Source organism: Staurois parvus, unplaced genomic scaffold (genome assembly GCF_062004578.1).
Source record: "Staurois parvus isolate SC_StPar_1 unplaced genomic scaffold, SC_StPar_1.0 ptg001812l, whole genome shotgun sequence".
In the NCBI taxonomy this organism is placed as follows: Eukaryota; Metazoa; Chordata; class Amphibia; order Anura; family Ranidae; genus Staurois; species Staurois parvus.
Window position 1 is genome coordinate 548890 of NW_028319608.1, and position 72089 is coordinate 620978.

Here is a 72089-nt window from a genome sequence, read left to right on the forward strand (position 1 = left end):
GCCAAAATGTCTGAACAAACGCTCAAAAACGCGGTGCTCAGGTGTGAACGCAATGTTGCAGTCTGTACTAAAACTTCCTCCAGAGCCTGAAACATGAGACTGTCAGAAGTGCTATATGCAAATCAGAGCGGCTGCAGTTTGCCCCTCCCCCACGCTATCCTCCCTCTTCTTTTTGGCTTGTATGCAGAGAATGGTGGTAAATGTTAGAAATAAGCCGGCCATAGACGGGCCGAACATCGGCTGATTTAAAAAAAAGAAAAAGAAAAATCTGTTGTTCGATTGGCCGACGTACCACCAACGGTAAAAAAATCAGGTGATTTTCGACCAATCTATGGCCGGCATTGGACAGACGGGGGCACACCATACAATGTGACAGCAATACAGTACTTTATTCGGATACAATGTTTTATTCGGATACAATGTTTTTATTTGGATACAATGTTTTATTCGGATACAATGTTTTATTCGGATACAATGTTTTTATTCAGATACAATGTTTTATTCGGATACAATGTTTTATTCGGATACAATGTTTTATTCGGATACAATGTTTTTATTCGGATACAATGTTTTATTCGGATACAATGTTTTATTCGCATACAATGTTTTATTCGGATACAATGTTTTATTTGGATACAATGTTTTATTCGGATACAATGTTTTTATTCGGATACAATGTTTTATTCGGATACAATGTTTTATTCGGATACAATGTTTTTTTTGGATACAATGTTTTATTCGGATACAATGTTTTTATTTGGATACAATGTTTTATTCGGATACAATGTTTTATTCGGATACAATGTTTTATTCGGATACAATGTTTTATTCGCATACAATGTTTTATTTGGATACAATGTTTTATTTGGATACAATGTTTTATTCGCATACAATGTTTTATTCGCATACAATGTTTTTATTCGGATACAATGTTTTTATTCGGATACAATGTTTTATTTGGATACAATGTTTTATTCGGATACAATGTTTTATTCGGATACAATGTTTTATTCGGATACAATGTTTTATTTGGATACAATGTTTTATTCGGATACAATGTTTTTATTTGGATACAATGTTTTTATTTGGATACAATGTTTTATTCGGATACAATGTTTTATTCGGATACAATGTTTTATTCGCATACAATGTTTTTATTCGGATACAATGTTTTATTCGGATACAATGTTTTATTCGGATACAATGTTTTATTCGCATACAATGTTTTATTCGGATACAATGTTTTATTCGGATACAATGTTTTTATTTGGATACAATGTTTTTATTTGGATACAATGTTTTATTCGGATACAATGTTTTTATTTGGATACAATGTTTTATTCGGATACAATGTTTTATTTGGATACAATGTTTTATTCGGATACAATGTTTTATTCGGATACAATGTTTTTATTTGGATACAATGTTTTATTCGGATACAATGTTTTATTCGGATACAATGTTTTATTCGGATACAATGTTTTATTTGGATACAATGTTTTTTTCGGATACAATGTTTTATTTGGATACAATGTTTTATTCGGATACAATGTTTTTATTCGGATACAATGTTTTATTTGGATACAATGTTTTATTCGGATACAATGTTTTTATTTGGATACAATGTTTTATTCGGATACAATGTTTTATTCGGATACAATGTTTTTATTTGGATACAATGTTTTATTCGGATACAATGTTTTATTCGGATACAATGTTTTATTCGGATACAATGTTTTTATTTGGATACAATGTTTTTATTCGGATACAATGTTTTATTCGGATACAATGTTTTATTCGGATACAATGTTTTATTCGGATACAATGTTTTATTCAGATACAATGTTTTATTCGCATACAATGTTTTTATTCGCATACAATGTTTTATTTGGATACAATGTTTTATTCGGATACAATGTTTTTATTCGGATACAATGTTTTATTTGGATACAATGTTTTATTCGGATACAATGTTTTATTCGCATACAATGTTTTTATTTGGATACAATGTTTTATTCGGATACAATGTTTTATTCGGATACAATGTTTTTATTCGGATACAATGTTTTTATTTGGATACAATGTTTTATTCGGATACAATGTTTTATTCGGATACAATGTTTTTATTTGGATACAATGTTTTATTCGGATACAATGTTTTTATTCGGATACAATGTTGTTATTCGGATACAATGTTGTTATTAGGATACAATGTTTTTATTTGGATACAATGTTTTATTCGGATACAATGTTTTTATTCGGATACAATGTTTTTATTTGGATACAATGTTTTATTCGGATACAATGTTTTATTCGGATACAATGTTTTATTCGGATACAATGTTTTTATTTGGATACAATGTTTTTATTTGGATACAATGTTTTATTCGGATACAATGTTTTATTCGGATACAATGTTTTATTCGGATACAATGTTTTATTCGGATACAATGTTTTATTCGGATACAATGTTTTATTCGGATACAATGTTTTATTCGCATACAATGTTTTATTTGGATACAATGTTTTATTCGGATACAATGTTTTTATTCGGATACAATGTTTTATTCGGATACAATGTTTTATTTGGATACAATGTTTTATTTGGATACAATGTTTTATTCGGATACAATGTTTTATTCGGATACAATGTTTTATTCGCATACAATGTTTTATTTGGATACAATGTTTTATTCGGATACAATGTTTTTATTCGGATACAATGTTTTATTCGGATACAATGTTTTATTCGGATACAATGTTTTTATTTGGATACAATGTTTTATTCGGATACAATGTTTTTATTCGGATACAATGTTTTTATTTGGATACAATGTTTTATTCGGATACAATGTTTTTATTTGGATACAATGTTTTATTCGGATACAATGTTTTATTCGGATACAATGTTTTATTTGGATACAATGTTTTATTCGGATACAATGTTTTATTCGGATACAATGTTTTTATTTGGATACAATGTTTTATTCGGATACAATGTTTTATTCGGATACAATGTTTTATTCGGATACAATGTTTTATTCGCATACAATGTTTTATTTGGATACAATGTTTTATTTGGATACAATGTTTTATTCGGATACAATGTTTTATTCGGATACAATGTTTTATTCGGATACAATGTTTTTATTCGGATACAATGTTTTATTTGGATACAATGTTTTTATTTGGATACAATGTTTTATTCGGATACAATGTTTTTATTTGGATACAATGTTTTATTCGGATACAATGTTTTATTCGGATACAATGTTTTATTCGGATACAATGTTTTATTCGGATACAATGTTTTTATTTGGATACAATGTTTTTATTCGGATACAATGTTTTATTCGGATACAATGTTTTATTCGGATACAATGTTTTATTCGGATACAATGTTTTATTCAGATACAATGTTTTATTCGCATACAATGTTTTTATTTGGATACAATGTTTTATTCGGATACAATGTTTTATTCGGATACAATGTTTTTATTCGGATACAATGTTTTTATTTGGATACAATGTTTTTATTTGGATACAATGTTTTATTCGGATACAATGTTTTTATTTGGATACAATGTTTTATTCGGATACAATGTTTTTATTCGGATACAATGTTGTTATTCGGATACAATGTTGTTATTCGGATACAATGTTTTTATTTGGATACAATGTTTTTATTTGGATACAATGTTTTATTCGGATACAATGTTTTATTCGGATACAATGTTTTATTCGGATACAATGTTTTTATTCGGATACAATGTTTTATTCGGATACAATGTTTTATTCGGATACAATGTTTTATTCGGATACAATGTTTTATTCGCATACAATGTTTTATTTGGATACAATGTTTTATTCGGATACAATGTTTTTATTCGGATACAATGTTTTATTCGGATACAATGTTTTATTTGGATACAATGTTTTATTCGGATAAAATGTTTTATTCGGATACAATGTTTTATTCGCATACAATGTTTTATTTGGATACAATGTTTTATTCGGATACAATGTTTTATTCGGATACAATGTTTTTATTTGGATACAATGTTTTATTCGGATACAATGTTTTTATTTGGATACAATGTTTTTATTTGGATACAATGTTTTATTCGGATACAATGTTTTATTCGGATACCATGTTTTATTTGGATACAATGTTTTATTCGGATACAATGTTTTATTTGGATACAATGTTTTTATTTGGATACAATGTTTTATTCGGATACAATGTTTTATTCGGATACAATGTTTTATTCGGATACAATGTTTTATTCGCATACAATGTTTTATTTGGATACAATGTTTTATTTGGATACAATGTTTTATTCGGATACAATGTTTTATTTGGATACAATGTTTTATTCGGATACAATGTTTTTATTCGGATACAATGTTTTATTTGGATACAATGTTTTTATTTGGATACAATGTTTTATTCGGATACAATGTTTTTATTTGGATACAATGTTTTTATTTGGATACAATGTTTTATTCGGATACAATGTTTTATTCGGATACAATGTTTTTATTCGGATACAATGTTTTATTCGGATACAATGTTTTTATTTGGATACAATGTTTTTATTCGGATACAATGTTTTATTCGGATACAATGTTTTATTCGGATACAATGTTTTATTCAGATACAATGTTTTATTCGCATACAATGTTTTTATTTGGATACAATGTTTTATTCGGATACAATGTTTTTATTCGGATACAATGTTTTTATTTGGATACAATGTTTTATTCGGATACAATGTTTTATTCGGATACAATGTTTTATTTGGATACAATGTTTTATTCGGATACAATGTTTTATTCGGATACAATGTTTTTATTTGGATACAATATTTTATTCGGATACAATGTTTTATTCGGATACAATGTTTTATTCGGATACAATGTTTTATTCGCATACAATGTTTTATTTGGATACAATGTTTTATTTGGATACAATGTTTTATTCGGATACAATGTTTTATTCGGATACAATGTTTTATTCGGATACAATGTTTTTATTCGGATACAATGTTTTATTTGGATACAATGTTTTTATTTGGATACAATGTTTTATTCGGATACAATGTTTTTATTTGGATACAATGTTTTATTCGGATACAATGTTTTATTCGGATACAATGTTTTATTCGGATACAATGTTTTATTCGGATACAATGTTTTTATTTGGATACAATGTTTTTATTCGGATACAATGTTTTATTCGGATACAATGTTTTATTCGGATACAATGTTTTATTCGGATACAATGTTTTATTCGGATACAATGTTTTATTCGCATACAATGTTTTTATTTGGATACAATGTTTTATTCGGATACAATGTTTTATTCGGATACAATGTTTTTATTCGGATACAATGTTTTTATTTGGATACAATGTTTTTATTTGGATACAATGTTTTATTCGGATACAATGTTTTATTCGGATACAATGTTTTTATTCGGATACAATGTTTTATTCGGATACAATGTTTTTATTCGGATACAATGTTGTTATTCGGATACAATGTTGTTATTCGGATACAATGTTTTTATTTGGATACAATGTTTTTATTTGGATACAATGTTTTATTCGGATACAATGTTTTATTCGGATACAATGTTTTTATTCGGATACAATGTTTTATTCGGATACAATGTTTTATTCGGATACAATGTTTTATTCGCATACAATGTTTTATTTGGATACAATGTTTTATTCGGATACAATGTTTTTATTCGGATACAATGTTTTATTCGGATACAATGTTTTATTTGGATACAATGTTTTATTTGGATACAATGTTTTATTCGGATAAAATGTTTTATTCGGATACAATGTTTTATTCGCATACAATGTTTTATTTGGATACAATGTTTTATTCGGATACAAAGTTTTATTCGGATACAATGTTTTTATTTGGATACAATGTTTTATTCGGATACAATGTTTTTATTTGGATACAATGTTTTTATTTGGATACAATGTTTTATTCGGATACAATGTTTTATTCGGATACAATGTTTTATTCGGATACAATGTTTTTATTTGGATACAATGTTTTTATTTGGATACAATGTTTTATTCGGATACAATGTTTTATTCGCATACAATGTTTTATTTGGATACAATGTTTTATTTGGATACAATGTTTTATTCGGATACAATGTTTTATTTGGATACAATGTTTTATTCGGATACAATGTTTTTATTTGGATACAATGTTTTATTCGGATACAATGTTTTTATTTGGATACAATGTTTTTATTTGGATACAATGTTTTATTCGGATACAATGTTTTATTCGGATACAATGTTTTTATTCGGATACAATGTTTTATTCGGATACAATGTTTTTATTTGGATACAATGTTTTTATTTGGATACAATGTTTTATTCGGATACAATGTTTTATTCGGATACAATGTTTTTATTCGGATACAATGTTTTATTCGGATACAATGTTTTTATTTGGATACAATGTTTTTATTCGGATACAATGTTTTATTCGGATACAATGTTTTATTCGGATACAATGTTTTATTCAGATACAATGTTTTATTCGCATACAATGTTTTTATTTGGATACAATGTTTTATTCGGATACAATGTTTTATTCGGATACAATGTTTTTATTCGGATACAATGTTTTTATTTGGATACAATGTTTTATTCGGATACAATGTTTTATTCGGATACAATGTTTTATTTGGATACAATGTTTTATTCGGATACAATGTTTTATTCGGATACAATGTTTTTATTTGGATACAATGTTTTATTCGGATACAATGTTTTATTCGGATACAATGTTTTATTCGGATACAATGTTTTATTCGCATACAATGTTTTATTTGGATACAATGTTTTATTTGGATACAATGTTTTATTCGGATACAATGTTTTATTCGGATACAATGTTTTATTTGGATACAATGTTTTATTCGGATACAATGTTTTATTCGGATACAATGTTTTTATTTGGATACAATGTTTTATTCGGATACAATGTTTTATTCGGATACAATGTTTTATTCGGATACAATGTTTTATTCGCATACAATGTTTTATTTGGATACAATGTTTTATTTGGATACAATGTTTTATTCGGATACAATGTTTTATTCGGATACAATGTTTTATTCGGATACAATGTTTTTATTCGGATACAATGTTTTATTTGGATACAATGTTTTTATTTGGATACAATGTTTTATTCGGATACAATGTTTTTATTTGGATACAATGTTTTATTCGGATACAATGTTTTATTCGGATACAATGTTTTATTCGGATACAATGTTTTATTCGGATACAATGTTTTTATTTGGATACAATGTTTTTATTCGGATACAATGTTTTATTCGGATACAATGTTTTATTCGGATACAATGTTTTATTCGGATACAATGTTTTATTCGGATACAATGTTTTATTCAGATACAATGTTTTATTCGCATACAATGTTTTTATTTGGATACAATGTTTTATTCGGATACAATGTTTTATTCGGATACAATGTTTTTATTCGGATACAATGTTTTTATTTGGATACAATGTTTTTATTTGGATACAATGTTTTATTCGGATACAATGTTTTATTCGGATACAATGTTTTTATTTGGATACAATGTTTTATTCGGATACAATGTTTTTATTCGGATACAATGTTGTTATTCGGATACAATGTTGTTATTCGGATACAATGTTTTTATTTGGATACAATGTTTTTATTTGGATACAATGTTTTATTCGGATACAATGTTTTATTCGGATACAATGTTTTATTCGGATACAATGTTTTTATTCGGATACAATGTTTTATTCGGATACAATGTTTTATTCGGATACAATGTTTTATTCGCATACAATGTTTTATTTGGATACAATGTTTTATTCGGATACAATGTTTTTATTCGGATACAATGTTTTATTCGGATACAATGTTTTATTCGGATACAATGTTTTTATTTGGATACAATGTTTTATTCGGATAAAATGTTTTATTCGGATACAATGTTTTTATTCGGATACAATGTTTTATTCGGATACAATGTTTTTATTTGGATACAATGTTTTTATTCGGATACAATGTTTTATTCGGATACAATGTTTTATTCGGATACAATGTTTTATTCAGATACAATGTTTTATTCGCATACAATGTTTTTATTTGGATACAATGTTTTATTCGGATACAATGTTTTATTCGGATACAATGTTTTATTCGGATACAATGTTTTTATTCGGATACAATGTTTTTATTTGGATACAATGTTTTATTCGGATACAATGTTTTATTCGGATACAATGTTTTTATTTGGATACAATGTTTTATTCGGATACAATGTTTTTATTCGGATACAATGTTGTTATTCGGATACAATGTTGTTATTCGGATACAATGTTTTTATTTGGATACAATGTTTTATTCGGATACAATGTTTTTATTCGGATACAATGTTTTTATTTGGATACAATGTTTTATTCGGATACAATGTTTTTATTCGGATACAATGTTTTATTCGGATACAATGTTTTATTCGGATACAATGTTTTTATTTGGATATGTTTTTTATATACAATGTTTTTATTCGGATACAATGTTTTATTTGGATACAATGTTTTATTCGGATACAATGTTTTTATTTGGATACAATGTTTTATTCGGATACAATGTTTTATTCGGATACAATGTTTTTATTTGGATATGTTTTTTATATACAATGTTTTTATTCGGATACAATGTTTTATTTGGATACAATGTTTTATTCGGATACAATGTTTTTATTTGGATACAATGTTTTTATTTGGATACAATGTTTTATTCGGATACAATGTTTTATTCGGATACAATGTTTTATTCGGATACAATGTTTTTATTTGGATACAATGTTTTTATTTGGATACAATGTTTTTATTTGGATATGTTTTTTATATGCAATGTTTTTATTCGGATACAATGTTTTATTCGGATACAATGTTTTATTCGGATACAATGTTTTTATTTGGATACAATGTTTTATTCGGATACAATGTTTTTATTTGGATACAATGTTTTATTTGGATACAATGTTTTATTCGGATACAATGTTTTATTCGGATACAATGTTTTATTCGGATACAATGTTTTTATTCGGATACATTTGTTGCAACCACAAGACTTCTTCACATAAAATATAATAGCAGACTGGACTTCCAGTTCTCCAATCACATCAGAGCATTTTCGCGTGACGTCTTTTCGGTGCCGTTCATTGTCAATGACCCCCCCAAACACGGCGGGCAGACGCCCCCTTTTTCCACGCAGAAAAATAAAAAGCGCAACATACATGGCAGATCCAAACGCAATGAACGCCTGCCCTACACAAACAATTGCGCATTTACGAGGCGCTAGGTGTGAATGAGACCTAATGAGGATTATTTCCCACAACACACAGTACAGTGGGGGGGAGGGGCCAGTGTTGGGTGGAGCTGCATGGTGTGTAATGGCTGGGATGCAGTCACAGAGAGGCTTCCCTGTCTGCATGGAAGTGAATGTTTGATTTCCACATTGTAACCATCTCATTCCTATTTTTAGATCTTCAATGGCGCCTTTGTCTGTGTGTCTGGAGCCTGGCGGGGATTTGGGGAGTCCCGTGAAGCCCCCTAATATCTGGGCCGGGAGGATGAGGGTGAGTCACTGTCTGCCTATGTGGAGCAATGCTGACATTTTTCGGGCTCGTTACGTAAGTCCTCGGCATTCGGCCGGCGTGTTCTGACATGAATAGTAATTAAGTATCTCCAGGACCGGAATCAGACAATTAATGGCGGGGAGCTGGCAGAGATGGCAGAGATGGGGGAGGGAGCGAGCGCTGACACCACCCCCAAATAGAACGGCGAGCTCCGGGGCGAACAACCCAACCGAATTTTACCCAAGATGGCGTTGGTTCATGCGCTATGGATTTCTTGTCATCCCTCTGGGGTCGCTGGTGAGGGTTGGTGCTTGTAGTCCTGCATCTGGGAACACCTCAGCTAGTCCACTCTGGTGTGCCGAGATTTGGGAACCCCTCCGGCCAGTCCACTGGGGTCACCGCTAAGTAGTTTTACTCTTTTACTTGATAATCCCTCGGGGGGCTTGTGGTGGTGTCACCACTCAGTGGTTGTCCTCCTGTACTTGGGAACCTCTCAGGGCAGAGCAGTGGTGTCACCGCTCAGTGATTGTCCTCCTATACTTGGGAACCTCTCACGGCAGTGCGGTGGTGTCACCGCTCAGTGGTTGTCCTCCTGTACTTGGGAACCTCTCAGGGCAGTGTTCTGGTGTCACCCTACAGTGGTTGTCCTCCTGTACTTGGGAACCTCTCAGGGCAATGAGGTGGTGTCACCGCTCAGTGGTTGTCCTCCTGTACTTGGGAACCTCTCAGGGCATTGTGGTGGTGTCACCGCTCAGTGGTTGTCCTCCTGTACTTGGGAACCTCTCAGGGCAATGAGGTGGTGTCACCGCTCAGTGGTTGTCCTCCTGTACTTGGGAACCTCTCAGGGCAGAGCAGTGGTGTCACCGCTCAGTAATTGTCCTCCTGTACTTGGGAACCTCTCAGGGCATTGTGGTGGTGTCACTGCTCAATGGTTGTCCTCCTGTACTTGGGAACCTCTCAGGGCAGTGAGGTGGTGTCACCACTCAGTGGTTGTCCTCCTGCACTTGGGAACCTCTTAGGGCAGAGCAGTGGTGTCACCTCTCAGTGGTTGTCCTCCTGTACTTGGGAACCTCTCAGGGCATTGTGGTGGTGTCACCGCTCAGTGATTGTCCTCCTGTACTTGGGAACCTCTCAGGGCAGTGCGGTGGTGTCACCACTCAGTGGTTGTCCTCCTGCACTTGGGAACCTCTTAGGGCAGAGCAGTGGTGTCACCTCTCAGTGGTTGTCCTCCTGTACTTGGGAACCTCTCAGGGCATTGTGGTGGTGTCACCGCTCAGTGATTGTCCTCCTGTACTTGGGAACCTCTCAGGGCAGTGCGGTGGTGTCACCACTCAGTGATTGTGCTTCTGTACTTGGGAACCTCACAGGGCATTGTGGTGGTGTCACCACTCAGTGGTTGTCCTCCTGTACTTGGGAACCTCTTGGGGCAATGAGGTGGTGTCACGTTTCAGTGGTTGTCCTCCTGTACTTGGGAACCTCTCAGGGCATTGTGGTGGTGTCACTGCTCAGTGGTTGTCCTCCTGTATCTTGCAATTCCCCTCTTCTTCTGAAACATACTCCTTGTGGGGGTAGCCTCATTTTATTCATTCCTTTTAGCATTTTTTTTTTTTTCGCTTTGGTATGTATAGTAATGGGGTGCCACAGGGGCCAGTTTTTGTCTCAGGATCAGGTCCAGGATGGCTTAAAGGAGCTTTGGTAACACTTAGGAGCTATTTAAAGCCCATTACACATTAGAGCCTTCAGGGCCAGGTGCAAGAAACCATGAAGGGCACCCCTGACCCCCGGCCAGGGCCCTTCCTCTTGAGCCCAGGGCCCTTCCCTCCAAGCCCAGTGGCAGAACACCAGGGCCCAGAGGCGACCCTTGCAACCCTGGTAGTTCCTCCACCAGTGTCAGCAGTTTTTTATTTTAATTCTTTATTATTTTTTTTACCATTTTATCTCATTTATGTATTTATTTATTTTTACAATATTATTTGTTTCCAATTGTTTTAAGAGTCCTCTTTGGGGGATTTGGTGAGATATCAGGGGTCTAAACAGACCAATGATGTTCCACCTTTGAAACAGAGAAAGGAGATTGAGGACACAGCCCGAGCTGCACAGAATGATTGGACAGGAATAGCTCTGTACACAGCTTCCCGTTCTTTTACAAACTGAAGCATAGCAACACAGTTTACTATGCTTCATTTGTGAATGGACAGAGTTGGTGATTGATACTGATCACTCACTCTGTCCATTCAGACTAGGAAGGGACCAGTAAATTACATGTTTTCTGATCCCTTCCTTGCTTTCCTTCCTGACAGCATTCCCTGCAGTAGCCAGAGGAAGAGGGGAGGAGGAAACCTAGCAGAGCTGGGGGGCAAGGAGGGCCAGGAGAGAGCACATGGGCAGCAGAAAGAAGCTGAATAGAAGGGGAGGTGGGGTGGCATATAGAGGAACTGATCCCTCCATGTCTACGGGAAGGAGAGGAGGAGAAGTGGGTATTCAGCAGCCGCAGGAGGAACATGGAGGGGATCTGTTTCCTGCCACCCCTCCTATCCAGGTATACAGGGAAGCAGCATGGGCTCCATAAAGGATGGGTCCGGGTCACAATTTCAACCCCTGTGACCCCTGTACGTACACTCCTATTTCAGATCCAGTGTCTTCACTGGGTCTCTGTGCTTCTTTATCCAATGTAGGCAGATCATGGCTGGTGGGAGGGGCTTGCAGGTTGTTGTACATAGCTTTCTAAAAACATAACAGCACCCTGCCTCAGTCCTCCTCTCAAGAGCCTTCAGTCCTGATGCAAGCAGTGGGCTGGCTCTTGGGATGAGATATGCTGTGATGGGTGGGTGTCAATTTAGAGGAGTAAGTGTTCCTAGGCAGGCTGTAATTACATGAAGACCCCCCCCCCCAGGTAACACTCACATGTGATACTGAGCCTCCATGATTGAACTGAAATCCAATGAATGAATGGATGGACTAGATATTGCCAGGCTGATTAGGAAAGAGCTAAATGACGCTGGACGTCCTCCAGCCTGGAAATGAGGCGGAGCTCTGTCTGACTGGCTGCAGCTTCTAATGCACATTGTGAGAAGCCCACAGTGTGCAGTGAAATCAGAGGAAACCATTCAGTCCAGGAGAGGAGCTGATACAACCATGCAAGACTGAAGGGGAGGAGCCGGTACACCTGCGCAAGACTGAAGGGGAGGAGCCGGTACACCTGTGCAAGACTTAAGGGGAGGAGCCGGTACACCTGCGCAAGACTGAAGGGGAGGAGCCGGTACACCTGCGCAAGACTGAAGGGGAGAAGCCGGTACACCTGCGCAAGACTGAAGGGGAGGAGCCGGTACACCTGTGCAAGACTGAAGGGGAGGAGCCGGTACACCTGCGCAAGACTGAAGGGGAGGAGCCGGTACAGCTGCGCAAGACTGAAGGGGAGGAGCCGGTACACCTGCGCAAGACTGAAGGGGAGGAGCCGGTACACCTGCGCAAGACTGAAGGGGAGGAGCCGGTACAACTGCGCAAGACTGAAGGGGAGGAGTCGGTACACCTATGCAAGACTGAAGGGGAGGAGCTGATACACCTGTGCAAGACTGAAGGGGAGGAGCCAGTACACCCAGGGCCGGACTGACCATTCAAGCACTGCCCGAGGGCCCAGGGTCAGTAGGGGGCCCCATGAAATGCTTCTGGTACCTTTTTATAGGCTTTTTTGGGTGTGCTTTGAGTTTGGGCAAGGACACAGGGGCCCCATGATCCCCTATTGTCCGGGGGCCCCATGAGTTGTCAGTCCGCCCCTGGGTACTCCTATGCAAGACTGAAGGGGAAGCTGCAGGGAGGATCTGAGCATTGTAGAGGGAAGGATTCTCCTAGGATTGATAGTCAGCTCTTTGGTCAAGTAGGGTCTGGGTGTTCCTGGAGGAAAGCACAAAAACCTATGAAATGAATTTAAATGACTCCACTGATGCTTTTACAGCCCCTGTCCAGCAGGTGTCACCATCCCTTCATCCAATGTTACAATGTTTCCCATAAGCAGGAGAATGATGAACTTTGTATCCATTCTATTCTGTCTGTGAAATCGCAGAAACTGCAGAAAAAGAAACGCAGGAACAAATCTGAAGTTGCGCCGCAGTAACCGCACATATTATCACGCTCACATTCAGATTCATTAGATGCGATATCAGCTGAGGTTCCAATTCACAAATCGCACCGGCATGACCGGGAACTTAACATTTGCGATTTGCTGCGGCGCGATTTCTAAAGTTTCTTACATTCCTTTTTTTCTGCGGTTTTGTTGCGATTTCACATACATGGAATGGAAATCACACTGAAAATTGCAAGAAATCGTTGAATATCTTCTCAAGGAGCACTAAAGTCTTCTGAAATGGAACACAAATCGCTTGATTTTGAATCGCAGAGCTGTGACCGGTGACTTAGGCTAGGTTCTGCTGCGAATCCACGCAAAAATCTGTGCAGCCGCCCCACCCACACAGAGGAATGCGGACCCGAGGGCGGGTGACATTAATTCTAACGGCACGTCGCCCGCACTGGAAATCGCAACCGTACTGGGAACCTCGGCTGCGTTTTCAGAAAAAGTGCCGGGACTTCTTCCCTGCGTGTCCCGGGGCACCGGAGTCCGTTCACATGAGTGGGCTCTCGTGCCCACGCAAAACGCGGATATGTGAACCAGGGGTTAAGCTACTCAAGGCTCCAGTCTGGCCTCCAGTGCCTGAAACATGTTAGACCGACAGCACTGTACAATCCAAGAGGTTCTGATCCAAGAGGCTCCCAGGCACCCCCCAACAATCTGAATAAAGGTCTCCTGGCTGTTCAAGGCATCCAGGACACGGGAAACAGATATTACATTCCTGATCTGGTCGCACGCTGACAGCGGACATGAACAGAGTGCTCATTGTTGGTTCTCAGAAAACATATCTGTTTATTGGCCAGCTCCACCTAAAATGCAGCCTCTGCTAGGTAGAATCTCCAGTCGGGTTCTCAGGTCTCCAAGGAGTGGTTAGGGTTCCTCCAATTATCTGGGTATGGCATGTTGACAAAGGGAGAGATCGCATGCTTTGATTGGCTGATGTTACTTGGAGGCGGAGGATGTGGCAGTCGCTGGGCGTACTGACCATTCGAGCACTTGGGCACCACCCTGGTACCTTTTTTATAGGCTTTTTTGAGTGTGGGCAAGGACACAGGGGCCCCATGATCCCCTATTGCCCGGGGGCCCCATGAGTTGTCAGTCCACCCCTGGGCGGTCGCATTAAAGGAGTGCTGATTATTGCATTCCCTGATTCCTCCTTACCCCCTCATCAACCTTTCTTTAAGGAGTGGTTAGGGTTCCCCTTTAGATTTGGGCATGGCACACTGACAGAGGGAGTGAGCGCACACTTCGACTGCATGACGTTACCTGGAGGCAAGGGGCGTGGAGGTCGCATTAAGAGCAGGGGTGGACTGACTGTTCGGGTGCTTGGGCACTGCCCGAGGGCCCGGGGTCAGTAGGGAGCCCCATGAGATGCCCCATATTTTGGGTGTGGTTTGAGTGTAGGCGAGGACACAGGGGCCCCATGAATCCCCCATTGCTCGGGGGGCCCCTTGAGTTGTCAGTCTGCCCCTGATTAAGAGGTGTGCCAAATAATGCCTGCCCTGCTTCCTCCTTAGCTCCCCCCCCCGCTTTATTTTACACCCAGTGACCTCATCACTGGGTCTGTGTGCTTCTCTATGCAATGCAGGCAGATCATGGCTGGTGGGAGGGGCTGTACATAGCTTCCTGAATACATCACAGCGCCCTGCCTCAGTACTCAAGAAACCTCAGCTCTGATGCAAGCAGTGGGCTGGCTCTTGGGAGGTGCTATGTAAATATCAAAATGCCCTGATGGGTGGGTGTCAGTCTGGAGCAGGGGTGGACTGACCATTCGAGCACTCAGGCACTGCCCGAGGGCCCGGGGTCAGTAGGGGGTCCCATGAGATGCCCCTGGTACCTTTTCATTGGCTTTTTCATAGGCTTTTTTGAGTGTGGGCGAGGACACAGGGGCCCCATGATCCCTCTTTGCCCGGGGCCCCATGAGTTGTCAGTCCGCCCCTGGTCTGGAGGAGTGGCCGTTCCTAGGCAGGCTGTCCTAGGTAACGCCCACATATGATGCTGAACCAGGGGCGGACTGACCATTCGAGCACTCGGGCACCGCCGTCAGTAGGGGGCCCCATGAGATCCCCCTGGCACCTTTCATTGGCTTTTTCATAGGCTTTTTTGGGTGTGGGCGAGGACACAGGGGCCCCATGATCCCCTTCTGCCCGGGGGCCCCATGAGTTGTCAGTCCGCCCCTATGCTGAACCCCCATGACTGAAAGAAGTGAAATCCAATGACTGAAGGGGGGCGGGTCAGGGACAGTCAGAGCTAGATGACGCTGGACGTCCTCCAGCCAGGAAATGAGGCGGGGCTCTATCTGACTGTCTGCAGCTTCTAATGCACATTGTGAGGAGCTCACAGTGTGCGGTGACATCACAGGAAGCCGTTTCAGTGCAGGAGCCGGTACACTGTGCAAGACTGAAGGGAAGGCCAGAGTTCCCCTTTAACCCCGTGTACATTGGCGGGAGGAATGTGGGCACCTGGCCGGTGTGTGTGATGATCAGGCAGTCGGTAGCTGGCACTGTGTGCAGGATAACAGTCAGCTCTTTGTTCCCGGCAGATCCTCAGTAAACCGATCCTCAGCCGCCCCCCGGGGGGGCCCTAACGGTGGGTGTTCACAGCCGTAATTGTGTTGGCAAATATCAGAACCAGCAGCGGTGTCACGTTATCGGCCAGAGATAAGCCCGGGGAGGTTTCCTTGTCGCCGTCCAGGTATCTCCATCCGGCCGCGGCGCTTTATCGCAGCTTCTGTTTCTTGTTACCTGGGGAGGAAGTGCGCAAATCTGGAGATAAAAATGAGAAGAAAGGCCCAGCCGCGGTATGACTCCGAAATATCGGCATCTGGTGACTCCGGATAAAACGAGAAATAGCGACTCTGGGAAATAACTACAAATAAAGCCTTTGGGTGGATGAGCACAGCCTGATCACCCTATTCCCTGATGGTCTGGGAACCCCCGTTCTTGCCTGGGAGAGAAATTCACAGACACACCCACTGCTGCTTGCAGCCCCTCCCATAGAGGAAGGCGGTGTCCCACAGCGGCCAATCACACTCAGGCCTGCCTTGGGAACTTTAATTTGATTGGTAAGAAGGTAGAGGGAGAAGCACATTCAGGAAGCAGAAACACCCATGGCCCATGTGAGAAGCTCTCTGGATTCTGCCTGCAGCTGACTGGCCAGAACCAGGGGCGGACTGACCATTTGAGCACTCGGGCACTGCCAGAGGGCCCGGGGTCAGTAGGGGGCCCCAAGAAATGCCCCTGGTACCTTTCATTGGCTTTTTTAGGTGTGGTTTGAGTGTGAGCGAGGACACAGGGGCCCCATGATCCCCTATTGTCCGGGGGCCCCATGAGTTGTCAATCCGCCCCTGGCCAGAACTTAGATGAAGGTCTGCAGCATCATGTTGGATGTCCACCCGTTGGTTTGCCTGAAACATTGGAACAGGACGTGATGACAAATCTATACATTTGAACTGTCTCCAGAACAGGAATACAGAACTTTATTGGACTCCTGTCCTGGTGACAACTGTCTAGGAGGGGAATTCCTTCGCTTTTGACAGATATCCCCCTCACTTCCTGTTTTGTCCATAGGACAGGAAGTGGAAGGAACTCTCCCCAATAAGTGATGACGAATCCAACATTTTGAGTTGCCACCAGAACAGGAATAGAGGGGAAATCTTCCAATATGGATACCTGTTCTGGTGACACCTATCTAAGAGGGGAATTCCCTCACTTTGGAAAGATCTCTCAGTTCCTGTTTGTCCATGGGACAGGAAGTAGAAGGAAATCTCCCCAAATCCAAACTTTTGAGTTGCCACCAGAACAGGGATAAGAGGGGAAATCTTCCAATGAAGAGAGTTGTTCTGGTGATAACTGAGGGGAAATTTTCTCAGTTTGGAAAGAAATCCTCTCACTTCCTCTTATGTCCATAGGATAGGAAGTGGAAGGAAATCTCCCCAATAAGTACTGACAAATCCAAAATTTTGAGTTGTCACCAAAACAGGAAAAAGGGGAAATCTTCCAATATGGATACCTGCTCTGGTGACACCTGTCTAAGAGGGGAATTTCCTCACTTTGGAAAGATCTCCTCTCAAGTCCTGTTTTGTCCATAGGACAGGAAGTGGAAGGAATTCTCCCCAATATGTGATGACAAATCCAAAATTTTGAGTTGTCACCAGAACAGGAATAAGAGGGGAAATCTTCCAATGAAGACATTGGTTCTGGTGATAATACCAGTCTAAGAGAAGAATTCTCTCACTGTGGAAAGATCTCCTCTAGGACAGGAAGTGAAGAGAAATCTCTCTAATGGGTCACATATAGCCAGGTGTAAACCATTATCTACTCCATAAAAATGTCTGCTCGTGTCCTTCTAGGCGTTATTAATGCTGATGACCGGAAACATTCAACGGTTCATGATTTGGGATGGATTGTGGGAGGAGTTTGGGCAGAACGCATATGAGGGGGAGGGGCTGTGACACCGATTGTAGTGGGTATAGAATATGGTGTCACAGTTCTCAAGCCCCACAAGACGATGCACACAAGCATAGTCTGCACTCAACAAAAGGACTTTCCAGGTAGTTGGTGTCCCCCTTTAAATACCAACTACAGTAAACAAGGATCGCCGTTGATTTTTTTCCGTCTCGCAGCCGTATATCATAAATGTGATGTCATAAATACGGGAAACGAGTCACCCAGCCCTCTGTTTATAAGCCACTTGGCTCGGCTCTCCCCGAATTTCATCCCATAAATCACGGGAGTGTGCGGGGCCTGCGGTCAGGTCTGCTGGAAGAGGTTCGTGTTCACCATCGAAGAAGAAAGTGTCCATCTTCTGGGGGGAAGAGAACTTTGCGGATGACAAGACTGGAGACCCTCTAAGGAGGATGCGGGATTACGTCCGGAAAATCTCACCTACATTACGGGATTGGGGAAGATCATACATGTCATAAATATGTCAAAGATTCCGGGAGAAATGGGACTTCCTGAGGTTGGGAGGAATGAGAGGAAAGGAAGTCTTTTTTTTTTTTTTTAAGCTGGTAAAAGTGGATCGAATTTTTTTTCTTCTCAAATAAAAGTGGATCTATCATCCAGTATACACTGATCAGCCATCACATTATGGCCGCCCACCATAACCCGTCTAGGCATGGACTCCACTAGACCTCTGAAGGCACGCTGTGGTATCTGCCACTTAGTAGCAGATCCTTTAAGTCCTGTAAGTTGCAAGGATGGATCGGACTTGTTTTTCCAGCACACCCCACAGATGTTCAATTTGATTGAGATCTGGAGAATTTGGAGGCCAAGACGACACCTCAAACTTGCTGTTGTGTTCCTCAAACCATTCTTGGATTCATCAGACCAGGCCATCTTCTTCTATTGCTCCGTGGTCCAGTTCTGAGGCTCACATGCCCGTTGTAGGCACTTTTGGCTGTGGACACGGGTCAGCATGGGCACCCTGACCGGTCTACGGCTACTCAGCCCCATACACAACAAACTGCGATGCTCTGTGTGTTCTGACACCTTTCTATCAGAACCTGGATTCACCAGCTTGAGCTCCAGTAGCTCTTTTATTGGATTGGACTGCATTGGCCAGCCTTCCCTCTCCATGTCCATGAATGAGCCTTGGCTGTTCATGACCCTGTCACAGGTTGGCCAGATTTCCCTCCTTGGACCAATTTTAGTTGGTCGTGATGACTGCAAACCGAGACCATCCCGCACATCCCACAGATGCTCAATTTGATTGAGATCTGGAGAATTTGGGGGCCAAGACAACACCTCAAACTTGCTGTTGTGTTCCTCAAACCATTCTTGGATTCATCAGACCAGGCCACCTTCTTCTATTGCTCCATGGTCCAGTTCTTATGCTCATATGCCCGTTGTAGGCACTTTTGGCCGTTGACACGGGTCAGCATGGGCACCTTGACCGGTCTGCGGCTAATCCGCCCCATACACAACAAACTGCGATGTTCTGTGTGTTCTGACACCTTTCTATCAGAACCAGCATTCACCAGTTTAAGCTCCAGTAGCTCTTCTATTGGATTGGACTACATTGGCCAGCCTTCCCTCTCCATATCCATGAATGAGCCTTTGGCTGCCCATGACCCTGTTTCTGGTTTTCGTTCTTTGGAGCACTTTTGGTCGGTCCTGACCACTGCAGGCCGGGAACATCCCAAGAGCTGCAGTTTTGGAGTTGCTCTGACCCAGTTGTCTAGACATTACAATTTGACCTTTGTCAAAGATTCTTAGCTTTGGCCGTCCATGACCCTGTCACAGGTTGGCCAGATTTCCCTCCTTGGACCACTTTTAGTCGATCGTGACCACCGCAGACCGAGACCGTCCCAAGAGCTGCAGTTTTGGAGTTGCTCTGACCCAGTTGTCTAGATATTACATTTTGACCTTTGTCAAAGATTCTTAGCTTTGGCCGTCCATGACCCTGTCACAGGTTGGCCAGATTTCCCTCCTTGGACCACTTTTAGTCGATCCTGACCACCGCAGACCGAGACCGTCCCAAGAGCTGTAGTTTTGGAGTTGCTCTGACCCAGTCGTCTAGTCATCTGGCTCTTGTCAACATTGCTCAAATCCTTACGCTTGCCCATTTGTTCAGCTTTCAACACATCAACTTCAGGGACAACATGTTCACTTGCTGCCCGATATATCCCACACACTTTCAGGGGCCATTGTAACCAGTCAGTGTTATTCACAGTGGCTGTAATGTTATGGCTGATCGGTGTATCTTCTCACGATAAAGTGAATCTATCATCCAGTTTGTCTTCTCACGTAAAAGTGGATCCATAGCCCAAGCCAGGGGCGGACTGACCATTCGAGCGCTCGGGCACTGCCCGAGGGTGTGGGGTCAGTAGGGGGCCCCATGAGATGCCCCTGGTACTTTTCATAGGCCTTCTTGGATGTGGTTTGATTGTGGGTGAGGACACAGGGGCCCCATGAGATACCCCTGGTACCTTTCATAGGCCTTCTTGGGTGTGGTTTGTTTGTGGATGAGGACACAGGGGCCCCATGAGATGCCCCTGGTACCTTTCATAGGCTTTTTTTGGTGTAGCTTGAGTGTGGACGAGGACACAGGGGCCATATGTTGCCCGGGGGCCCCATGAGTTGTCAGTCCGCCCCTGGCCCAAGCAACATGATTACCCCATTTCCAGAATGGTGCAGTTCCAAAACGACACAGAGCTGAGACACTGGGAGCCGGAAAGTACCCATCTGGGTAAAGCTCTTCTTATTTTTTTCTATTTTAGAAGGTCATCTATACTTTGGGTGGAGTGCCCCTTTAACGCAGCAGGAAAGAAAGGGTGGGGGGTGCAGTCTCTATCTTGCATTTTAATGGCATTTGAGCAATGGTTACTACTTCAAAGGGACTTGATTTTAACGACCAGATTCTGTCCCTGTGATCTTTTACCAGACAGTAAAATAAAAGAAAAACACATCCTTTAAAAAAAAAAAAAGTACAAAGTTTACGTGTCACTCTTGTAACTTTTGGCTCAGCGTCCATCTTGGCGAAGTCAACTGAGTAAGAATTAGAGAAAAAAAAAAAAAAAGAAACTGCCGTTTATACGCCCTGCGAGTTCCCAGCTGGAGATTTCTTTTTTTATATTTACATTGTAAAAGGCTGTGAGCCTTCATTAGACCAGATGGCCATCAATGGAATCGTTCCTCCATGACAGACACAGGGAGGGGAAGAGAAATGGCCTGCGTTCATTGTAGGGGCAATACCATGGGTGCCGATACAGGGCCAAAGGTGGGTCGGTGTCTGGGAAGGCCATGTTGGGTCAACTATATATTAGATTGTTGACACGCATTCAATGACTTTCTACTAATTACAACAGCAAGAGGTCAAAATCTCCAAAAACTTCCTATGTGCCGGGGTTGCTGGTTGACAGTGGTGGTGTGTTTAGGCAGCGACTTGACTTTCTGATTTCCCATTGACTCTTCAGCCTCTAGTGTTTGATTAAAGAAGCTTCTTGCCTGGCCTGATGCTGGAGACCAAACAGCATGCAGATGTTATGCCACCCTAGAGGAGGTCATGGAGGTGCCCAGACAACTCATGGGGCTAAGATGTCAATCTTTCCATGTGGGATATTCTTGAAGAACTCACAGGATCTCTGCTGGGTCTTTTAGAACTCTTTGTACTTCCAGTACTCACATGATCCTTGCTAAGTCTTTCATGAGTTCCAGGATTCTCAAGAACTCCAGTACTCACATGATCTAGGTTTGGTCTTTCAGAATTCTTAGGCCCTTTTCCTGAGATTTTTACGACCTCCATTACATGATCCTTACCTGGTCTTCCATGATTTTCAGGATTCTCAGAACGTCCAGTACTTACAGGACCCTGCTGAGTTTTCCAGGATTCCTAGGACCTCCAGTACTCACATGATCCTTCACGAGTATTCCATGTTTTCCAGGATTCTCAGGAACTCAATTACTTACAGGATCCCTACCTGGTCTTCCATGATTTTCAGGATTCTCAGAACTTCCAGTACTTACAGGATCCCTGATGGGTTTTCCAGGATTCCTAGCACCTCCAGTACTCACATGATCCTTCACGAGTATTCCATGTTTTCCAGGATTCTCAGGAACTCCATTACTTACAGGATCCCTACCTGGTCATCCATGATTTTCAGGATTCTCAGAACTTCCATTACTTACAGGATCCCTGCTGGGTTTTCCAGGATTCCTAGCACCTCCAGTACTCACATGATCCTTCACGAGTATTCCATGTTTTCCAGGATTCTCAGGAACTCCATTACTTACAGGATCCCTGCTGGGTTTTCCAGGATTCCTAGGACCTCCAGTACTCACATGATCCTTGCTGGGTCTTCCATGATTTCCAGGAATCTCAGGAACCCTATTCCTAACAGGATCCATGTCAGGTCTTTTAGGATTCCTAGGACCTTTATTGCTTATGGGATCCCTGCTGGGTTTTCTGAGATTCCTAGGACCTCCAGTATTCACATAAACCTTGCTGGGTCTTCCATAATTTCCAGGATTCTCAGGAACTAAATTACTTACAAAATCCATGTTGGGTTTTTCAGGATTCCTAGGACCTTTAGTACTTAAAGGATCCGTGCTGGGTTTTCTGGGATTCCTAGGAACTCCAGTACTCAAATGATCCTTGCTGGGTCTTACATGATTTCCAGGAATTCCATTACTTATAGGATCCATGTCGGGTCTTTTAGGATTCCTAGGACCTTTAGTACGTACAGGATACCTGTTGGGCCTTCTGGGATTCCTAGGACCTTTAATACTTACAGGATCTGTACTGGTTTTTCCTGGATTCCTAGAACCTCTAGTACACACATGAACCCTCTAGGTCATCAGTGGGAGGAATAGTGCCCCATCATTGGTATCAGTGGGAGGAATAGTGCCTCATCATTGGTATCAGTGGGAGGAATAGTGCCCCATCATTGGTGTCAGTGGGAGGAATAGTGTCCCATCATTGGTATCAGTGGGAGGAATAGTGTCCCATCATTGGTGTCAGTGGGAGGAATAGTGCCCCATCATTGGTATCAGTGGGAGGAATAGTGCCCCATCATTGGTATCAGTGGGAGGAATAGTGCCCCATCATTGGTGTCAGTGGGAGGAATAGTGCCCCATCATTGGTATTAGTGGGAGGAATAGTGCCCCATCATTGGTATCAGTGGGAGGAATAGTGCCCCATCATTGGTATCAGTGGGAGGAATAGTGCCCCATCATTGGTATCAGTGGGAGGAATAGTGCCCCATCATTGGTATCAGTGGGAGGAATAGTGTCCCCATCATTGGTATCAGTGGGAGGAATAGTGCCCCATCATTGGTATCAGTGGGAGGAATAGTGTCCCCATCATTGGTATCAGTAGGAGGAATAGTGCCCCATCATTGGTATCAGTGGGAGGAATAGTGTCCCCATCATTGGTATCAGTGGGAGGAATAGTGCCCCATCATTGGTATCAGTAGGAGGAATAGTGCCCCATCATTGGTATCAGTGGGAGGAATAGTGTCCCCGTCATTGGTATCAGTGGGAGGAATAGTGCCCCATCATTGGTATCAGTGGGAGGAATAGTGTCCCATTATTGGTATCGGTGGGAGGAATAGTGCCCCATCATTGGTGCCAGTGGGATAAATAGTGTCCCATCATTGGTGCCAGTGGGAGGAATAGTGCCCCATCATTGGTGTCAGTGGGAGGAATAGTGCCCCATCATTGGTATCAGTGGGAGGAATAGTGCCCCATCATTGGTGTCAGTGGGAGGAATAGTGTCCCATCATTGGTATCAGTGGGAGGAATAGTGTCCCGTCATTGTTATCAGTGGGAGGAATAGTGCCCCGTCATTGGTATCAGTAGGAGGAATAGTGCCCCATCATTGGTGTCAGTGGGAGGAATAATGCCCCGTCATTGGTGTCAGTGGGAGGAATAATGCCCCGTCATTGGTATCAGTTGGAGGAATAGTGCCCCATCATTGGTGTCAGTGGGAGGAATAATGCCCCATCATTGGTATCAGTGGGAGGAATAGGGCCCCATCATTGGTATCAGTGGGAGGAATAGTGCCCCATCATTGGTATCAGTGGGAGGAATAGTGCCCCATCATTGGTGTCAGTGGGAGGAATAGTGCTCCATCATTGGTGTCAGTGGGAGGAATAGTGCCCCATCATTGGTGTCAGTGGGAGGAATAGTGCCCCATCATTGGTGTCAGTGAGAGGAATAGTGCCCCGTCATTAGTATCAGTGGGAGGAATAGTGCCCCGTCATTGGTGTCAGTGGGAGGAATAGTGTCCCATCATTGGTGTCAGTGGGAGGAATAGTGACCCATCATTGGTATCAGTGGGAGGAATAGTGCCCCATCATTGGTATCAGTGGGAGGAATAGTGCCCCATCATTGGTGTCAGTGGGAGGTATAGTGCCCCATCATTGGTGTCAGTGGGAGGAATAGGGCCCCATCATTGGTATCAGTGGGAGGAATAGTGCCCCATCATTGGTATCAGTGGGAGGAATAGTGCCCCGTCATTAGTATCAGTGGGAGGAATAGTGCCCCATCATTGGTGTCAGTGGGAGGAATAGTGCCCCATCATTGATATCAGTGGGAGGAATAGTGCCCCGTCATTGGTGTCAGTGGGAGGAATAGTGTCCCATCATTGGTGTCAGTGGGAGGAATAGTGCCCCATCATTGGTATCAGTGGGAGGAATAGTGCCCCATCATTGGTATCAGTGGGAGGAATAGTGCCCCATCATTGGTGTCAGTGGGAGGAATAGTGCCCCATCATTGGTGTCAGTGGGAGGAATAGTGCCCCGTCATTGGTATCAGTGGGAGGAATAGTGCCCCATCATTGGTGTCATTGGCGGGAAAAGTGCCCCATCATTGGTGCCAGTAGAAGAAATAGTGCCCCCATCATTGGTGTCATTGGAAGGAAAAGTCCACCATTGTTGGTTTGAGTGGAAGGAATGGTTCCCCAACCTTGTTAACAGTGGGAGGAATAGTGATCTGAGGGCCAGATAAAGGCAAGCAAAGGGCCACACCTGGCCCATGGGCCTCAGTTTGGAGACCGCTGGTTAAGAGCATCAGATATAGCCAAAGCATTTCGGGGGGAGGACTTCTCCTCCTTCAGATCTTGGTCAATGTTAAAAAATAATCAGGACAAGACTCTAGATTTAAGGCTGGATGGAGGCTGGTATGTTCTAACAGCAAAGTGAAGAGCTTTGCTTGCTCCTGATGTGTCTAAAGGACAGGAAGTCAAGGGAAGTCTCCCCAACGGGACAAAGATGGCGGAAAAAGAGATCAGAGGTTTCAACCTTTTCCTTCTCTATCCAATACAAGCAACGGAAAAAAGTTTTGGCTTTAGATTTTCAAAAATCCGATCGTCTAATGTTCTCTGACCTGTCTTTGTGCGACAGCCAAGTTTGTCATGGCGGTATGAGTGTCCGCAGTTGGCCGCGGCACCCAAGTAGAGCTCGTAACAAGCGTGGACACTCCGTCTGTTGTAAATACAAGATAAGCGCGACGCAGGAACGCGGGGTGGACCCGTCTCCCCCCCCCCCCCCAGCCTTGTTCTCGGTCTTCTAATGCGCCAGGAATTTTTTTCCCTGAATACATATATGTGCTTTCCTAGCAGGTGTTAGAAAAATCGCCAATTTTTTTTTTTCCATGGACAGACATGAAATAAAAAAAACGAAAACCCCCTCGAAGCGGGCTTTGAAGATCTGCCGTGGGATTAGGTCAGCCTTTGAAATGTTCACTTCATCTGACATGACATCAGAATTTGTGCGAGGACAAATGAATCGGCGAGAGGTAGCGCGGCCTCCGACAGCTCCCTTGGAAGCCGTTCCGACGCCGCGAAATGTTTGCCGTGGAAACCGCCAGCTGTGTTGTTCAGGGTCGAAAAAAAAGTATCACTTACAAAGTTATGTAAATCTGGAGCCGGGGAACCAACTCCTCTCCTCTGTATCCAAGATGGCTGTCCCTGTACACGTTGTTTAATACAGAAGGCAGGAAAAGCATTTCCCCCAAGATTCCAGAACCTTCTATGCCAGGGGGCTCCAAACTGAGACCTCCTGATAATATGACTCCCACTGACACCAATGATGGGGCACTATTCCTCCCACTGACACCAATGATGGGGCACTATTCCTCCCACTGACACCAATGATGGGGCACTATTCCTCCCACTGACACCAATGATGGGGCACTATTCCTCCCACTGACACCAATGATGGGGCACTATTCCTCCCACTGACACCAATGATGGGGCACTATTCCTCCCACTGACACCAATGATGGGGCACTAATCCTCCCACTGACACCAATGATGGGGCACTATTCCTCCCACTGATATCAATGATGGGGCACTATTCCTCCCACTGACACCAATGATGGGGCACTATTCCTCCCACTGACACCAATGATGGGGCACTATTCCTCCCACTGATACCAATGATGGGGCACTATTCCTCCCACTGATACCAATGATGGGGCACTATTCCTCCCACTGACACCAATGATGGGGCCCTATTCCTCCACTGACACCAATGATGGGGCACTATTCCTCCTACTGATACCAATGATGGGGCACTATTCCTCCCACTGACACCAATGATGGGACACTATTCCTCCTACTGACAGCAATGATGGGGCACTATTCCTCCCACTGACACCAATGATGGGGCACTATTCCTCCCACTGACACCAATGATGGGGCACTATTCCTCCACTGACACCAATGATGGGGCACTATTCCTCCACTGACACCAATGATGGGGCACTAATCCTCCCACTGACACCAATGATGGGGCACTATTCCTCCCACTGACACCAATGATGGGGCACTATTCCTACCACTGACACCAATGATGGGGCACTATTCCTCCCACTGACACCAATGATGGGGCACTATTCCTCCCTCTGACACCAACGATGGGGCACTATTCCTCCCACTGATACCAATGATGGGGCACTATTCCTCCCACTGACACCAATGATGGGGCACTATTCCTCCACTGACACCAATGATGGGGCACTATTCCTCCACTGACACCAATGATGGGGCACTATTCCTCCCACTGACACCAATGATGGGGCACTATTCCTCCACTGACACCAATGATGGGGCACTATTCCTCCACTGACACCAATGATGGGGCACTACTCCTCCCACTGACACCAATGATGGGGTACTATTCCTACCACTGACACCAATGATGGGGCACTATTCCTCCACTGACACCAATGATGGGGCACTATTCCTCCCACTGACACCAATGATGGGGCACTATTCCTCCCACTGACACCAATGATGGGGCACTATTCCTCCACTGACACCAATGATGGGGCACTAATCCTCCCACTGACACCAGTGATGGGGCACTATTCCTCCCACTGACACCAATGATGGGGCACTATTCCTCCCACTGACACCAATGATGGGGCACTATTCCTCCACTGACACCAATGATGGGGCACTATTCCTCCCACTGACACCAATGATGGGGCACTATTCCTCCCACAGACACCAATGATGGGGCACTATTCCTCCCACTGACACCAATGACGGGGCACTATTCCTCCCACTGATACCAATGAAGGGACACTATTCCTCCCACTGACACCAATGATGGGGCACTATTCCTCCCACTGACACCGATGATGAGGCACTATTCCTCCCACTGACACCAATGATGGGGCACTATTCCTCCCACTGATACCGATGACGGGGCACTATTCCTCCCACTGACACCAATGATGGGGCACTATTCCTCCACTGACACCAATGATGGGGCACTATTCCTCCCACTGACACCAATGATGGGGCACTATTCCTCCCACAGACACCAATGATGGGGCACTATTCCTCCCACTGACACCAATGACGGGGCACTATTCCTCCCACTGACACCAATGATGGGGCACTATTCCTCCACTGACACCAATGATGGGGCACTATTCCTCCCACTGACACCAATGATGGGGCACTATTCCTCCACTGACACCAATGATGGGGCACTATTCCTCCACTGACACCAATGATGGGGCACTATTCCTCCCACTGACACCAATGATGGGGTACTATTCCTACCACTGACACCAATGATGGGGCACTATTCCTCCACTGACACCAATGATGGGGCACTATTCCTCCCACTGACACCAATGATGGGGCACTATTCCTCCCACTGACACCAATGATGGGACACTATTCCTCCCACTGACACCGATGATGAGGCACTATTCCTCCCACTGACACCAATGATGGGGCACTATTCCTCCCACTGATACCGATGACGGGGCACTATTCCTCCCACTGACACCAATGATGGGGCACTATTCCTCCCACTGATACCAATGATGGGGCACTATTCCTCCCACTGACACCAATGATGGGGCACTATTCCTCCCACTGACTCCAATGATGGGACACTATTCCTCCCACTGACACCAATGATGGGGCACTATTCCTCCCACTGATACCAATGATGGGGCACTATTCCTCCACTGACACCAATGATGGGGCACTACTCCTCCCACTGACACCAATGATGGGGTACTATTCCTACCACTGACACCAATGATGGGGCACTATTCCTCCACTGACACCAATGATGGGGCACTATTCCTCCCACTGACACCAATGATGGGGCACTATTCCTCCCACTGACACCAATGATGGGGCACTATTCCTCCACTGACACCAATGATGGGGCACTAATCCTCCCACTGACACCAGTGATGGGGCACTATTCCTCCCACTGACACCAATGATGGGGCACTATTCCTCCCACTGACACCAATGATGGGGCACTATTCCTCCACTGACACCAATGATGGGGCACTATTCCTCCCACTGACACCAATGATGGGGCACTATTCCTCCCACAGACACCAATGATGGGGCACTATTCCTCCCACTGACACCAATGACGGGGCACTATTCCTCCCACTGATACCAATGAAGGGACACTATTCCTCCCACTGACACCAATGATGGGGCACTATTCCTCCCACTGACACCGATGATGAGGCACTATTCCTCCCACTGACACCAATGATGGGGCACTATTCCTCCCACTGATACCGATGACGGGGCACTATTCCTCCCACTGACACCAATGATGGGGCACTATTCCTCCACTGACACCAATGATGGGGCACTATTCCTCCCACTGACACCAATGATGGGGCACTATTCCTCCCACAGACACCAATGATGGGGCACTATTCCTCCCACTGACACCAATGACGGGGCACTATTCCTCCCACTGACACCAATGATGGGGCACTATTCCTCCACTGACACCAATGATGGGGCACTATTCCTCCCACTGACACCAATGATGGGGCACTATTCCTCCACTGACACCAATGATGGGGCACTATTCCTCCACTGACACCAATGATGGGGCACTATTCCTCCCACTGACACCAATGATGGGGTACTATTCCTACCACTGACACCAATGATGGGGCACTATTCCTCCACTGACACCAATGATGGGGCACTATTCCTCCCACTGACACCAATGATGGGGCACTATTCCTCCCACTGACACCAATGATGGGACACTATTCCTCCCACTGACACCGATGATGAGGCACTATTCCTCCCACTGACACCAATGATGGGGCACTATTCCTCCCACTGATACCGATGACGGGGCACTATTCCTCCCACTGACACCAATGATGGGGCACTATTCCTCCCACTGATACCAATGATGGGGCACTATTCCTCCCACTGACACCAATGATGGGGCACTATTCCTCCCACTGACTCCAATGATGGGACACTATTCCTCCCACTGACACCAATGATGGGGCACTATTCCTCCCACTGATACCAATGATGGGGCACTATTCCTCCCACTGATACCAATGATGGGGCACTATTCCTCCCACTGATACCAATGATGGGGCACTATTCCTCCCACTGACACCAATGATGGGGCACTATTCCTCCCACTGACACCAATGATGGGGCACTGTTCCTCCCACTGACACCAATGATGGGGCACTATTCCTCCACTGACACCAATGATGGGGCACTATTCCTCCCACTGACACCAATGATGGGGCACTATTCCTCCCACAGACACCAATGATGGGGCACTATTCCTCCCACTGACACCAATGACGGGGCACTATTCCTCCCACTGATACCAATGAAGGGACACTATTCCTCCCACTGACACCAATGATGAGGCACTATTCCTCCCACTGACACCGATGATGAGGCACTATTCCTCCCACTGACACCAATGATGGGGCACTATTCCTTCCACTGACACCGATGATGAGGCACTATTCCTCCCACTGATAGCAATGATGGGGCACTATTCCTCCCACCAATACCAATGATGGGGCACTATTCCTCCCACTGACACCAATGATGGAGCACTATTCCTCCCACTGACACCAATGATGGGGCACTATTCCTCCCACTGACACCAATGATGGGGCACTATTCCTCCCACTGATGCCAATGACAGGGCACGACTCCTCCCAGTGACGCCAATGATGGGACATTATTCCTCCCACTGATACCAATGATGGGGCACTATTCCTCCCACTGACACCAATGATGGGACACTATTCCTCCCACTGATACCAATGATGGGGCACTATTCCTCCCACTGATACCAATGAGGGGGCACGATTCCTCCCACTGACACCAATGATGGGACACTATTCCTCCCACTGATACCAATGATGGGGCACTATTCCTCTAACTGACACCAATGATGGGGCACTATTCCTCCACTGACACCAATGATGGGGCACTATTCCTCCCACTGACACCAATGATGGGGCACTATTCCTCCACTGACACCAATGATGGGGCACTATTCCTCCCACTGACACCAATGATGGGGCACTATTCCTCCCACAGACACCAATGATGGGGCACTATTCCTCCCACTGATACCAATGATGGGACACTATTCCTCCCACTGATACCAATGATGAGGCACTATTCCTCCCACAGACACCAATGATGGGGCACTATTCCTCCCACTGATACCAATGAAGGGACACTATTCCTCCCACTGACACCAATGATGAGGCACTATTCCTCCCACTGACACCGATGATGAGGCACTATTCCTCCCACTGACACCAATGATGGGGCACTATTCCTTCCACTGACACCGATGATGAGGCACTATTCCTCCCACTGATAGCAATGATGGGGCACTATTCCTCCCACCAATACCAATGATGGGGCACTATTCCTCCCACTGACACCAATGATGGAGCACTATTCCTCCCACTGACACCAATGATGGGGCACTATTCCTCCCACTGACACCAATGATGGGACACTATTCCTCCCACTGATACCAATGATGGGGCACTATTCCTCCCACTGATACCAATGAGGGGGCACGATTCCTCCCACTGACACCAATGATGGGACACTATTCCTCCCACTGATACCAATGATGGGGCACTATTCCTCTAACTGACACCAATGATGGGGCACTATTCCTCCACTGACACCAATGATGGGGCACTATTCCTCCCACTGACACCAATGATGGGGCACTATTCCTCCCACAGACACCAATGATGGGGCACTATTCCTCCCACTGACACCAATGACGGGGCACTATTCCTCCCACTGATACCAATGAAGGGACACTATTCCTCCCACTGACACCAATGATGAGGCACTATTCCTCCCACTGACACCGATGATGAGGCACTATTCCTCCCACTGACACCAATGATGGGGCACTATTCCTTCCACTGACACCGATGATGAGGCACTATTCCTCCCACTGATAGCAATGATGGGGCACTATTCCTCCCACTGATACCAATGATGGGGCACTATTCCTCCCACTGACACCAATGATGGGGCACTATTCCTCCCACCAATACCAATGATGGGGCACTATTCCTCCCACTGACACCAATGATGGAGCACTATTCCTCCCACTGACACCAATGATGGGGCACTATTCCTCCCACTGACACCAATGATGGGGCACTGTTCCTCCCACTGATACCAATGATGGGGCACTATTCCTCCCACTGATACCAATGATGGGGCACTATTCCTCCCACTGACACCAATGATGGGGCACTATTCCTCCCACTGATACCAATGATGGGGCACTATTCCTCCCACTGACACCAATGATGGGGCACAACTCCTCCCACTGACACCACCAACCAATGGGCACTTTTTGGGGTTTTCATGACACACCTTGTTCTATGCCCAGAGCTTCTCATGCACATTGTGTGACGCTCGCAGTGTGCGGTGCCATCATAGTTTCAGTCCAGGAGAGGAGCCTGGAGGGCCGGAGTTCCAGTGTATTTCTTTCTACCTTTTGTATCCATTTTCTGTATAAATATTAGTCATGGCGGGAGCTCTATAGGAGGTTTATAAGTGGCGCAGGTGGCAGGTTGGCGATGTAACGGCGTCCCGCGCCCCCCCCCTCGTGGCGCTACTTTTCGGATGATCCTCTGGATACGGAGGAAGGTTGGGGAAATATGTTGGCGGCGATGGGCCAGGATAATCTCCCAGGAATGTTTTGGTGGTTGAATAGCGGCCCTGGGAAGAGGAGAGATGTTTTCATCAGGAGGAGATAAGAGGGAGATCATCTCTGCAGAATCCTATCTGTGGAATGTGATCGCTGGGGAGGGGGGGGGGGGCTGGGAAAAAGAGGCTGAAGGGAGAACTCCACCTTTAAGGCTCCATTCACACTTGTGCGACTCCAAAGTTGTGCGATTTCAACTGCGACTTTGATGCAACTTTGGATTCGGCTTGTTGCACATCTCTCGCTTTGATAACATTAATGCTGCATTCACACTTGTGCAACTCCGAAGTTCTGTGATTTTGGGGTGCAACTTCGATGCAACTTCGGATAGGTGCGACTTGGATTTGACTTGTTGCACAACTCTCTCATTGATAACATTAAGGCTCCACTCACAGTTGTGCGACTCCAAAGTTGTGCGATTTCAACTGCAACTTCGATGCAGCTTTGGATGGGTGCGACTTGGATTTGACTTGTTGCACAACTGTCACATTGAAAACATTAATTCTGCATTCTCACTTGTGTGACTCCGAAGTCCTGCGACTTTGGAGTCCAGCTTTGATGCACCTTTGGATGGGTGCGACTTGGATTCGGCTTGTTGCACAACTGTCACATTGAAAACATTAATTCTGCATTCTCACTTGTGTGACTCCGAAGTCCTGCGACTTTGGAGTCCAGCTTTGATGCACCTTTGGATGGGTGCGACTTGGATTCGGCTTGTTGCACAACTGTCACATTGAAAACATTAATTCTGCATTCTCACTTGTGTGACTCCGAAGTCCTGCGACTTCGGAGTGCAACTTTGATGCAACTTTGGATGGGTGGGACTTGGATTTGACTTGTCCCTCTGCAAAGTCAGACCCGCTGCTGCATGTAACACATTCAGGTCTGACTTTAAGCGCATGTCGCTGCAACTTTAAGTCGCATATATGAATAGTTATCATTGTACAACATAGGGTACGGTTTGTCATGCGACTTTGGACATTAAAGTGTGACTTTTGAGAGTTTACATTGCAGTCTATGGCATTCAAGTCGCATGAAAGTCACATCAAAGTAGTGCGGGAACTTTTCTAAAGTCGCTCCGACTTTTAAGTTGCGTAGATTTAAACGGCTTATGTTGATATTCATGGGCTGCGACTTGTCATGCAACTTTATGTATTCAAAGTCACATGACAAGTCACACAAGGTTGTATGGAGCCACAAAGTTGCACAACTTTTGGAGTCACACAAGTGTGTATGGAAACGACAACTCTGCTCACAACTTCTTCACTTCCCAAATCCCATTGCCATTACAAAACCACAGGATGGTGTCACCCCCCCCCCCACCAGTGGTGTCAGGAGGTGGGGCTGTGACACTGAGAATTTTTAGACTCCGCCTATGGATCCTAGTCCTCAGCATAAAGCAGCCATGTGGGGGGCGGTAACAGAAGCAAGGACAGGCAGAGAAATGTTCATATAGTAAACTGTGTAAGCAGTGGTGTCAGTAGGCGGGGCTGTGACACCAAGAAATATTAGACTCCGCCTATGAAGCATAGTCCTCAGCATAAAGCAGCCATGTGGGGGGCGGTAACAGAAGCAAGGACAGGCAGAGAAATGTTCATATAGTAAACTGTGTAAGCAGTGGTGTCAGTAGGCGGGGCTGTGACACCAAGAAATATTAGACTCCGCCTATGCAGCATAGTCCTCAGCATAAAGCAGCCATGTGGGGGGCGGTAACAGAAGCAAGGACAGGCAGAGAAATGTTCACATACAAAAACAGGGTTACAGGTAGACACTGGCCGTTCTAACTGTACAATTTTTGGACCGGAGTCCCCCTTTAAGGAGTGGCGAATAAAAAATGTAAAAAAAAAAAGGTAGGACATTGTAAAGAGTTTTCGTAGAATGCCCCCAAGGTCTCAGCAGGTTGTCAGGCTTTGATTTCGCGGGGACGTCCCCGCCCCCGAACGCCATCAGAGTTGAATGAAAGGTGACTTCCTGCGACACAGCTGTTGCGCGTTTGACAGTCTGCGGGTGGCAGAGCTCGGCTAATGGGAAGCAGACCCTGGCGGGGCGGAGGACGCGCGGGGCGAAGGAGCTCGCTGTGAAACTTTAAATAGATCCCGTGACCCGGTCCAGGCGCACGCATGACATACACGCCCAGTCCGCGGTGACATCATACGGCCAGATGTTCAGACCTGTTCCATGGAAGCGCGCCGGGGTCCGGCGACATCTGCGACTTGGGAGAAAAGGAAAGGGCTTGGCGCGGGAGATCTGGAGGGGGGGGGGGGGCAGATTAAGCCTTTGAGGGCGAGATAATTGCGGTTACACCGTCGTATTTTCAGGTCGCTCCTAATTGGCCCCCTTTTCGCCCCGGCCTGGCTGTGAGCAGCTGGTTAATAGTTCCCGAAGGGCGTATAATCGTTTTATAGGGAAGACCTATGGCAGGCGGGTGACGTCACGCGCACCACTAAAGCAGCCGCGGCGGAGGAGAGAGATTAGTTCCTAGGGAGATGGCGAAGGTTTATTTGTCAATAAGACGACTGTAAAAAAAAGCACAGCGATACGTAATTCCGTGTCATGTGACTACATTCATCAATGTATGGATCAATTGGTTGTCTGTAGGCGGATCCGGAGTATACAGATGGTGGGGAGAGCAAGAGAAGACTGCCCCCTGCTGGAGACACAAAGACCTCAACACACTGAAAGGGCCCGGGGGCCACCAGCTTCCCTAGCTGATCCCGCCCACTCTGAGCCTCTGACATGCAACTAGCATGTAGTCTGCACATGTTACTTCATTTCCCAAGGGGACGGCTATTTCAAAGCCCCGCCTTCTGAATATGTGGTATTGCCTAGATATCGCCCCCTTCTGCCCGGTGCATGAAACATGAGACTGTCAGAACTTCAGTGTGTGAGCTAACAGACCACAGATTTAAATGCGCCCCCTACGCCCCCATCGTTTCTTCTTTCATCTCAGAAGCCAATACAAGAAGCACTCTGTAAACTTGATTTTACATTTCAGCTGGTGTGTGGGACTTCTGAGAAGCGGATGTAAAGATGGTGATTGGGGAATTGTACACCTGGAATGACAATGTTCACTGAGAATCTTCCTTGCTTCCTCCCTCATTCTCCCCCCCCATTCTCTCCCCCCTTCCTCATTCTCTCTCTCCTTCCTTCTCTCTCTCCCTCCTAATCTCTATCCTCCCTCTCTCATTCTCTTTCTCCCCCTCCCTACTTCATTCTCTCTCCCTCTTTCTCTCTCTCCCGCTCTCATTCTCTTTCTCTCCCCCCCCCTCTCCTTCATTCTGTCTCCCCCTCTCTCCTTCTCTCTCCCCCTCTCTCCTCCCCCCCCCTTCTCCCCCCCCCCTCTCTCCCTCCCCCTCCCTCCCCCTCCCTCCTTCTCTCTCCCTCCCTCATTCTCTCTCTTCCTCTCTCTCTCTCCCTCTCTCCTTCTCCCCCCCTCCTTCTCTCCCCCTCCTTCTCTCTCCCCCCCCTTCTCTCCCCCTTCCTCATTCTCTCTCCTTTCCTCATTTTCTCTCTCCCTCCTTCTCTCATTCTCTTTCTCCCCCTCTCTCTCTCACTTCCTCATTCTCTCTCTCTCCCTCCCTCCCTCCTGCTCTCATTATCTTTCTCTCTCCCCCATTCTCTTTCTCTCTCCCCCTCCCTCCTTCATTCTCTCTCTCCTCCTCCTTCTCTGTCTCTCCCCCCTCCCTCCCCCTCTCTCATTCTCTTCCCCCCCCCTACTTTATTCTCTTTCTCTCCTTCTCTCTCTCTCTCCCCCTCTCCTTCTCTCTCCCTCTCTCTCCCTCCTTCTCTCTCCCTCTCTCTCCCTCCTTCTCTCTCCCTCCCTCATTCTCTCTCTCCCTCCCTCATTCTCTCTCTCCCTCCTTCTCTCCCCCCCCTCCTTCTCTCTCCCTCTCTCCCTCCCTCATTCTCTCTCTCCCTCTCTCATTCTCTTTCTCCCTCATTCTCCCCCCCCTTCATTCTGTCTCTCCCCACCCCTCCTTCACTCTCTCTCTCCCTCCCCCTATCTCTCTCCTTCCCTCCCCCTCTCTCTCCTTCCCCCTTTCCTTCCCCCCCCTCTCCTTCCCTCCCCCTCTCTCTCCCTCCCTCCCTCATTCTTTCCCCGTCCCTCATTCTCTCTCACCCCCCCTCCCTCATTCTCTCCCTCCCCCTCCCTCACTCTCCCCCTCCCTCTCCCTCATTCCCCCTCCCTCCCTCCTCCATTCTCTCTATCTATGTCCATCCCTCCTTCATTCTCTCCCCCTCCCTCCCTTCCTTATTCTCTATCTCCCTCAATCATTCTCTCACTTAATTGTCCTCTTCATTGTTTCCTCTGTCTGTCATTCTCTATCTATGGATCTATGTGTCTGGCTCCATGTAGTTATATATCTCTCTTTTGTTCTATCTATCTTTATGTTGTTGTTTGTCTATCTCTCTCTCTCTCTGGTGGAGTTGTCTAGTTCTGTCTCTATATCTCTATATATATTTTTTTTTTTATTTAAATATTTATTAATTTTTCATAAATATAACAATACACTTTCATCTTTTTCATAATAAATACACAATTCCTTCTTATCCTTTATTTTTCCCTTCTTAAAACATTACCCCCTTCCTCCTCCCCCCCAAACAACCCCCCCACTCTGCGTTCTTCCCTACTTTCTGTCTAAAGCAAGCGTATCCTACCCCTCTTCTCTTCTCATTTCTACTGCTTCATATATATTCGTTTGAAGTACAAAATCCTCCCATTTCTCCCATCTCCTATTATATATCTCCATCTTACCCTCTTGGATATAGTATAATTTCTCCATTTTACTAATCTGATTTACTCTCTCTACCCAATCTTTTTCTCTCGGGACCTCTAAACTATGCCAGAATCTAGGTATCAACCCCTTTGCTGCATTTACATAGTACCATATACCCGAATCCTTGTATTTATTCACTGGTATATCTGTCTTATGTAACAAACACACTTCTGGATCTAATCCTATCTTTATCCCTGAGATTTTCTCTATTAAGTTGACCATTTTCTCCCAAAAACTTTGAATCCTTGGGCATTCCCACCAAATATGAAACCACGTACCAATCCCTCCACACCCACGCCAGCACTCTTGTGTTCTCTCTATACCCATTTTATGTTCTACCTTTGGTGTGATGTGCCATCTTACCAAACTTTTATAATTTACCTCCACTTCTCTCATGCTGATATTTTCATGTGTGAGTTTATATATTTTCCTCTGTTTATCCTCATCTATCTCTGTCCCCAAGTCCTTTTCCCATTTTTCTATATACATTGGTTTTACCTCTGTGACTAATTCAGTGAGAATTTTATATATTTTTGCCGTGCCCCGTTTCCCCTCTCCCCGTGATTCCAACAACTTCTCAAATAAGTTCCAATCCTTTCTCCCTCTCATAGGTTTCGGAAGACTCTCAACAAAGTGTTTTAATTGGTGGTATTTCCACTCATCGATCTTAATAAAAAGTTCCCCTCCACCTTTCTTTAAATCTTTTAATGTTTTCAATTTCTGTCCATCCATAATATCTCTTAATTGAATGTCTTCCTTTTTAATCCATTTTCCCATAATCCCCTCTATACCTGGTGGAAAATATTCCATATTTCTTAGTGACATTAATTGTGAATTAAAATCCCACTTCATACGTTTATGTAAATTATCCCAAACCTTTAGAACATTCAGTGTATATACACTCGTGGTATTTTTTAAACCTCTATATTGTATTGGTGCCCATATGCTTCTACTCAGGTCAACTCCACTCAGTTCGTTCTCTATCTTAACCCACCTTTTCCCCCTTATATTGTGTGTCCAATCATAAATTCTTGTTAAAACTACAGCGTTATAGTATCTCCTAAAATCTGGCACTCCCAATCCCCCTCTCTCTTTACCTCTACTCATCAGGTCATAGGATATTCTAGGTTTTTTATTTTTCCATATAAATTTTGTTATCATCTTTTTAATTTCTTTAAAAAAGGCCTCTGGGAGACTTATTGGGATCATCTGAAATTTATACAAGACTTGGGGTACAATTATCATTTTTATCAGATTTATTCGTCCTAACCAAGAGGGAATTCCTCTTCCCATTATCCTCAGTTCCTCTTTGATCTCATTTAGAAGAGCAATATAATTTAATTTATACAATTTTGTATATGAAGCAGTAAGTTTAACCCCTAAATATTTTATCTCTGTATCTCTCCATATAAAAGGGAATTCTCTTTGTATCTTTTCTTTCTCACCATTTGGAAGATTTACGTTTAAGATCTCAGTTTTTGTCGGGTTGATTTTTAAGTTTGATATTTCCCCATACTCTTTTAAACTTCTTATTAAATTCGGGAGTGTTATCCTAGGATTTCCCACATAAAACAACAGGTCATCTGCAAAAGCTGCCACTTTATGTTCAGTTTCCCCTATTTGTATTCCCTTTATATCTACGTTCTTCCTAATTGTTTCCAACAAGGGTTCCAATGATAATACATACAACAATGGGGACAGTGGGCATCCCTGTCTTGTCCCGTTTGACATCCCAATGGGCTCAGACTTTTCACCATTTACCAAAATGGAGTTGTCTAGTTCTGTCTGGTGGAGTTGTCTAGTTCTGTCTGGTGGAGTTGTCTAGTTCTGTCTCTCTATCTCTATATTGTTAGCTCTTTCTTTCTTCTCTCTATTTTGTTGTAGTTCTATATCTCTCTCTGTTGTTCTCTAACTCTTTTTGTATTTCTATCTTTTTTCTCTCTCCGTCTAACCTTTTCTTTTCTTCCTCTGTGGTTCTCTCTTTCTACAGTTCTTCTTTCATTATGTATTAGTCTCGCTATCATTCTCTAACTCTTTCTTTTTCTCTCTCTATATCTATTGTTCTTTTACTCTTTTCTTTCTTGCTGTCTCTCTCTATATGTAGTCCTATCTCTGGTATTTTCTACCTCTCGTTTTGTCTCTCTATTGTTCTCTCTCTCCACCTTTCATTCTTTTTTTCCATGTTTCTTCTCTAATTTTATTGGGTGTTTGTCTTTCTTTCTATCTTTCTCTCTCTCTTCTTTTTCTATTTCTGCAAATTTCTTGCAGTTTCTTTCCTTCCCCTTTCCTTTTTCTTCTCTTTTCTTTTCCTTTCCTTTCTTTTCCTTTCCCTTTCCTTTTTCATTTCCATTCTTTTCATTTCCTTTCTTTTCCTTTCCCTTTCCTTTTTCATTTCCCCTTTCCTTTCTTTTCCTTTCCTTTCCTTTTTCATTTCCCCTTTCCTTTCTTTTCCTTTTTTTTCCTTTCTTTTCCTTTTTTTTCCTTTTTCATTTCCCCTTTCTTTCCATTTCTCTTTTCCTTTCTTTTCCTTTCCTTTTTCATTTCCCCTTTCTTTCCATTTCTCTTTTCCTTTCTTTTCCTTTCCTTTTTCATTTCCATTCTTGTCCTTTCTTTTTCTTTTTAATTTCCCCTTCCTCTCCCTCAGCCATTGCACTCTCTCTTTCTATCACTCTCTGACTCTTTCTATCACTCTCTGACTCTTTCTATCACTCTCTGACTCTTTCTATCACTCTCTGACACTTGCTCTACATTCAGCTCCATCTCTCTTTTGTCCTATCAGTCTCTATAATGTTTTCATTCTCTCCAACACTAGTTCTATTTCTCTGTTGTTTTTTGTGTCTCTCTATCTATAGCTCCACCTCTAACGTTTTGTTTTCTTTTTGTTTTATTGTTGTCAGGATTTCTCTTTTAGGTTTATATTCCTGACATGTAGTCCTCCCTTGGAAGGCAGCAAACATTCCCAGTTTATGACCCGGGTTTGGATGGTGCAGACCCCCAGAGCCCCCCATTGCAGGGTGAGTAAGCCTTCCCCTGGCTGCAGTGTATGGGTGATTAATGTCAGTGTGGGCCCAGGCGCTCTCCTCCTTGTTTATCCTGGCACAAGGCAATGCTGCCTATAATTACAGTGGACGGGCAGACGCAGTGGCCAGGCGCAGTGCAGCGGTTGTCTGTTTTGTTATTTTGTTTTGCTTTTCATTTTCTTAATAACTGTAATTTGTGCTCCCAACAGACCATCGCCATCCGCACGCGGGCGAACGTCAACCATATCCACCCTGGCCGTCCAATGAGGACACAGAGATGACAGGATGACGCCAAGCACGTTTATACAATGTATGTATATAGATATATGCAGCAGAGGAGCTTACACTCTAATGTACTTCTAATATAAAGATAAGAATAATATTAAAATATGATTGGTTCTGTTTGTTTTTTCCCGGCAAAAAAAAGCCGTTTTCTATGCTGAAGTAAGCTGTTTTTGTTTATATATATATATATATATTTTATTATTTTTTATTTATTCTGTAATTCTGTATATATGTAAATATGTGTTTTATTATGTTGTTTGTAAGATTTTTAATAAACAAAAATTTACACTCTAATGTTCCCTCCCAGCCACACATTATTATTATTATACATTTATATAGCTCTGACATATACCGCAGTACTGTACAGAGAACACTGAGCCAGTCACATCAGTCTCTGTAGCAGAGGAGCTTACACTCTAATGTCCCCCCCCCCCCACAGTCACATCAGTCTCTGTAGCAGAGGAGTTTACACTCTAATGTCCCCCCCCCCCCCCCCCCACAGTCACATCAGTCTCTGTAGCAGAGGAGTTTACACTCTAATGTCCCCTCCCCCCCCCACAGTCACATCAGTCTCTGTAGCAGAGGAGCTTACACTCTAATGTCCCCTCCCCCACAGTCACATCAGTCTCTGCACCAGAGGAGCTGACACTCTAATGTCCCCTCCCCCACAGTCACATCAGTCTCTGCACCAGAGGAGCTGACACTCTAATGTCCCCTCCCCCACAGTCACATCAGTCTCTGCACCAGAGGAGCTTACACTCTAATGTCCCCTCCCCCACAGTCACACACTATTATTATTATACATTTATATAGCTCTGACATATACCGCAGTGCTGTACAAAGAACACTGAGCCAGTCACATCAGTCTCTGTACCAGAGGAGCTTACACTCTAATGTTCCCTCCCCCACAGTCACATCAGTCTCTGTACCAGAGGAGCTTACACTCTAATGTCCCCTCCCCCACAGTCGCATCAGTCTCTGTACCAGAGGAGCTTACACTCTAATGTCCCCTCCCCCACAGTCACATCAGTTTCTGTACAGAGGAGCTGACACTCTAATGTCCCCTCTCCCACAGTCACATCAGTCCCAGTACCAGAGGAGCTTACACTCTAATGTCCCCTCCCCCACAGTCACCTCAGTCTCTGTACCAGAGGAGCTTACACTCTAATGTCCCCTCCCCCACATCAGTCCCTGTACCAGAGGAGCTTCCATTCTATGCTATGCTTTTATTTTCTATTCTGTTCTGTTTTATTCTATTTTATACTATTCTATTTTTTTCCAAATTTGAATTTCAGAAAGTGACTATATTCCATTTTATTCTATTTCTTTTCTATTCAATTCTTTTATTTTGTATTCCTTTATTTTCTCCTTTATTTTATTCTATTATTTAATGTTCTGTTCTGTTTTACTCTTTTCTTTTCTTTTCTGTTCTATTCCTTTATTTTCTATTTTATTCTGTTCTTGTCTTCAAATTCAGTTTTGCTCTCGTATTCGATTCGAATGTCGAACGAAATTTCCTTTTGGTATGTTGGATTCATTTAAATTTGTTACTATTGTAATTTCGGAAATTTCGGATGTAACGAAGAATGAGTTCGAATTTCAATGTAGAACAAATCGAACTGCATGTCTACTCCTGATCACATGGTTGCTGGGAGCCAATCACAGTGCTCACATGATCGGGAAGCACATGTAACACCCTTGATGTTACGATCTCTTACAGATGGGAAGGGCCTGATCTCACCTTCCTATTGACTGCAATGCATTTTGCCAGATTTGACCTAAATCTTCCATATTTTTGCCTAAATTTGGGGAAAATGAAAAGTGCCTTTTGCTACAAAGGAGCGATGTGTGATGGCGGGTTTATAGACAAGGCCGGCTCTGTTGACCCGGCGGGCTGTGTGCGCTCAGTGCGCTCATTGTGCGGCGCTGTGATCACAGCTGTGTGTACAGGCAGGTGCCGCTGACACCATTCTCTCATCACCGGGACGTATGAGAGACCAACAACCAGCCACAGACACAATGCAGCTCTCATTCACTGTCCACCTGCTGACTATCCTGAGACACGCGTGTACAGGGCTCCCCCTCTCCTTGTTCAGGGATCTGTTAGGATGTATTTCCAGGGAGGGCAGCTCATCACTCATTGCCTTCATGTTTATCAGTCATGTGACCGGCCTGCCCTTCAGTCTCGGCTCCTCTCCTGGACTGAAACGGCTTCCTCTGATTTCACCGCACACTGTGAGCTAATTGCATAACTCTTCCCACTGTTTGCATCAGGGCTGAGGGCTCTTGAGAGGAGTACTGAGGTAGAACCCCTCCCACCAGCCATGATCTGCCTGCATTGCATAGAGAAGCACAGAGAGCCAGTGATGACATTGTTGAGGGTAAAGTATATAATGGAAAGGATTTATTTGAATTTGCATGTTGATGAGGGGGACCCAAGGAAGGCAAATTATAATCAGTTTCAACTTATTCAACTTTAAAGAGTTACTAAACCCCCAACAGTGACATCAGTCTGTAGATGCAGTAAAGCGTGCTTGTTATACTCACTGTGGAGCCTAAGGGGTTAATCCTCTGCATTGTGTAAAAAGGCTGTTTGATCCTGTCTTCTCTGATCCTCCTCTTGTTCAAATGTCTACATCTTTTCTTCTGATAAGACAGAAAAGATGTAGACATGCTCAGTTTAGTGTGTATTGCTAGAGAGGTTTTTTATTTTCTTGGGAGGGTGCATGTGATCAGCACAGGGCCAATTAGCACTGTCCAGACAGAAGTCAGAGAGCAGAAAGAAAACTCCTCCTACAAGCTTTAACCAGTGCTCTGCTGGACTTTGATAGAAGTCACAAGACTGCTATATACTGCTGATGAGAAAAGGGATTTAGCAGTTTATCAGTATCAGTGGGAAGAATGATGGGGCACTATTCCTCCCACTGACACCAATGATGGGGCACCATTCCTCCCACTGACACCAATGATGGGGCACCATTCCTCCCACTGATACCAATGATGGGACACTATTCCTCCCACTGACACCAATGATGGGGCACTATTCCTCCCACTGACACCAATGATGGGACACTATTCCTCCCACTGACACCAATGATGGGACACTATTCCTCCCACTGATACCAATGATGGGACACTATTCCTCCCACTGATACCAATGATGGGACACTATTCCTCCCACTGATACCAATGATGGGACACTATTCCTCCCACTGACATCAACGATGGAGCACTATTCCTCCCACTGATACCAACGATGGGGCACTATTCCTCCCACTGACACCAACGATGGGACACCATTCCTCCCACTGACACCAACGATGGGGTACCATTCCTCCCACTGACACCAACGATGGGGCACCATTCCTCCCACTGACTTCAACGATGGGGCACCATTCCTCCCACTGACACCAACGATGGGGCACCATTCCTCCCACTGACACCAACGATGGGGCACCATTCCTCCCACTGACACCAACGATGGGGCACCATTCCTCCCACTGACACCAACGATGGGGCACCATTCCTCCCACTGACACCAACGATGGGGCACCATTCCTCCCACTGACACCAACGATGGGGCACCATTCCTCCCACTGACACCAACGATGGGGCACCATTCCTCCCACTGACACCAACGATGGGGCACCATTCCTCCCACTGACACCAACGATGGGGCACCATTCCTCCCACTGACACCAACGATGGGGCACTATTCCTTCCACTGACACCAACGATGGGTAACTATCGCCCCGTCGTTGGGCACTATTTTTCTTCCTACTGACCAAAGGCACTATGTCATTTATTTACTCCCACTGACCACCAAGCCTGAAACATTCTTTATTCCTACTGCCTCTAGAACATTTTCTACCCCCAGTGGCCACAGTCCGGCCCACTTAAAGTCTGAAGGACAGTAAACTGGCCCATTGTTTGGAAAGTTTGGCGATCGCTAGCTTAAGATAACTCTTTTTTTTTTGTTCTTTTCATATAAAGTTGCAGAAAAAAAAAATGGAAGGAACTGCCCCATCCCCAGGATTCCCCGGCGGCGCCCTGCGATCTCTAGGACTAGCTTTTTCCAGCAATGAGAAGTATATCCCTCACAGAAAAGGGTGGCGGACAGACCAGCCGACAAAAGCAGCGAGTTCCAGGCGCTCGGCGTTGGGCAGCTCCCGCCGGGAGGACAAGGCAGCCATGACTTATTGATCTGCACATTGGTAATGTCAAGGAGGTATTTTCCAGTATTTGTTTTAACAAAGCCGCAACCCGGGAGACGTCTGTCTCAGTCGCAGTTCAAACTCCAAGACATTTATTTTTGTTGGAGAATGATGTTTTCCTTTCTGATTTGGAGCGCCAGGCTGTTCGATGGCCGCTGGACGCCATTTATCAACTTAAGTTATGAACGTTCGTAGATAACTTTTTTTTAACGAGGTCACAGACACATGGAGGACCTTCACTTCCCTCTCCAAAACTGAAACCCAATTTGTGGATTTTGTTCTTTGTAAAAATGTTGAATAATGATAAAAATAGTGACAGTTTTTTTGGTGCCACCGGCCGCCTTTTTGGATTTCTTATCAAGTCGATTTGTAGAATTAAACTCTTTTCACTCCCTTCTATCAATGGAAAATTGTTGTGCTGTAGGTTTTCCGTCACGGCCCGAACGTGTGCCGTAGGTTTTCCGTGAAGGCCCTAACATATGCCGTAGGTTTTCCGTGAAGGCCCTAACACGTGCCGTAGGTTTTTCATGAAGCCCTAACGAGCCGTAGGTTTTCTGTGAAGGCCCTAACACGTGCGGTAGGTTGTTCGTGAAGGCCCTAACGAGCCGTAGGTTTTCCGTCACGGCCCGAACGTGTGCCGTAGGTTTTCCGTGAAGGCCCTAACATATGCCGTAGGTTTTCCGTAAAGGCCCTAACATATGCCGTAGGTTTTCCGTGAAGGCCCTAACACGTGCCGTAGGTTTTTCATGAAGCCCTAACGAGCCGTAGGTTTTCTGTAAAGGCCCTAACACGTGCGGTAGGTTTTCCGTGAAGGCCCTAACATGTGCCGTAGGTTTTCCGTGAAGGCCCTAACGTGCCGTAGGTTTTCCGTGAAGGCCCTAAAACGTGCCGTAGGTTTTCCGTGAAGGCCCTAACACGTGCCGTAGGTTTTTCATGAAGCCCTAACGAGCCGTAGGTTTTTCGTGAAGGCCCTAACGTGCCGTAGGTTTTCCGTGAAGGCCCTAACATGTGCCGTAGGTTTTCCGTGAAGGACCTAACGTGCCGTAGGTTTTCCGTGAAGGCCCTAAAACGTGCCGTAGGTTTTCCGTGAAGGCCCTAACACGTGCCGTAGGTTTTCCGTGAAGGCCCTAACACGTGCCGTAGGTTTTCCGTGAAGGCCCTAACACGTGCCGTAGGTTTTCCGTGAAGGCCCTAACATGTCCCGTAGGTTGTCCATAAAGTCCCTAACATTGGCTAAGCCTGCTTATAACGTCCAACATGAGGTAGGTCAGTTGTAGGTGGATGAATTCAAATCCAAGCTGGGAAAATTGGAATTTGCCATCTTATTTTAAAGAATGGAGCTGGCTCTGTGCAGCTTTCTGCTATATGGAGCTGGCTCGGTGCCGCTTTCTGCTATATGGAGCTGGCTCGGTGCCGCTTTCTGCTATATGGGGCTGCCAACTTGGTTCGACTTTCTGTCATATGGAGCTGCTAACTTGTGTAGCTTTCTGTGAGATTGATCTGCCGACTTGATGCCGCTTTCTGCTATAGGGATCTACTGACTCAGTGCAGCTTTCTGGCTGGCTCGATGCCACTTTCTGCTATATGGAGCTGCTGAATTGGTTCAGCTCTCTGCTATATGGAGCTGCCAACTCTGTCCAGCTTTCTGTTATATGGGGCTGCCGACTTGGTGCTGCTTTCTGCTCTATAGATCTGCTGACTTGGTTTCGCTTTCTGCGATATGGAGCTGCCGACTCGGTGCAGCTTTCTGCGATATGGAGCTGCCGACTTGGTTCCGCTTTCTGTGATATGGAGCTGCCGACTTGGTTCCGCTTTCTGCGATATGGAGCTGCCGACTCGGTGCAGCTTTCTGCGATATGGAGCTGCCGACTCGGTGCAGCTTTCTGCGATATGGAGCTGCCGACTCGGTGCAGCTTTCTGTGATATAGAGCTACCAACTCGGTGTGGCTTTCAGCTACAGAATCCAAAATTTCAGTAGAAGTATTGGAAAAATCTGGCTTTTCTACAGCTACTATGCGACAGTTACACGACCACAAAAGCAATTGTTTCATTGTTTAATTGCCGGATTGATTGTGGTGGGCTACTAAGCATGCTTCTCTGTGCCATACGGAAAATGCTGCTGGATACAATGTTACATGGGAGGGAGGGAGGGAGGTGTTAATAAAGATGCACAGATGTGTCAGAGAACTCAGAGGGTCGGGATTTGGGTCAGTGGAAAGTGTGAAGCGTACGTGGGACAGATGTAGTGGTAAGGAATGCTGCTGGCCCCTCATCGTCCTCCCACGGGCCCTGACCTTGAGAAGCCATATTTGACCTTCTCGCTGCTTCTCATGCCCAGTGCTATACATCAGAATGATGCTAGGACTAATCTGGATCTAGATTTTGCAGGGCTTTCACAGTGCTTCTGAGCTTCAGCCTCTTGTGTGCAATGACTGTAGAATACTGTATGTGGTAGAAGTAGGGGTATGAATGACGACTTACTGGAATAACATGGCCTCAATCTGTTACTCCTTTGAACCCAAAAACTCCCCTCCCTCTTCCTTAGCCCTGCCCCCCTTCCATCCCACTATCTCTCTTCTATCCCCTGTCCCTTTTCCTTCCCCCTGTCCTCTTCCACTTTCCAGTCCCTCTTCCATCCCCCTGTCCCCCTTCCATCCCCCTGTCATCCCCCTGTCCCTCTTCCATCCCCCTGTCCTACTTTCATCCCCCTGTCCCCCTTTCATCCCCCTGTCCCTCTTCCAACAAGCTGTACGTCTTCCATCCCCCTGTCCTTCTTCCATCTCCCTGTTCCTTTTCCATCCCCCTGTCCCTCTTCCACCCCCCCTGTCCTTTCCATCCCCCTGTCCTTCTTCCATCCCCGTCCTTTTTCCATCCTCCTGTCCCCTTTCTATCCTCTGTTCCCTCATCCATCCTCTGTTCCCTCATCCATCCTCTGTTCCCTCATCCATCCTCTGTTCCCTTTCCATCCCCCTGTCCCTTTTCCATCCTCCTGTCCCCTTTCTATCCTCTGTTCCCTCATCCATCCTCTGTTCCCTCATCCATCCTCTGTTCCCTTTCCATCCCCCTGTCCCTTTTCCATCCCCCTGTCCCTTTTCCATCCCCCTGTCCCCTTTCCATCCTCCGTTCCCTCTTCCATCCCCCTGTCCCCTTTCCATCCCCCTGTCCCTTTCCATCCCCCTGTCCCCTTTCCATCCCCCTGTCCCCTTTCCATCCTCCGTTCCCTTTTCCATCCCCCTGTCCCCTGTCAATCATCTGGTCCCCATTCCATCCTCCAGTCCCTCTTCCATCCTCCAGTCCCTCTTCCATCCTCCAGTCCCTCTTCCATCCTCCAGTCCCCTTTCCATCCACCTGTCCCCTGTCCATCCTCCGGTCCCCCTTCCATCCCCTTGTCCCTTTTCCATTCCCTTCTGTTCCCCCTCTCTTCCATCCCCCTGTCCCTCTTCCATCCCCCTGTCCCCCTTCCATCCCCCTGTCCCTCTTCCATCCCCGTCCCTCTTCCATCCCCCTGTCCCCCTTCCATCCCCCTGTCCCCCTTCCATCCCCATCCTGTCTTTGCTGTACTGATTTGTATAAATAAACAGAATTTTTGAACCTACCAACGTGTCTGTCCTGCTCTGTCCCATTCACTGCCTGACCTGTGAATTGCTGGTGTTGCCGATCACAGAAGGAATGTGGTCGGTCTGCAGGAACTGACCAAATCTCCTGAGCTCATAACTCATGTACCTTGCTCTCTGCCGAGTATTACCAGTTACATCATTGTGGACTACGAAACACCTCCCACTATTTTGTGTGGGGGGGGGACTTAAGCCCCAACTTTTTTCCTATCCTAGGGCGACAACACTGCTCCTTCATAGATACAGCACAGTAAGTGAGCGTTGTCATCTTAGGGTGTCAGTTATTGGTTGGTCATCAGATGAAAAGAGAAAAAGAAAACTAATGTAGCCACTAAATCCAAGAACTGCAATTTGTTACATTCTTGTTTTTGGGTTTAAATGGGGTCTCAGTTACTGGTCGGTCCTCACATTTGGTGGCTACATTCGTTTTCTTTTTCTCTTTTCATCTGATGACCAATCAGTAACTGACACCCTATTTAAACCAAGAACAAGAATGTAACAAATTGCAGTCCTTAGATTTGGTGGCTACATTAGTTTTCTTTTTCTCTTTTCATCTAAGGACTGCAGTTTGTTACATTCTTGTTCTTGGGTTTAAATACACTTTTAAGCACCAAATCTCTTTTCTAGTTTGCAAGGCTTTTCTTGCTGTCTCACCCCCATTTGCAGATGCTTCCTGTCCTGGAGACACAAAAGGAAGTGAGAGATGCCACCATATTAGGCGTCCCCTTTGGGAGATTTCCTCTAATTTTCCCTTCTGGGGACAAATGTCACATTTTAGATGTCCCTTTATTAGAAAGCAAAAGTGAATCTCTGCCATGGGGACACAGAGGGTATACTCTTGTGTATTGTGTGAGGTTCCCAGAGACCGTTCAGCCTGAGCACTGGGTGGAGAGACGTGGAGCTTTGAGATATCTCAGTAGGGGTTGTAGTCCATATTCTGGATCTCCCGAAAAACTGGAAGAACCCTGCAGAGTGATGCAGAGCTGTGATAGACACACCAGATGCAGATGGATTGGAGGAGATGGAGATGAAGTCCATGTTATGGAATCAGAAAAGTCAGAATTCTTGGTCCATGTGCTCTGATAGAAGAACCGCTCAGAAACCTGCTCATCATCCCAGTCAATGGAAGTCATTGGGTTCACCTGCGCATCAACCCAGTCAATGGAAGTCATTGGGTTCACCTGCTCATCATCCCAGTCAATGGAAGTTATTGGGTTCACTGCTCATCATCCCAGTCAATGGAAGTCATTGGGTTCACTTGGTAAAAAATTCTTGAAGGTAACTGCTCCCTACATTTTGATAGGTCAGAGAAGGGTTGAGAACTTGGAACAAATAAATGACCAACCACTCTAAGTCCTCACTTTGGGCCTGGTGAGAACATCCTTACAAGTATTGTTGACTTCATATCACAAACCAAGGAGAAGGTGGCCCATGAGTCCTCGTGCTGCCATACTTTTCTCATGACGGGGGAACTTGAACATTTTAGTAGACCAGCAATTTGGTCTTTGTGAGCCTGGAAGGTGAAGACTTTCCAGAAAATCTGCAGTAGAATGTTTGGTTATTTATTTGTTCCAAGTCCTCATTTTGGGCCGGAGGAGAACATCCTTGCAAGTATTGTTGACTTCATATCCTAAACCAAGGAGAAGGTGGCCCAAGAGTCTTCATGCTGCCATACTTTTCTCATGACAGGGGAACTTGGACAAATAAATAACCAAACATTCTACTACAGATTTTCTGGAAAGTCTTTACCTTCCTGGCTCACAAAGACCAAGCTGCTGGTCTTCTAAAATGGGCCACCTTTTCCTTGGTTTGGGATATGAAGACAACAATACTTGCAAGAAAGTTCTCACAAGGCCCAAAGTGAGGACTTAGAGTGGTTGGTCATTTATTTGTTCCAAGTCCTCACTTTGGGCCTTGTGAGAACTTCCTTGCAAGTATTGTTGTCTTCATATCCCAAACCAACGAGAAGATGGCCTAAGCGTCTTTATGCTGCCGTAATCCATCTTGGACAAAGGTGGAGAACCATCTCAACCAGATCCCGCATCTGCTCCACAACAGCCACCTTTGCCATCACTCAATGTCCGCTGTGCTTCTCATCCTGCTTTTGGAAGTACAAAGAATCCTCCAACGAAGGAAGACATCAGAGGAATAGAGTTGGGTTCTACAAAAGCCACCACCATAACCTCTGCTGGTTCCTAAGCCCATCGTAAAAAAATGACTATAAGGGCAATAGAAAGAGAGTGAAGTTAAAATGCTGACTGATAAATACCAGCCGCTAAGATCATTGGATCAGTTCTTCCTATAAACTCGGTGAGCGCGATGAGCTCCTGTTTCATGTTGAGGAAGTTTAGGTGACTCTATGGAACACTCTAAAAGTTGGCAAAGACAATCAAACGGCAACTTTTCCTATCGTGTTGGGAGTCAGTTATCGATCGAAGGTGAATGAGGGCTGTCACTAAATATTAGGAGGCAACAATCACACTTTATCAAAATCTAAGAAGAAAAAAAATAGTCCAACTTTTCCCCCACCTGGGTTTTACATCATTTTAAGGACTAAGTCTGGATTTTCGAGAGGCCAGCAAAGCTTTGCTCTGGAAGAGGGGTTTAGCAGCCAGCCAGCAGTGCTGAAGAGCTTTTTAAAGTTGCAGGTTCAAGTCTAGGCGTATTTACTGAGATTTGAAGATCCCATTCCAGGTACTAGACCTTGATTTTGAACATCTCTCACTTCCAGGGCTGGTTGGCTCAGAGGTCTAAGCACCAGCCTCTAAGCCAGTTGAGCTTTTAGAGTTGCAGGTTCAAATCCAGCCTCAGCTTTTCTAATTTTCCAATTAGTTTAACTCCTGAAGTAGGAAAACCAACTTATCAGTTCCTGAGCAGAGGCGAGTAGCTCAGAGGATAAGAGCGTTGACCCAGGGCGCTGTAGACCCGAGTTCAAATCCCTGACAGTGCTGTAGACCCCCAGGGCGGAGCAAAGAAAGGCTTCTGAGGGCAAGATCATGGATGCACAGTAGACCCCAAGCTTGAATCTCTGAGTGGAAGTCTGGAGGCCATGGACAACCCACCAGTCTGCTCCAGTCCCAGGTCCCCCACAGACCTGTAACATGTGTGGGCATCACATTAGGTTGTGGACACCCCCCTCCTTGGTCCACGGTCTGTGACATCACTGCAACATATATAAATACAATGGGCTGTCTTACCGGGGCAGCCCATTCAAAAAACAGGGACTTAGGTTTTTCTTGGCCTCACCGCGCACGCGCGCACGCACTGCTGGTGGGACAGGGTAGTGGAACAATTTCCCACTACCTTGTTCCACCAACAGGGGGTTCAGGTAATGCACAGCACCCAGGACACACATGACCTTCCCTCAGTGGGATTTGAACTCAGATCACCAGCAGACCAGTGAGAGCTCTTACCCTCTGAGCTATCACCCATGCTCAACCAGTAGAGGGTTGGTTCTTCTATTTCAGGAGCAGACAAAATGCACACAATTAAAAAAAAAAAAAAAAACCTAACAGTCAAAATGATAAAAGTAAAAGAAAAAAATAAAACCACTAAATAGAAGAAAATAAATAACTAAATAAAAAAAAAACTAACTAAATAATAGAAAAAGTACCAAACAAAAATCTAAATATAAGAAAAAAAAACAGAGAAAAAAAAACTCAAACTAAAAATCAAACTAAAGCAAAGAAAAACAAACTCAAACTACTACATAAAGAAAAAAAAATTCAAAAACAACTAAAGAAAAATCACAACTAAAAGATAAAAATCACATTAAATAAAGGGGAAAAAAATCAAACTACTAAATAAAGAAAAACAAAAGAAAAAAAAATCAAATAAATAAAAGAAAAAAATCAAACAACTAAATAAAAACAAAATCAAACTAAAGAAAAGAAAAAGAAAAAAACATAAAAAAAAAACAAACAAAAGAAAAAAATAATAACAACTAAAAGATAAAAATCACACTAAAGAAAAAAAATCAAATAAAGGAAAAATATCTAACTACTAAATAAAGAAAAACAAAAGAAAACAAAATCAAACAACTAAAAGATAAAAATCAAACTAAATAAAAGATGATCAAATCAAATAACAACTGAATGAAAAAAAAAAAAAAAAATCGAAGAAAAAAACAAAATAAAAAACATAAAAACAAACAAATAAAAAAAAAAATCAAAAACAACTAAAAGATAAAAAAAAATCAAATTAAATGAAGAAAAAAAAAATCAAACTACTAAAAGTTAAAAATCACACTATATTTAGTTTATTTATATTTATTAAAGAAAATAAAAATCAAATAAATAGAAGAAAAAAAAAATCAAACAAATAAAAATAAACAACTAAAAAATAAAAGTCAAACTAAATAAAAGAAAAAAAATCAACAACCGAATGAAAAAAAAAAATCGAAACTAAATACAAAAAAAACAACAAAATAAAAACAAATTTAATATGTCAGGAAAAAAAAAATCAAACATAAATAAAAATAAACCAAACAACTAAAAAAGAAAAAAAAAAAAATCAAGCAACTAATTAATAAAAAATAAAAAAAATAAAAAAACTATTCAAGGTGAAGTCAAAGATGCAGGGTTTCTAGAGGAGTTTTTTTTGTGTAAAAATGCTCCAACGCGGTAAAACGTGACAAGAGTTGAACAAGTGGCCCCACTTACCACACCCGCCCGTTGAATTCAGCATGCATGCGATTGTGGCGCGGTAGGGCGACATTTCAGGGTTCAATTCGGAGGTTAGGAGGCAATAGGACACCTCCTCGCCGAATGTCAAACGCCCTCTGAAAACCGACACAAATGCAGCTCACTCTTCAGAGGACATCTCAGGCCGCCGCAATTGTGAGAGAACCGTCAGGCTCCGTGCCCACTGGGGGCGGTTTAAAAACGCTGGTAGCGCGAGCCGTGTAAAGTCGCGTTGAAAAACGTGAGATTTTTAGCGTTTCTGCATTAGCGTTTAGCTGCATTTTTGGACTTTTTTTGAGCAAAAACTAAAATTTTTTAATAGAAAAAGACTAAAAAAAAGTGCAAACATGGAAAAACGCGGCTAAAGGTGAATGCAGAAACACTGAAAAACTCGCGTTTTTGAACCAGCTACCAGCGTTATTAGGCTGCCCCCCCAGTGTGCGCAGAGACTGAGGGTTCTATCACAACTGCGGTGGTTCGAGACGTCCTCTGAAGAGCGAGCCACATTTGTGTCACTTTTCAGAGGGTGTTTGACATTCGGTGAGGAGGAAATGAGGACGAATGATGACCTTCGACTCTGAACACCTCTCGCTCTCCTCTTCTCAGTGACATATGGGAGGAGGGGTTCTGTAGTCCCCATAGTGGGAGGTCTGTCTCCAGGAAATGGGGACTAATGATCCCCTTTAAGAAGATTATTCTGTATGGAATGAAAACAGTCCTGCTATTGGATTGTTTTGGGTTTAGTGCTTGAACCCCCCCCCCCTTTCACTCTCTGATCCCCCCTTCACTCTTGAATCCCTCCCTTCACTCTCGGATTCCCCCCCTTCACTCTCCGATCCCCCTCTTTCACTCTTGGACCCCCCTTCACTCTCAGATCCCCCCCCCTTTCACTCTCAGATCCCCCCCCCTTTCACTCTCGGATCTTCCCCTTTCACTCTCGGATCCTCCCCTTTCACTCTCGGACCCCCCCCCTTCGCTCTCGGATCCCCTTCTTCACTCTCAGACACCCCCTTCACTCTCAGATCCTCCCCTTCACTCTCAGACCCCCCCTCACTCACTCTCGGATCCCCCCCTTCACTCTCGGACCCCCCTTCACTCTTGGATCCCCCCTTTAACTCTCGGATCCCCCCTTTAACTCTCGGATCCCCCCCTTCACTCTCGGATCCCCCCCTTCACTCTCGGATCCCCCCCTTCACTCTCGGACCCCCCTTCACTCTTGGATCCCCCCTTTAACTCTCGGATCCCCCCCTTTAATTCTCGGATCCCCCCCTTCACTCTCGGACCCCCCCCTTCACTCTCGGACCCCCCTTCACTCTCGGACCCCCCTTCACTCTCGGACCCCCCCCTTCACTCTTGGACCCCCACCTTTCACTCTCAGACCCCTCCCTCCCCCTCAGACCCCCCTTCTCCCCTCCATCCACCCGGCTCCCTCTGACCTTTCTTCCTGCATTGGCTCACATCTCTGGAACTAATCTGAAGTGACTCTGACCACAGGAGGCTTCCATGAACCGCGCACCCCATCAGGACTCCGAATTAACCCTTTCCCTGGCAGCTCGGAAAACTTGACGGCAATGGGGAATGGGGGGCATTGAGGAAAATACAAGGGAAGGGATTGGCCGATGGGGGGGGGGGGGGGTGGGCACACAAAGACACCTCGAGGATCAGGAATCCGACTCTGTCACCAAAATAAAACCAACCGATATTAGAGATGGAACAGTCATCGGGGTCCCATAGAAGAGATTTCCCTTCACTTCCTGTCCCACAGACACAACAGGAAGTAAGAGGAGATCTCCCCAAAGTCATAGATGGCAGGAGAGGAAGTCTGTGAATGAATGGCGCAGCCGTGTGGGCGGAGCCACGCTTTCAAATGTGACAGATAATACGGGAAACTTCTCCACATAATATATCAGTCGGGGGGGGGGCGGCGGCTCATGAACTGATCCTTGATCCCGGGTTCACATACATGTGGTGCGGCATACCACATGTGATCGGAGCCGTACCGCATTCCTGCGCCAATCACATGCAAATTCTGTGCAGTGCGATCGGAACATTCTGTACGGCTCAAATCGCACCAAAAAGGTGCAGGACCCGCACTAGAATCGGATCACATGGGTGTTCACACCCAGTGGAGTCCCGAGGCAGCTCCGGGGTGTGTGGCCGGCACTGAGTGACACCGACCGCACAGGGTGACACCGGACCCGCTTCACGAAAAGGTAAGTTGTAAAGAAAGCCGACGGTCCCCTCAGGATGGATCGGATCTGCGGATTGGGGAGGATAATGGATCGGAGTCCGATCCATTATGCTGAATCCGCAGATCCCATCCATCCTGAGGGGACCATCGGAGGGGGTGTCACCAAGTGTTACCGCACCGGGTGACACCAACCCTAGGGACGCCCCTGCCCTAGGTTCACACCTGAGCGTCTTCCGCAGCATTTTGCAGAAACACAGTACAGTCCATATAACATGATTTCCTATGGGACGGGTTCACATTGCCACGTTTTCACCCGCTGCGTTTTTTGGACAGGGTCAGGGACATTTTTGAACGCAAAAAGTTTTGGGTGTTTTGGGTTCTATAGACGTCAATGGAAATGCTGCAGAAAAGCATGCATTGCGTTTTTTATGCGTTTTTGCATCATTTTTAATGCGTTTTTGCATCATTTTTTTGTATTTTTGCATCATTTTTTTGTGTTTTTGCATCATTTTTTGTGTTTTTGCAGCATTTTTTATGTGTTTTTGCAGCAATTTTTTATGTGTTTTTGCATCATTTTTTATGTGTTTTTGCATCATTTTTTATGTGTTTTTGCATCATTTTTTATGTGTTTTGCCGCGTTTTTGATGCAGTTAGTTTTTCATTTTTTTTTCTTGTTGCTAGGCAGATTTTAAATGCAAAACATAAAAAATGCTGCAAAAACACAAAAAATTCTGCAAAAACACATACAAAATGCTGCAAAAACACATAAAAAAGCATTTTTTTGTGTTTTTGCAGCATTTTTTATGTTTTGCATTTAAAATCTGCCTAGCAACAAGAAAAAAAAAATGAAAAAATAACTGCATCAAAAACGCGGCAAAAACGCAAGTGCAAAAAATACAAAACGCAATGCAGAAACGCATCAAACGCAGCCTGCACAGGTGTGTCTCTAGACTCAGGTGGGGTTTTTTTTCCCCATTCCTAGCCGCTGAAGTTGGAGAGAATGAAAGCCAAGTACATAGTGCTGGTAATGGGGGGGCGATAAAATGAACCTGCGTTCCCTGCGTGTTAAAAAGACTCGGTTCACTTCCAGGCGGAGAGGAACAAACTTTGAAAAATGTTTTCCTTTAAATAATACAATGTAGCCGTCTATTAATGTAGATGAAATCCTGGAGCGCGTGTTTTTGGCGATTTGCGGAGGGTCACCGCGCGGCGTCCAGGTGGATTTGCACTCATGATGGCCCTCCGTGTGTGGCCCCGTATCAGGACATTTCCCTGTAGCCGGTCGCCTTTTATTGCAGTGACTGTATCGCAGAAATATTTGTGCAGTAAACAATTCTCATTTATCCCCCCCCCCCCCCCACTTCGCTCGCTCCAACAGCTGGTGACATCTGTAACTCCGGATAAACACCGCGCAGCGCGCCTGTCGGCTCCCAGACACACCCGCCGTCCATTACACGGGGCCGGCTCCGGTCAGGATGAGAGCCCTCCGGGGCCCGGCAATGGCCGACACCTCTCCGAAGAAGGAGCTCAGCGATCGGAGACACCATATATAACCAGATTGCCGTTTGTCTCTCTAGAAAAGGATTCTGTCGCCAATTACGGACTGGCACGAGGTGGCATCAAAACATTTCCAGACTAGTTCTGTAACACACCAACAGATGGCGGCGCAAGCCTGCACGCACAGTCACAGGGAGCACAGAGCTTGGTAAGTCTGTGTGCCAAAAGACATCGTCCTGTGTATATCGGGAGCTGTGCAACTGGTGCTATTCTGCCCACACGCTATTTCATCGTGGACAGCAAGTTAGGACAAAGAGCAAAACGTGAAATTCCACATTTATTATTCATTTTGGGCTCTACAGATCCCAGGCACCAGGTCACCATGGTGAATAGAAATTGCGTCCTGGCACCTGGGTTCGCTCACTTCCTCCCATTGACTTCAATGCAACATTAACTTCAATGTAAAAACGGCTCCCGTTGACTTCAATGCAAAAACACCTCCCCTTAACTTCAACGGAAATAAGCCTCCCATTAACTTCAATGGAAAAACGTCGCCTACTGACTTCAATGGAAAAACGCCTCCCCTTGTCTTCAATGGAGAAAAGTCTCTCGTTGACTTCAATGTAAAAAAGCCTCCCATTGACATCAATGCAAAAACGCCACCTGCTAACATCAATGCAAAAACGCCTCCCGTTGACTTCAGTGGAAAAACGCCTCCCGTTGACTTCAATGGAAAAAGCCTCCCGTTGACTTCAATGGAAAAAAGCCTCCCGTTGACATCAATGCAAAAACGCCACCTGCTAACATCAATGCAAAAACGCCTCCCGTTGAGTTAAGTGGAAAAACGCCTCCCGCTGACTTCAATGGAAAAACGCCTCCCGTTGACTTCAATGGAAAAACACCTCCCGTTGACTTCAATGGAAAAACACCTCCCGTTGAGTTCAGTGGAAAAACGCCTCCCGCTGACTTCAATGGAAAAACACTGCCCCTTATCTTCAATGGAGAAAAGCCTCTTGATGACTTCAATGTAAAAACGCCTCCCGTTGATTTAATTGAAAAAACGCCTCCCGTTGACTTCAATGGAAAAATACTTCCCGATGACTTCAATGGAAAAACGCCTCCCGTTGACTTCAATGCAAAAGCTCCTGTCAATAGCAATCCTATATGAACACTTATCTCCTCATGCCACTCTGCTCTGTCCTTGGCGAGTCCGGAACGCACCGCACAGGACCCTTCCTAACGGCACTCAAAACGCGACGCGCGTGGATCTGATCTGCGGGAACCAGCTCAGTAGGAACACATAATATCCAGCCTGACACGCGAATCTGAGAGTTGGAAAACGCATCCAGAATCTCCCATGTGTAAAGCAGGGGCGGCTCCATTCACACACGGGCGTTCTGATTGTGCGGCAGGATCGCTGTGATCGCAAAATGCGGGTTCAGGTGCCATTATTTTTCAATGCCGCTTGAAACGTGGCGATTGTCCTGCAGCATCATGGGAAACTCATCGGCCAAAAGGTGCCTTGCCCCGGGGGGCGCTGACAACCCTGGAATAAAAACCTGCTCCTGACTTTGTTAGCTGGCTCCCAGATCCAAAGCAGATTTTTGAAGCCCTGCCTTACATAAAGAGAACTGGTCACCACTGAGCCTGTATTGTGCTGGTGACCTTCACCCCTGTTCTTCTCTACCTCCCGAATGATGAAGGCAAACCCTCCTAATTGCCGATTGGACGATCCATGACAAATCAACAACCACATGATGACGCATGTGGATCCGCAAACAAGCAAAAAAGGGCCCCGCCCCTTTAAATGGCGTATTCCTCAGAAGGCCGAGCTGAGCCCCTAATACTCCATCATGGGACAGTACAGACTAAACACACTTGACGTTCACCCTGCTCTGCCATTGGCTGCTGCTCCGGGGGTCCGGGGGTCACCCTTCAAATTCCTCTCGCTAGACACTTTAGCAAAACATCTGGTGCGGATTTTTGAGAAGTCCCGGGGCGGCTCATATTTTCAGAGTCACCTTCCCCTCATCATCAATCATGATTAGCCCAGGGGTCCGGTGGGCCCAGAGATTAGGCCAGAGGTGGGGAAATGGCGTCTGCAGGGACCCGGGGCAGGGTCACAAGGTGTTCCCAAATCCCCCACAATTCATTTCACTGGTAGCAAGTGTAAAGAGAGTGTTCACGAGGTTCCCCTGCGCTCCCCCCCCTCCCGGATCACAACAGAGGGGCCCCCGTGGGTCAATTGCAAGATGGGAACTAGAGTCGCCTTAAAGAAGAACCCCAGCCACGCAACAAAAAGCCGATTCTGACACCAAGTTTTTCCTGCCGTCTGTGGCCCCGCCTGGCAGATTTTTTTGGCCCCGTATGCCAGATGCGCTCTCACTTACTGACACCAAGCCGGCCGGTAAGTGGAAATCTTTAAAGGGGCACCTTCCAGGCCAGATGCAAGGTCCACTTTTTTTGCCCACCCAACCAGGGGCGGACTGACAACTCATGGGGCCCCTGGGCAATAGGGGATCATGGAGCCCCTATTTCCTTGCCCACACTCAAAGCACACCCAAAAAAGCCTATAAAAAAGGTACCAGGGGCATTTCATGGAGCCCCCTACTGACCCCGGGCCCTTAGGCAGTGCTTGAGTGCTCAAATGGTCAGTCCGCCCCAGCACCCAACACAAGTAGACAAGCCATTGGTCCTCCAAAAAACGTGCTTTTTCAGGTCCTGACTTCCAAAGCTTCTGGGCACGGGTGACGTCCCCAGTGGACGTCAAAAAAAGAATGCACTTTTCCAATGAGTTGGACCCTAGTGGGATTTCGAGCCCCTAGCTCCGGCCAAGAGGCACGGTGATGCTAGCCATGGTGGGGCCCACAGCGTTGGAGGCCGAGGCCAATGGTTTATTTACAGAGGGCCTTTTAGCCCTTTTCCGACGGCTACTGCTGCCCTTTTAAGAGGGTGTATGTACCAGAGGCATTTTCGGGGCTTCCTGCTCATGTGATGACTGTGATTGGCTGACACAGTGGTCACGTGATTGGGAGCCCATCCTACCAGCTCTTGACTGGGAACGGTCATCAGCAACTCGCTGAAGGCCCACAATTGAAGGCCAAAAAAAAAAAAGGAACACCAGCCATACCCATGTCTGTGGCAGGACAGAATGAAGCCCACCGTCACACTGCCACATATGTGCATGCCACCGGTTTAAAGCCATGTTGGGGGGGTAGCAGGGGTGGACTGACAACTTATGGGGCCCCCAAGCAATAAGGGATCATGGGGCCCCTGTGTGCTCACCCACACTCAAAGCACATCCAAAAAACCCTATAAAAAGGTACCAGGGGCATTTCATGGGGCCCCCTACTGACCCGGCCCTCGGGCAGAGCCCGAGTGCTCGAATGGTCAGTCCGCCCCTGGGGGGTAGGGGGCTAGCAGCGGACCTTCTGTGTAAGTGTATATCAAAGTAGTTGCAAACTCTTCCATATACCCAGCGCAGTGACTGGCCTCCGGTGATACACAGAGATGAAACAAAAGCCAGGGTGACAGATAAAAAGGTACAACTTATGTAGATAAGCTGTACCTTTTTATCTGCACCTTCTCTTCTCTACATGAATTCAAAGTGCTAAATTTAAAAAGCTTGTTTGAGAGTTCATAAAGAAGGGGGCAGAAAGCTGAAATTACCTACAACAGAGTAGAGCTTTGAGAGGTGATTGGACAGAAGACACCTCCCCCCCCTCCACACAGGAACAGAGCTACTGGAGGTCCCTCCCCGTCACCATTTTTCTCTTGGTGTCAGGAAAACTTGTCAAAAGTGAATCATGGTGATAGCAGAAGAAGGAAGCAGCAGACAGAAAATGACCCTTAGTGCTCTGGACTGAGACTAGTAAACACTATAGAGGGATGTGCTTTCTTCATATTTCATGTCTGAGGTTGACAACCCTCTTCTAGTCCATTGAGGGACACGGATCCCACCACTGTGTAGGACCGCGAGCCTCATCGTCCAGATCTCAATCAATGGATTTCTAATACACCACAATGAAAAAAGTGGCCCTGTTTTCATTGGTTGAGATTCCCAGAATCCTTTGCTCTAAACCAGGGGTGTCAAACTGGCGGCCCTCCAGCTACAAGTCCCATTAAGCCTCTGCGTTTGGGAGTCATGCTTGCAACTGTCAGTCTTGCAATGCCTCATGGGACTTGTAGTTTGGTAACAGCTGAAGGGCCACCAATTTGACACCCGTGCTCTAAAACCAAGGAGGTAGAAGAAGCTGGTGGGCTATTCATCATGACATCAACTGCAATGATACGATTTTTGTACTCGCCGTAAAACCTCTATAATATCCAATCCATTCAGGGACACAGAAATTCAGGTTACACTGCCGTCTTCAGGAGGCTAGGACAATGGCCAACAGCAACATTTAGGTCAACCCCTTATCACCTGTCCTCTGCTGAGCATGCCTCAGTTTTGTAAGACCTCAATACACAGGACCAGCAAAAACACAGTGGTGGGACCTGTGAACTCGAAGAAAAAGATTTTATGGTAAAACACAAAAATCCTATTTTGTCCATTGAAGGAAACAGGAATTCATAAGGAGTTGGGAGAGTCAAAACGAGAGGTGGGCAACAACCATCGACAGACCGAAGGTATCGGGATCCATCTGAAAGACCAACACTTGAATCTGAGAGGAGAAAGGAGAACCCTACCAGGACAGGGTAACTGTCACAAAGTTGGACTTTGGACGACTTTTCTTCAGCTCTGCTGACAAAGTCCAACTTTATGACGGTTACCCTGTCCTGCTAGGGTTCTCCTTTCTCCTCTCAGATTCAAGTGTTGGTCCTTCAGATGGTTCCCGATACCTGCTAGTGTCCTAGGACAGGGGTCTCCAAACTATGGCCCTCTAGCTGTTGAAGTACTACAAATCCCATCATGCCTCTGCCTCTGGGAGTCTTGCCTGTGCTTATCAGAGTCTTGCAAGGCATCATGGGACTTGCAGTTCCTCCACATCTGGAGGGTCATAGTTTGGAGACCCCATGTCCTAGGAAATTGGACGACTTTTCTTCAGCTCTGCTGACAATCTCCTAGGACATGGGGACTCCAAACTATGACCCTCCAGGTGTGGAGTAACTGCAAGTCCCATGAGGCCCTGCAAGACTCTGATAGGCACAGGCAAGACTCCCAGAGGCAGAGGCATGATGGGATTTGTAGTACTTCCAACAGCTAGAGGGCCATAGTTTGGAGACCCCTGTCCTAGGACACTAGCAGGTATCGGGAACCATCTGAAGGACCAACACGTGAATCTGAGAGGAGAAAGAAGAACCCTACTAGGACAGGGTAAATGTCACAAAGTTGGACTTTGTCAGCAGAGCTGAAGAAAAGTCGTCCAATCTCCTAGGACATGGGGTCTCCAAACCAGGGGCGGACTGACAACTTATGGGGCCCCCGGGCAATAGGGGATCATGGGGCCCCTGTGTCCTTGCCCAAACTCAAAAAAGCCTATGAAAAAGGTACCAGGGGCATCTCATGGGGCCCCCTACTGACCCCGGGCCCTCGGGCAGTGCCCGAGTTTCCAAATGGTCAGTCCTATGGCCCTCCAGGTGTGGAGGAACTGCAAGTCCTATTAGGCTTTGCAAGACTCTGAGAGCCACAGGCAAGACTCCCAGAGGCAGAGGCATGATGGGACTTCAACAGCTAGAGGGCCATAGTTTGGAGACCCCTATCCTAGGACACTAGCAAAAACCTGAGGCATGCTGGGTAGAGGAAGGATTATACAAAGGCTAACTACTGCCAGTATCCAAACCTCCAGTAGAAGGCAGTATAACCCGACTGTTTCAAAATTCCCTTGTCCCTCATTGGACGATAGAGAAACCGGTTTAGGGTGAACGTACCCTTACCCCCCTCAAAACCCCTCCCTGTCTTGCCTCTTACAACCTGTCTTGGTTATTGGTTCTTGGTCATGTGATCCAGTAAACTCTTTTTGCGTCTTTTGTGGTATTAAAGAGACTGATTTATTTCGCAAAGAAAAACGAATTTTGCCAAAAACAGAAACCAAAAAAAAAAAAACATTTTGTGAGTTTTGACAAAAACAACAAATATTAAAAAAAACAAAACCAAAAATCAACCTTATAAAAATAATCATCTAGTGCGTTCTCTAGATTGTTCGCTCCTCCGCGAGGTCGGCGTTCAGGTAACTCCTCGCCGAAACATCGGATGAGACAAAGAGCGACCACGCCATCTACAGCCAGACGCCACAGTTAAAATTAGAATCCAAGTGAATCCATTTTGTCCACCCCCCTCCCCCACAACCAGGATGTTTTTGAAGACCGCGAGCCTCATCGTCCAGGTCTCAATACACTTTCATTGGTTAGGATTGCATTTTCCCAGAATCCTTTGCTCTAAACCAAGAGTCTCCTTGGTTCTACCAGTGGAGCATTTTTTGAGCTCCAAGCAGAACTGAACCAACAATAAGGGGGATAGCAACATTCCAGAAAGATCTAGAGATGGCAGGTAGAATGGCTATGTAAAAAAAAAAGCCGCTCATGGTCAGTGACACCACGCTGAGTTGAGTGACACCGTGAAGTTGACCTTTGCGGCCTTCCATGAACTCCCATGTCAGACAAGCAGGCAAACCCCCAATTGTTGGGTATTGAAAAGGAGCCGCGTGGTGCGGCTGAACGTATTTTTTGGTTGTGGAATGGTAGAGGTTAAAAATTCTGACCGCAAATGAAAACGGAGGACTTGTATCCGTGTGATCCGAGGCTTGAAAATGGCCGCCGTGAATGCCTTCTCCTTAATGACACCCGCAGGTCCTCACTACCATGTTCCTGTATTTCTTGAGGATGACGTTGGAGCTGTCGTCGAAGTAAAGGACGGAGATGGCTGTGAGCTGAGTGGGGGCGCAGCAAGGCTTCGGGACCGTGTCCGGGTTGATAAAATGTACCTGACAGGGAGAAATAATAAAGTTTCAACAAGAAAGTTCAGTTATGCGGAAAGAAGTCCAAAAACTATAATAGAAAGCAAGGGCGGACTGACAACTTATAGGGCCCCTGTGCAATAGGGGATCATGGGGCCCATGTCCTTGCCCATACTCAAACCACACCCAAAAAGCCTATGAAAGGTACCAGGGGCATCTCATGGGGCCCCCTGCTGACCCCGGGCCCTCAGGCAATGCCCGAGTGCCCGAATGGTCAGTCCGCCCCTGATAGGAAGGTGCACGTTGGGCATAGAAAAAAAAAACAAAAAACTTTATTATTCCGGGACTGCTTAGGACAATTCAGCTGGCTCATCTCTCTAACGCACGGGTGTCAAATTGGTGGCCCTCCAGCTGTTGCCAAACTACAAGTCCCATGAGGCATTGCAAGATTGACAGTTACAAGCATGACTCCTAAACGCAGAGGCATGATGGGACTTGTAGTTTTGCAGCAGCTGGAAGGCCGCCAGTTTGACACCCCTACAGGGGCATACTGACAACTCATGGGGCCCCCGGATAATAGGGGATCATGGGGCCCCTGTGTCATCGCCCACACTCAAACCACTCCCACAAAAGCCTATAAAAGGTACCAGGGGCATCACATGGGGCCCCCTACTGACCCCGGGCCCTCAGGCAGTGCCCGAGTGTCTGAGTGGTCAGTTCACCCCTGCAACCCTAATTTTTTGCTATTTTTTCTCACGAAAGTGGAGTTACCCTTTAAGATAGAGGACTTGACGACCACTTCAGGTCTCCTTTTCAGTGCTGTGGTGAGTGGCGGAGCTGTGTAAATCTCAGGACTGTATGAAGAGAAATACAAATCCTTTGGCAGGTAAAAATAGCTGCCTAAGATTTATTTCATCTATCCGTGAGTCAGCAGGGAACTATGTACTGTGGAAGGCTATGTACAGTGAAGAACCCTTTGCTTTTAAAAAAAAAAAAAAAAAAAAAAAAGATCCCGAATTATGAAGTGGGCAATATCCTCCACTGACATACCCCCAGCAGCCCAGATTGATCTTACCAGTGTCTGAACGATGGCGTGGTTTGTTGCGTTCATGTAGGAATTGAGCGGGAAAGCGCATTCACCTTCACAGTAATAAGCAGCGTAACCTTCCGGAGCAATAATCCAATCCTGCGGAGGGAGAGAGATGATATATATAGACCTGGCAAGACCACCAGAGATAAATGTCACAACCCGATGGAACAACTTCCTTCAATAAATCCAACCAGCGAGTTAAAAAAAGAACGGACCCGAGTTGGATGGGGGAATCCTGCCTGCTATGTCTTTGTATTTTGACAGTGGGGAGACTTCCCCGCCATCAGAATACACAGATCAGCTATAGGGTCTTTTGTGAAGAAAGTGACGAAACGCGTCAAGGAAGTGACGTCGGACGTAGACATACAACCGGAAGTGGCGGGGCGGCCATCTTGACTGAGGTTTTTCATTCACAAAATAAGATTTTACAGAGGATTAAAATTCTTTTACTATAAAGAAGGATCACAAAGTTTTTCTATATACAGTAATATCTCGGTTTACGAATGCCTCTGTTAACGTGATTTTCGGTTTACGAATGAAAATCCATTGAAAATAATGCCTCGGTTTACACATTTTTTACAAATTTTTTTCACAATATGAAGTGTATGTCAGTGCTGATTTTTAAATGCAACTGCCATCTTTTTTTTTTCTTCACTATAGCTCACAACATTAGCTGTCACTTTCCCCAGAGCTAAAGGATACTTTGTATCTTTTAAGAAACTGAAAGTAAACATTGTTTCTTTTAACTTGGGGAAATAAACTAAAAAACCTTTTCTCTTTTAACTGGAGGGGGAAAGTGACAGCTGAATTTCTGAGCTACTGTATAGTGAAGAAAAAACAAAACAGTAATTACATTTAAAAACTGGCACCTGACAGCTGAGTGTAAAAGAATTTCCGGCAATTAGAAAAAAAAATTTTTAATTGCCAGCAATTCTTTTACACTCACCTGTCAGTGGGGAACCCCGCTGACAGCTGAAACAGTAACACATGGTTGTCACTACTAAAATATTGCATGAGTTAATAAAACAACTCATGCGGTATTTTGGTAGCGTTTACTGTTTTTCTGACCTTAGGAACGGATTAATAGGTTTTTAATGCATTCCTATGGGAAACAGGGTTTCAGTTTACAAATTTTTCACTATACGAAATGTCCTGCAGAACGGATTAAATTCTTAAACCGATGTATTACTGTAATTTTATTGTAAGCATAACTTTATTAAATATATCCCTTTGAATATGATATACTACACCATAAAGATTCTGTTTTGACCCTTAATATGCTACCACATGGACAGTGAGCTGAGCAGGGAAGGTCGGATGAGAAGAGCTTTTTCATGCTTATTAAAGTGTTTTATCTGGTAAGCTGCATGGTGCGAAAGATGACGGGGAATGGATCGCACATTTTACACGTGTACACGTGTACGGAAAAAAAAAACGGTAATTACATTTAAAAACTGGCACCTGACAGCTGAGTGTAAAAGAATTGCCGGCAATTCTTTGGCAACATTTTGGCAACATTTTTTTGTATCCAAAGGATATTGCACTATTATTGTTTTTTCTTTGAGGAAATATTGAAGAAAAAAAAGACGGAGTGGAACACGGTTTTGGAGTATATGATATTGAAAGCTTTAACCCCTCTGGCGGTATTCCCGAGTGTAGCTCGGGGTTAACTTTCAGTACCAGAAGCGGTAATCCCCTCGGGAATATCCTGCAGCGTTGCTCTGGGATTCCTGGTGTCAGGGATCGGGGTGTGACCAGAAATGTGTGGACTGACACAGGGAAGTAGCAGGCTTCAGGAACACAGGCGTAGTCAGGGCTGGAGAGGTGGAATGGTCAGGCGGGCCGTAAGGTACTGTCAGGCACTGCCCGGCGGGATCTCTAGTGACCCACAGACCAGGATTCCCCAGGGCGCGGAGTCTAAGCCCCAGTCTGCCTTTTCACCAGAGCCCCTGATGGTGGGGATGGACTTGGCGCTGGACTGAGACCAGGTCGCGGCCCCTGAGTGCACCCAACTGTGGTAGAGGGGTACGCCGAGGGTATGTACCGGGGGAAAGCCTGATGTGAAGGGGCTGGCAGGTTTGGACAGTAGTGACTGGATCCGTGCAGGATGGATGGATCATCTGGGTAGCATCAGGCGTAGTCAGGCAGGCCAGGTCAGCAACATGCGGGCAGTGAGGTACCGGAGGAGCAGGCAAAGAATAGTCAGGGTCACAAGCCGGGTTCAGTAACTCACGGGCAGCACGGTACAGAGGATCAGGCAGAAGGATGGTCAGGCAAGCCAGGGGTTCAACAGGAGATGGTCAGCAGAAGTCAGGATCAAAGCAGGGTCAGCAACTAGGCAGATAGGCAGGAACACAGGATACCAGGTACAGGGGCTCATGGGAAACATACACCAAGGCACTGACTGCAGGTCTGGCCATTCCTTAAATACACCTCCTGCAATCAGCCCCAGGTGTTGGCTGATTGCAGGAGTGAGCTTCTGGCTGCTGAGAGCACCCGCTGGTCAGCCCTGGTACTGCAGCCCACACGTCAGGTGAGTCCCACCACCAGTGCTGAGTCCATTCCTGACACCTGGATCACTTACCTTGTCTTGCGCTCCAGCGATATCCCCCCTGCAGCGTCCCCAGCCATATCCTCCGGCCGATGCCGGCATCCGTACGGGGGACAGAACCAGCGGGAATTTCAAAAATGTAAAAATTTGACATTCACTGAATACACTAACATCTGATAGTATTCCATTACTGTGTCAAACCATTTCACATACATTTTGTCCCGAGTGCTTTGTGCGGCGCCCTGCCTGCATTTTTACCGCCCTTTCTGTCTGGAAACTGAGAAACATCCATGGCGTCCAAAAAGCGTCTCTTTAGGTCAAAATCGGTTTTAGACCGGCTAGAGAACAACGATAGTAAATTAGAACCACTTGCAGAATTGAGTGATAATGATTGGTGGGGGAAATTCGTCATCAGACACTGAAAACGATTCTGCGACTTTGCTCAGTGATGTGCGAACTTGGCGCTCTATTTCACATTTCAGTGTTTTTGGTTTGTTTACATTTATTATTTTTTATGATTATTTATTATATTATAATTTATGATTTCGTGTTTCAAATTTTATCACACCCGGGATGTTTGCTAGACTCTTGTTCAGACAGATTTCAGGGAGTTATTCCTAAGAATTACAGGCCTACAATAGGAAAACAACATATTTCCATGCAAAAAAATGTACCGCTTTGAGCACAGAAATACTGACATAATCAGACCGCTAGGGAGGTTAAACAAGTTTTGATAGGGGAAGGGTGTTAAGTACAGCCATTTAGATGTGGACACTGAGTGGGGTGTCACGTTAGTAACCACAGGGTGATTATATATTTTTTTTCATATTTGTGTGGGGTAATGCACTATATTGAGTTTTCTTTTTTTTTTGAGGATTTCACGGAGTAAAAGAATATCTTCACGAAGGTGAATTAAATCTGAGAGCACAAATATTGAAAAGTTTTCGAGTTTTCTTATTATATATTCTTTATAATCTGTTGAACTGAAAAAGACGAGCAGTTTGAAAGACCGCGCAGGTTAACGATCGAGGTGTATGTGGCCTGTGTTAGCTCTGCACAAGTGGCGAATCGCTGTGACACCGCCGCCGGCGTGGTCTCACCTGCCATCCCAGGTCTCGGAAGCTGACGTACAGTTCGTGTTTCTTACAGGCTTGCTTCTGGTCTGTGCTACTGTTTTCTGTAATGACACATGGAGATCATGTTAAAGGGGCCCTCCGCTTCACCCAGACATGATCCTAATCTCCAGCCTCCTGAGAATCAAAGCTGTACTTAGAGCAAACATATAAAAACAAGATTCTTGAGAGCTTTTTTTCATTTTATAATTGTATCCTATTTGCAGCCTGCCTAGTGACCTGACTTTTCTCTGCTGCGGATAAGTAACAGAGCTAGGTCGCTTCCCCACCCCCATCCTGTGATTGGACAGCGAAGGAACAGCAGAAGACTGATGAAATCATCCCTCTGTCAGCACATTCTTTCCCAGCACAGTGCACCTTCATCTGGCCAAAGACAGGAAACTGTCCCCGAGAATGAGAGGCATTTAGATTTCGGCTTTGAGCCGGGTCACTTCCCCACCTCCATCCTGCGATTGGACATCAAAGGAACAGCAGAAGACTGATGAAATCATCCCTCTGTCAGCATGTTCTTTCCCAGCACAGCGCACCTTCATCAGGCCAAAGACAGGAAACTGTCCCCCTGAGAATGAGAAGCATTTAGATTTTGACTTTGAGCCGTGTCACTTCCCCACCCCCATCCTGGGATTGGACATCGAAGGAACAGCAGAAGACTGATGAAATCATCCCTCTGTCAGCATGTTCTTTCTCAGCACAGCGCACCTTCATCAGGCCAAAGCCAGGAAACTATCCCCCTGAGAATGAGAGGTGTTTAGATTTCGGCTTCGAGCCGGGTCACTCCCCCACCCCTATCCTGCGATTGGAAAGTGAAGGAACAGCAGAAGACTGATGAAATCATCCTGTTCCTTCCCAGCCTACAGGAACTCATTAGACCCTCCCTCTTCACTATGGAGGTCTGATGTATAAAAGATTACATTGGTCTGATATCAGGGCAGTCTACCTGGATTGTAGCAACTTTGCATACACATTCATTTTTGAATCTGCCCTGATATCAGACCAATGTAATCTTTTATACATCAGACCTCCATAGTGAAGAGGGAGGGTCTAATGAGTTCCTGTAGGCTGGGAAGGAACAGGATGATTTCATCAGTCTTCTGCTGTTCCTTCACTTTCCAATCGCAGGATAGGGGTGGGGGAGTGACCCGGCTCGAAGCCGAAATCTAAACACCTCTCATTCTCAGGGGGATAGATTCCTGGCTTTGGCCTGATGAAGGTGCGCTGCGCTGGGAAAGAACATGCTGACAGAGGGATGATTTCATCAGTCTTCTGCTGTTCCTTTGATGTCCAATCGCAGGATGGAGGTGGGGAAGTGACCCGGCTCAAAGCCGAAATCTAAATGCCTCTCATTCTCGGGGACAGTTTCCTGTCTTTGGCCAGATGAAGGTGCACTGTGCTGGGAAAGAATGTGCTGACAGAGGGATGATTTCATCAGTCTTCTGCTGTTCTTTCGATGTCCAATTGCAGGATGGGGGTGGGGAAGTGACCCGGCTCAAAGCCAAAATCTAAATGCCTCTCATTCTCAGGGGGATAGTTTCCTGGCTTTGGCCTGATGAAGGTGCGCTGTGCTGGGAAAGAACATGCTGACAGAGGGATGATTTCATCAGTCTTCTGCTGTTCCTTCACTGTCCAATCACAGACTGGGGGTGGGGAAGTGACCCGGCTCAAAGCCAAAATCTAAATGCTTCTCATTCTCAGGGGGGCAGTTTCCTGTCTTTGGCCAGATGAAAGTGCGCTGTGCTGGGAAAGAACATGCTGACAGAGGGATGATTTCATCAGTCTTCTGCTGTTCCTTCACTTTCCAATCGCAGGATGGGGGTGGGGAAGTGACCCGGCTCAAAGCCAAAATCTGAATGCCTCTCATTCTCAGGGGGACAGTTTCCTGTCTTTTGCCTGATGAAGGTGCGGTGTCTTAAAAGGTGCAGTGTCAGGTATTCATGGTATCACTCACTGTAACCAAGCCTCCCCTCTATGGTGATGAGTGGGTAGATTAAGACGAAACACCCAAAACTCCAAGGTGAAGATAGCCTGGCAATAGACCGCAGAGGTCTAAATGGAGGGCCTGTTATTACGACCATGGTTCTCACCTGCGATATTGGACACTCTCAGGGCCTCCTGGTTTTTCGGGGCTTTGGACCTGTTTTGGTTGCGCTGCTTCCCCCCAGTGGACCGTATGCTGCGCAGGTGGATCTCCGTGGCCTTGAAGAATGCCACCATGAAGGGCTGCTTGTTGTGCGGTCCATTCGTCCCAATTAGGCCCGCCATCTTGGGGTTGATGCTCTGCCCTGTCAGAAAAATGGTATATATATATATAATCAGGGCACAGACATGATCTGCAGAAGTCTTTACAGCGAGATGCTATCTGGACAGCTTGGGAATCTCGTATCGTGAAACAGCTGACCACACAGAAGGTCCATTCGTCCCAATTAGACCCGCCATCTTGGGGTTGATGTTCTGCCCTGTCAGAAAAATGGTATATATATATATATATATATATATATATATATATATATATATATATATATATATATAATCAGGGCACAGACATGATCTGCGGGAGTCTTTACAGCAAGATGCCATCTGGACAGCTTGGGAATCTTGTATCGTGAAACAGCTGACCACACAGAAGGTACAATCTGGTTGCACAATCTTCTTTGCGTTCAGCCTATCCAAGGAATGCATATAAGCTCACATTGTAAATCGCTGCGCAAACTGTTGGCGCTATATCAATCCTGTATAATAATAATTATCTCTATCCACACTGGCCCATGCAATACATAGTGGCTGGTAAATGTAAAGACGTCACAATCAGGTTGTAATGTGTATGGCCAGCTTCATTTTCTTTACTTTGGTGTCACATAAAGGTCCATTTCTCTGAATTGAATGGGAGTGTATGTGGCCAATTTGCAAACAGAGCTATTCCTTGACCACCTCAAAACTGCCGTATTGTAGAAAAATGGCGAACAGCTGGATGCTATTTTCTGACGTGCCGTTTATGGCCAGTGATGTCATTGGACAGCGCAGATCACAGTCACAATGTACAGAGCCAATCAGAAAGATTGCTGTGGACCAATCACAGCCATAACAAGTGTAAACACGGTCAACGCTTACAAACATTCAACCCATTTACAACAGAGGAAGGGGTGGAAAGGTAGAGCTAAATGTTCGTCAATGTTGTAGGAAGGAGGGTCGTGGCAGATCGAAGGTGAAGGTGGGAAGCCCCACTGAGCAACAACGATTGTGTGATCGTCTTTTTACAAGTGGGGAGGTTAGAGTTTCCTCTGACCACCAATGACTGTGGAATTGCATTTGTGTTAGTGGTGGTGGTAATGGTGGTGGTAGAGGTCA

The 72089-nt window shown here is 45.2% G+C and overlaps 1 protein-coding gene and 1 long non-coding RNA gene across 3 annotated transcripts in view; one reads left to right on the forward strand and one right to left on the reverse strand.

The window, feature by feature from the left end:
* Positions 1-9388: 9388 nt before the first annotated feature.
* LOC149434175 (uncharacterized) lies at positions 9389-45852 on the forward strand. Of its 2 annotated transcripts, XR_016308804.1 has the most exons (4): positions 9389-9688; positions 40472-40588; positions 40804-40904; positions 44873-45852. It is a non-coding gene; the product is annotated as an uncharacterized LOC149434175 (long non-coding RNA). The 2 variants fall into 2 exon arrangements; XR_016308803.1 differs by lacking the exon at positions 44873-45852 and having other exon boundaries at positions 40804-41247.
* A 17192-nt stretch (positions 45853-63044) lies between these two features.
* Positions 63045-72089, reverse strand: part of BMP7 (bone morphogenetic protein 7) — a 78998-nt gene continuing 69953 nt past the window's right edge. Inside the window, exons 4-7 of the mRNA XM_089664023.1 lie at positions 70829-71026; positions 68715-68791; positions 65049-65159; positions 63045-64000 (exon numbers count right to left, since the gene is read on the reverse strand). Of these exons, the coding sequence (XP_089520149.1) occupies positions 63851-64000; positions 65049-65159; positions 68715-68791; positions 70829-71026 (536 nt within the window). The 3' untranslated portion in view covers positions 63045-63850. The remainder of the gene's footprint in view (positions 64001-65048; positions 65160-68714; positions 68792-70828; positions 71027-72089) is intronic.